Source organism: Lactuca virosa, chromosome 3 (genome assembly GCF_052849685.1).
Source record: "Lactuca virosa cultivar CGN04683 chromosome 3, Lactuca_virosa_CGN04683_v6, whole genome shotgun sequence".
In the NCBI taxonomy this organism is placed as follows: Eukaryota; Viridiplantae; Streptophyta; class Magnoliopsida; order Asterales; family Asteraceae; genus Lactuca; species Lactuca virosa.
Window position 1 is genome coordinate 291,065,245 of NC_136428.1, and position 72,089 is coordinate 291,137,333.

The 72,089-nt window shown below is 37.7% G+C and overlaps 2 protein-coding genes across 11 annotated transcripts; both read left to right on the forward strand.

Moving 5' to 3' along the window:
- The first annotated feature begins 34,951 nt into the window (after window positions 1-34,951).
- On the forward strand, window positions 34,952-38,593 carry LOC145167259 (DHHC-type zinc finger family protein). Its single transcript, XM_079086394.1, has 5 exons — window positions 34,952-35,433; window positions 35,958-36,140; window positions 36,235-36,528; window positions 37,459-37,692; window positions 37,815-38,593. The coding sequence occupies exons 1-5, from the start codon at window positions 35,335-35,337 to the stop codon at window positions 38,313-38,315; spliced, it is 1,311 nt and encodes a 436-aa protein (XP_078942520.1). The 5' UTR covers window positions 34,952-35,334; the 3' UTR covers window positions 38,316-38,593.
- A 1,329-nt stretch (window positions 38,594-39,922) lies between these two features.
- LOC145167260 (cytosolic enolase 3-like) lies at window positions 39,923-56,209 on the forward strand. Of its 10 annotated transcripts, XR_013741028.1 has the most exons (7): window positions 39,927-40,174; window positions 40,366-40,462; window positions 40,671-40,757; window positions 40,867-41,039; window positions 41,153-41,780; window positions 41,879-42,013; window positions 42,080-42,268. XR_013741028.1 is itself a non-coding variant. In XM_079086398.1 (6 exons), the coding sequence occupies exons 1-3, from the start codon at window positions 40,518-40,520 to the stop codon at window positions 40,984-40,986; spliced, it is 264 nt and encodes an 87-aa protein (XP_078942524.1). In that variant the 5' UTR covers window positions 40,469-40,517; the 3' UTR covers window positions 40,987-41,666; window positions 41,728-41,780; window positions 41,879-42,013; window positions 42,080-42,268. The 10 variants fall into 10 exon arrangements, 7 of the variants coding, with proteins under 7 accessions (XP_078942524.1, XP_078942525.1, XP_078942527.1 ...); XR_013741029.1 differs by having other exon boundaries at window positions 39,923-40,174; window positions 40,575-40,757; window positions 40,867-41,780; XR_013741027.1 differs by having other exon boundaries at window positions 39,926-40,174; window positions 40,867-41,780.
- The last annotated feature ends 15,880 nt before the right edge of the window (window positions 56,210-72,089 follow it).

Sequence of the window (72,089 nt, forward strand, 5' to 3'; positions counted from 1 at the left end):
ACGAAGCTGGTGTTTTCAACTCAAAAGTTTGATAAATTCCATTCTAAAAGAAATGTGACTTTCACACCAAAACAACCAAATTTTCCCAATCCTCCTACGAATTTTTTTCCAAAGTTTCGTATGTCAAAGGCAAGTCAGAAGTGAAAAACATTAAGCATTGGCTCGAAGGAAAAGGGAAATCATTTCAATCAGGGAAGTTTTCGCAACAACAAATCAAGGATGCTTATGAAAAGTATCAGAATGAATCTTCGAATGGATGTTCTTCATCCAAGGAATCGAATCCTTTAGTCAAACAATGGAGAGCTATTTCGAAAGCAAAGGTTACTGAGAAACGAACTGAGAAGCAAAAGGCGAAAGTCAGTGAAAACTCTAAACCAGTGGATGATTACATTTCTGTGCCTTTAACTAATGATGTTGACTTAATTGATAGTCTCAAATCTAAAGTTTGTAATTGGATCATAGGATCTTCTTTTCACAATGATTTTCAATCTAATTACCAAGGACCCAAACAGCATTGGGGACCTAAATTCTTTCACTGAATGCAGGTTTTGTGTGACGAGCAATATGATGACAAATGGTATATCGATAGTGGTTGCTCTTGTGACATGACTGGAAGAAAGGAAAATCTTCGTGATTATCGAAATTTGGAGAATGCTCGAGTAGTGAAATTTGGCAACAATCACAAATGTCAAGTCAAAGGATATGGAAAAGTTACAAATGGGAAATTCACAGTGAACAGGGTAGCTTATGTCGAAGGTCTTCAACCTAACTTGATAAGTGTTTCGTAACTTGTTGTGGGCACTGGCAATCAAGTGGTGTTTAATGATGAAGGAAGTGTGATTTCGAACATACACACAAAGAAAGTTTTGCTTAAATCAAAAAGAAAAGACGATATGTTTACTCTCGACATCAAACCAATTGTTGGGATTCCTCGGTGTGCTTACTTTCAAAAGCTTCATCTGATGTTAGCTGGCTCTGGGATCGAAGAATTTCTCCTTTGAATTTTCGAAATCTGAATAAATTGGTGGTAAATGATCTTGTTAGAGGATTACCTGTATTAAAATTTGATAATGATACTATGTGTGCAGCTTGCGAACAAGGAAAGCAACACAGACAAGGTCATCCGATTGTCATTGATTCAAAGATTGTTGAACCTTTGGAACTTCTTCACATTGATCTTTGTGTAACCTCGACTGTTGAGACTCTCAACAAGAAGAGATACATATTGGTCATTGTTGATGACTTTTCAAGGTTTACTTGGGTATATTTTCTTAGACTGAAATCCAAAACTGCTCAAGCAATGATCGACTTCATCAAGCATAGGGTTGTTCACTATTTGGATAAAACCGAATTGTCCAATTGGACAATTTGGATTGGACTATTTGGTTCGGATATTCGGATTTTTGGATTGGTTTTCAACAAAACCGAATTATTATTTTGGATTTCGGATTGGTTTTGGTTTATAAAATAAAAACCGAATAGTCCAAAAAAACCGAATAAACATTTATTATTTATTTATTTAATATATATATATATATATATATATATATATATATATATATATATATATATATATCGTTATTTATTAATTTTGTAATTTATTCTTTAAAATATGTTCAAAACATTTCACCCAATAAAAAAACATTAATATGCATTTTCTTTCAAAAGTTTTCTATCTATAAAATATTTAACTATAATATACCTTCTTAGTAGTCATTTATAAATTTCAAATCACAACTAAATAACTTGTTTTCACTTCTTGTGGGTAATATTATAGTTATATGTCGTTTTAAAATATTTCGGTTTTTGAAAACCGAATTATAAAAACCGATCCAACCGAATTGAAATTGGATCGGATCGGATCGGATTTGAATTTAGTTTGGATTATTCGGATCCATGTTTTAAAAATCGAATTCAATTTGGATTCACTTGATTGGATCGGATCAAACCGATCCATCCAAACGAACACCCCTAATCAAGCATATTGAACTAAGTTGGAAGAAAAAGGTTCGGAAGATCAAAAGTGACAATGGATCCAATTTTAAGAACAATATTATTGATTCGTTTTTAACCGACAAAGGAATTTTGCATAATTTCTCTTCACCTTACACTCCTCAACAGAATGGTGTGGTAAAAAGGAGAAATCGTTCACTTTGCGAATCTGCACGAACAATGCTCACATATGCGAATCTTCCTCAATATTTATTGGCTGAAGCAATTTCCACTGCATGTTTTACTCAAAATCGATCTTTTATTCATCGTCGTTTTAACATCACTCCTTTCGAAATTATAAACAATCGAAAACCAAATGTTAAATTTTTCCATGTTTTTGGTTGCAGGTGCTTCATTATGAATCTCAATGATAATCTTTCGAAATCTCAGTCAAAAGCTGATGAAGGGATATTCTTGGGATACTTACAAAATTCGGTTGCTTACAGGGTGTTAAACAAACGAACAAGGAAAATCGAAGAAACATTTAATCTGACTTTTGATGATTATTATGTTAAATAAGTCGAAAAGACCTTTGAACAACAACCAATAATGAATGAATCAAATAATGAATCTCAAACTTTGAATTCGTTAGATTTTGATTATGATTTGATTTTTGGTGTTCCAGATCGTGTTATTGATGCAGAAGTAAATGTTGATGACAATCGAGTGCCTGAAGCATCGAAACATTTTGATGAGTCCACACTCATACAGGATAACAATGATTCGCTTTCATCAACAAATTCTTCCAAAGTTAACGAAAGTTTGCCAGTTGAATCGAATGTTCAAGTAGAGGGGGAGCACTTGAATTCGTCTGCTCAAGTTGAGGGGGAGCATACTTTCGAGGGGGAGAGAGAAAGAATGAGTGTTGATGTCAAGGGGGAGCATCCTGATAATAATCCAATTGTCGAGGGTGAGCAAGATGCAAATAATACAAATGTTTCGAATGATCAAAATGATGAATTTCATGATATTAATGATAACTTGTCAAATACAGATGAAGGATCTGAAACTGAAGAGGTGTTCGAAGATGCACCTTTGGACTTTGATCCTGCATTTCCTCCAATGGATAAGTGGACGCAAACTCACCCAAAAGAACAAATTCTTGGTAATCCTCAAGATGGAGTTTTAACTAGAGCCCAACTTCGTGCTAAAAATGAGGTACTTAATGTACACCAAGAATTTTGTATGTTTAATGTCTTTATTTCGAAAATTGAACCAAAAACAGTCAAGATTGGTATGGAAGATCCTGATTGGATTGTTTCTATGCAATATGAGTTGGCTGAATTCGAAAGAAATAACGTTTGGCGTCTAATTCGAAAACCAAAAGATGTGTCAGTGATAGGCTTAAAATGGATCTTTAAAAATAAAACTGATAAAAAGGGGAATATTATTCGAAATAAGGCTAGGCTAGTTGTAAAAGGATATTCGCAATAAGAAGGGATTGAGTATGAAGAAACTTTTGCCCCTGTGGCGAGACTCGAGGTTGTTCGAATATTTTTAGCCTATGCAGCACATAAGGACTTTGATGTTTATCAAATGGATGTAAAGTGTGCTTTTTTAAATGGAGTTCTCAAAGAAACGGTTTATGTTGAACAACCACCAGGTTTTGTCGATTCTCAATACCCTGATCATTGTTATAATTTAGACAAAGCTGTTTATGGTCTTAAACAAGCTCCACGTGCATGGTATGCCACTCTTACTAATTTCTTAAAATCTTTGAAATTTAAACAAGGATCTGTTGATCCCATTCTCTTTCGAAAGAAAGTTGGAAATCATCTCATGCTTGTTCAAATTTCTGTCGTTTATATTATTTTTGGTTCAACTGATCCTCAATTGTCAATTGAATTTGAAAATATGATGAAAAGTCAGTTTGAGATGAGCAAGATGGGGAAGATAAACAATTTCCTAGGATTCAGTATCCGTCAAAGCAGAGAAGGAATTTTCATAAATCAAGAGAAGTATACAACAAATCTGCTTGAGAAGTTCGAAATGACAAATAATTCAAAGCTACGAGTACCGATGGCAGTTGGAACAAGACTAAGTCCATCTTTGGATAAACCAGCTGTTGATCTCACATTGTATCAAAGCATGATAGGTTCGTTACTATACCTCACAGCTAGTCGACCTGATATTATGTTTTTTGTTTGCAATTGTGCCAGGTACCAATCGAATCCTAGAGAACCTCATCTTAATGATGTGAAGAATTTTTTCGCTATCTCAAAGGCACAGGTTCTTTAGGATTGTGGTATCCTTCGAAAACAGGGTTTTTCATTCAAACATTTTCAGATGTTGATCTTGGTGGGTGTCAACTTGATCAAAAAAGCACAAGTGGCGGATGTCAATTATTGGATAGGAAGCTTGTGAGCTGTCAGTCGAAGAAACAAACATGTGCTTCGATTTCCACAGCAAAAGTAGAATATGTTGCTGTTGCAGCTTGCACTTCTCAAATCATATGGATACAAAGTCAACTGCATGATTATGCAATCAACATGAAGAAAATTTCGTTGTATTGTGATTCACAAAGTGTCATACGTATTTGTCACAATCCTGTGCAACATTCAAAAACAAAGCACATAGCTCTTCGCTATCACTTTATTAAGGATCATGGGAAGAAGGCAACATTGAAGTTCATTTTGTAAAGACAACTGATCAGCTTGCTGATATCTCAACAAAACCATTAGATGAAAAATCTTTCGTAAGAATTCTGAATGGCTTAGGAATGATCGATGCGAATTCAGTTCCTGGACAAAGTTCGTTAGAATAAAAAGCCAAAGTGATGGAAAGATGTCGATTCAGCGGTTACTATTCAGTATTCAGAGGTTACTGTTCATAGTCAACGCTTCGACATGCTTCGCTTTCGACATCTTGCAAAATGGTTTGACAAAAATCTTTGTTACTTTTGTCATTGTCTTATTTTCGCTAATCAGGTACATTTTTTTTTTGTGTTTGCTATTTTTCTTTAAAAATCAAAAATAACAAAAAGATTTTTCATTTTTGTCTTTTCTCTTCAAAATTCAAAAATATCAAAAAGATTTTATTATTTTTTGTAATTTCCTTCAAAAATCAAAAATCCAAAAATATTTTGGTTTTGTTAATTTTTTCTGGTGTAGCTTATAGCGAAGATTTTTGTTGGTTCATGCCTGCTGCTTTAGGGAAATGTATATCTTCGAAACTATGTACTAGTTAAGATGTCCGTAGAAGCATGCTGCAGCATGTCGACCAAAGCCTCCATAACTTAATGTGTTTCGAAGCCTCAATGGATTCCTCATTACGAGGATTCCAACCCAATCAGGCTATATTCACATTAGTTTCTAAGCTACCTTACTCTTCTCATATGAGTTAAGAGTTAACTGCTTGGTCCAATCATAGCAGAGGTACTTTCGATTCTTGAACCACTCTTTTTCATCCTAAAGTTCTTTCACGATCACACACAAAGACACATACCCAAGACATCTCTGGTCAAAACCAACCAGGTTATAGGTATGTCAACAATCTGTGTTTATGATCTGGATTCATGAGACCGTGATAAAAGTGAAACCTAATTTTTCGAAACATTAAAGGAATTGACGGGGAACTTTGTTCCAGATTTTAATAAAAATTTTGTTTCAGTACCACTTTTCGATACTCCAAATCATAATCTTTCTTTTTGCGTGGTCTTGATAAAATGATCGAAACCCACGACATTTTTTTTACCCAACAAGATCCAGGAAGAAATTTCTTTATGGAATATGATTTCAGTATGAGTATCAATCTGATTCTTCGTTACTTGATAAATTTTTCCAAACCATACTTGTTCTGATTACACTGGTCAAACAGGTAATTTCGATTATAATTTCTCATACTTATGTTTAGTTGTGATATGTAATGAAATTTTTAGCCACCCAAGAAGCTTTATAAAAAGATACCCTTCGATACTTCTCTATAAGTATTCGATTGTAATTCACGGGAAACCACACAAGCTGTTAGTCATCTCTCTTGATGAATAACGAAGTGATCTTTTCCTGGGATCTAACTGCATTTGTGTCGAAATATTTTTGACATCACAGAACCAAAATTTTCTTATTTTGCTTCTTATCTTTTTCTTTGGCACACTTTGCACTCACGAAATCCTTGAGGTTCTTAGTAAAACGGACTCAGGCTGATGATTTCGAAAGTCTGGCACATGATTTCGCTTTTCAACCCAAAAGTGAAAGAGCCCAACCTCCATGCCGAAGGTTTCTTGCAAATAGGACATGTTATGTTTGTGACTCTTGAGGTTTGGTAAATTTTTACTAACAGCATAGGTACACATAAAATCTTTGTAAAACTTTTCATATCTTCTTCATTTACAAGCCATTCATATCTGTAATTGTTTTCCAGGATATTATGATCAGATACAATAGGATGAAGTACAAACCTCACTTTGGCTCCCTGGAACTGATCATGTTGGCATTGCAACTCACGTTTGAGTTTTTCTACAAATGGATTTCTACTTATTGTATTCTTAATCTACTTAGTTAGTATATTATATATCTAACAAATATTGTTTTCAGTTAGTTGTTGAAAGAATGTTGGCTTCTGAAGGAATAAAGAGGGTTGAATTGGGTAGAGAGGAATTCACAAAGAGAGTTTGGGAGTGGAAGGAGAAGTTTGGAGGAACCATTACTCAGAAACCTAATAATAAACCTAATACTATGTTTAAACTTTAAATAGTTAATTATGAATGTTAATTATGCTATTATTTGGTCTAAATGTGTATTGAACTCTACATGTTTACTCAGTATCTGTTTCATAACATTAATTAGCTAACATTTCTTGAACTACTTTCTTCTTGACTTTTGCAGGAGCTGTTTGAGTGGCTTTTATTAAGCTTCATGAGAAAGGGCTTATCTACCAAGGTATGGATCACAGATCACTTCCATGTTCTTAAATTATTAAAACTTAATAAAATTCATTTGACCTTTTAGATAAAATATCTTACTGAGTCAATTGATATTTCATTTAGGGTCTTACATGGTCAATTGTGGTATTGGAGTTTTTGCACAGAACAAAAAGGCTCTTGATGCAGCAATAAATGACATGGCATTCATCAGAGGACAAAGGTTTTATTCCTATTTTTTCCATTACAAACCAGAGATTTTTGATTGGTTGATTATGGATTTTTTGTTGAGTTTTTGTTGATGTTTGCTGAGATGGTTTATATGATTGCGTATTTTCTGATTTTGTTCCTGTGTTTTCCCATTTAGTTTAGTTTTTTTTTGTTGTTGCTGTGATTTTATTGTTGAGTTTTTTTTGTTGTTCCTGTTTTAATTCAAATGGTATAGACTTGGATTGTTGTAGTTTCTTTTGCTGTGATTTAATTTTGTTGTTGTTAAATGGTTTGACTTATATGTATATGTTTATATTTGTGTATATTTAGTTTTTTATTTAAACTAGGGAAAACAAAATTGAATCAAGGTTGATTGCATTTGACAATGGTTTGTTTCAACTGTTCTAATGAGTTGTTAATCTTTTATTTTTGAAAATAAATTAAAATGAATTAGTGAAGAAAACTAGTACATTATATTACATAAATGTAAAAAAGTTGGTATGGGAATGTAATGAGTGATTACCTTGTTTATTCCTTAATTTGTCATCTCATTCCATTTAACCAAATAGAAGAGAAGGATGTGTTTGGTATTCCATGGATTTCAGCATTGAAGAAAGCATGGTAAATGTTTTAAGTATTTTGATTTATATATGTGCAGGAGTATGGTTGGGTGGCTGGATTTGTTGGAGATTACCAATATGATGTTCCCAGTACAATCAACCCAGGTAAGGAAGGACTGAGGACTAAGGAAATGTTAAATCATTCAGGTAATGTAACCTTTAAATCTTAATAATCTGATTCTCATGTAAGTGAAATTTTTGTAGGGTGTGATATTAATCTGGGGGATCTAGTTTATGAGCCTCCAAGATACGGTCAACAAGTTCTTGTAGTTCAACTATTATTTGATGATGAATTTCATCTCTTTCACATTTGATGTATTACATTTGTCTACTATTGGAACGATTATTTGTATGACATTAAATTTTGTGCAGTGGATTATATTTTTTGTATATGATACTTTATTTTCTATTATGAGACATTAAATGAAAATTTAATTTTAAAATTAGTAAAGCTATAAATAATATTTTTTTAAAAACATTTAAAATTACGATACATAAAACTGTGTGTCATCTTCTTTTATGACATGGCCTTCCTTGACAGGGGCTTTAATGATACGCATTGCGTGTCATAAATGTGTGTCGTAAGGTTACGACACGCAAATGCGTGTCATCTTCCTTTATGACATGGCCTTCCTTGACACGCATTTACGTGTCATCTGTAACAACCCGATATTTTTCAAATCAATGTAACATTCAAAAAGCCAAATATAATGAACTATTTGGAATCAACGAAATTAGCGTAAAAAAAATGAAGTGTTCTAAAATCTTAATTGGGATGTATAAAGTGTTAGATATCGTGCCAAGGTTTCCAAAAACGTAAAGAACACTCAAATCCGAGTTATAACGAAGGAGTTATGACCAATCGAAAATCCACGACACACCCGGTAAAACACTGCTAAACGTAAAAAGTGAAACTTCGATAAAATACTTTTTAGCCTTAGGTATCTAAACGAAAGTCGTAGATTTCGTTAAACCGTGAGCATACATAAAAAGAACGCCCAAATCTGACTTCGTATGAGGAAGTTATGATTTTTCTAAGTTTCGGAACAGCGGTAGACAGCTAAAAATTCGGAATAAAGACCGAGCGATTTTTAGCCAACGCAACCTAAACAAGAGTTGAAGGTCTCTACAATAGTAGTTCAATGGTAAAAAGACAGACGAAAACGGACATCGGATATAGAAGTTATGGATTTTTAACGGAATTATCGTGTCTCGGCCCATTAAGTAAAATATAATTAAAAATAAATTCAAAACTAGCTGACGAAGTCTAAACGAAAGTTGTAGAGTATATTTTCACCTACACATGCATATAAAGAACGTCAAAAACGGAGTTCGTATGCGAAAGTTACGGATTTTACAAGTTCGAGGTGCACAAACCGAGACGATTTACGCCCAGCGTACCCTCGTACGCCCAGCGTACTCGGATGCTAGGCTCCGGATCGTCCACGTCGCCCCTCTACGCCTCTATGCCCGTCCCATCCGAAGTCCGGCAGACGAGGATGTGGTAAGCGATGACGCACGGGTACGCCCCGCGTAACCTCGTACGCCCAGTATACCGAGGGTCTTCAGCCCCTATAAAAGGAATGCGAGGGTTCCGGGCATAAGTGCTCATTTCCTTTCTTTCTCTTGCGTTTTTACTCCGTTTTGCGTGCAAGAAATATCCCGAAGCCCCGGTTTTCATACCTCAGCCCCGACGAAGGTCTGAAGCCCCGAGATTCCCGAGAATCTCACCACTTTCCGGTCGAAGTGCCGCCCGAGAAAAATCTCATTTTCTTCGAATCATCACACTTTCCAGGTGAGTTCATACCCCTACTTTTTCACGTCTTTTCATGTTTTAGGGGGGTAATACAAGTGCAATACGAGAAAAACTTATCGTTTTATACGGATTCACATACATCACCTACATTTTTATAAATGTTAAAATAACTTTGATATCAACGTTATACTTTACACTAATCTATTCGAGCACGAAAGACGCCATTGTACTCCAGCCTTTGGAACTTTTCAAACTATATGTAGAAAATATCGGATTTTCTGGAAAACACGTTCAGTTATTTTTACTCAAGGACATACAAATTTCAGTACAAAAACGCTTATGAACTCACCAACTTAATTGTTGACACTTTTTCAAAACTACTTGTATTTCTCAGGGAATCAGTAATACAGGTAACCATCAGCTTTTGGAGAAGGAACGCTAAGGCGTCTATTATCAAAACATTTTAAATCATCATATTTGTAATATTCTTTTGAAACATGTATTACTCGCAACAATGTAAGTTTTTATTATATTTATGATGGTTGTGTTTACTTTCTTTACAATATTCAACTGTTATGATACTACGTGAAGTCATCCGCCCCCGAATGTTTCCGCCATTCTGGTTTGGGGGTGTGACAGATTGGTATCAGAGCATTGTTTATAGTAAAGTAAGTATATCGAACCACATAAGATATATACAAACTATAAATGCAAAGGGACCAAAAACCCTCTGACAAAACGTTTTCATAAACGATACTTTTAATAAATTAAAGTGATATACATTTTTTTTATAAAAGTATAAGTACACGCATGCATCGGTCTCGTATCATAGCAAAATTTTATATAAAAAAAAGTATTAAGGCAAGTTGCGACACTACGACTAGGCCTCGGGGTATGTAATCAAATCGAGAATAAATATAGCCTGATCAACTATATTTATCCTGGATGTGACCAACGTATGTCGAGGAATGGTCGTAGTAAGCAACAAGTCGAAAACTTACCGAATTAAATACTAGAATCAAACTCACGAATTTGAAATACTATAGGAGTATTTTGTAAAAACTAAAAGAACTGTTATAATCATGCAAATCTCGGTATTTAATTAGAAATAGAAATCGTCGAATAAAATTTATCCTTATCGAAAATTACCCTTCTTACTCCCGAGTTTTATATATAATTCCCTTGCCCCTATTCTCGATCAGACGAAATGGCAGGTTATCACATTCCCGGGGATCCCTGCTACCCTAACCAGGGTAATGGAGGCTGGATTGAGGACGACCCCGAAGAGGATTCCGAAGAGGAAATTCCCGAGGAAGAACCCGAAGAAGAATCCGAAGAGGATCCTGAGGAAGACCCAGACAAAGATACAGAAGAGGAAGGAGATGGTGGGAGCACAGACTCGGAGCCTGAGATCTACAATCCTCCCCGAGGAGCAGCAAATCCCCCAAGGAACTTTCAGGGCCCGGCGCCCCGCTGGGCTGTGGATCTGAAGCGATGGAGCAGGGAACAAGGACAACGCCCACCCTACGGCATGTCACGAGGCTTTTATAACCTCCGCAACGGGGGTTCAGCTAACAGGGCACTCCCTGTCATGGTCTGACGCATTGCCAACCAAGGCGAGCAAGCAAGAGCAAATGCCAACCAACTCTTGGACATTGGGGCCACCGCTGCTGTCACCGCGGTACGTCTTCGTCGTCTGGACGAAGAGCATGAGCGAACAATAGAGCACACCTTTTCCCTGCAGAAGGACATCACTGCTACTAGAACCGAAGTGAGGGAGCTCCGTAGGAGCCAAGCCGCAATGGAGAGGCGCGTCATCGAGGCTGAACGTCAAGTAGCCCGAGCTAAGGCTTCCACAACCACATACCATGGACCACAGCGTGCCACCCGCTCAGAGTAGAGCGCGTACTTCTGGCGCTATGTATATACCTATCAAATAAGTGTTGGTGCTACTCTTTCCTTTAAGAATGTAAACCCGACGAATTATGAGAACGCAGTTCGGGGGTCGGAATGCGGTCAAATTTTCCCATTTTCATTGATGTACCCTAGACCTATATAAGGTCAAATTTTCCTGATCGTTGTATCATGTACTAATATCAATGAAATTGACACGCATTTATTATTTCCTTGAGTATTCCATTAAATTCTTAAAAGGATCATACACTCCTTTTTGAAAGTTTCCATTTACATGCGAAAACCAGAAATAAAACTGATAATACTAAAACCTTCCATAATCATTTCTAATGACTTATCAAGAATTCGTCTCTTAACTTGTGGCAGAATCATGCCACCAAGGAGAAATCCCCGACGTTTCAATACAAATGGAGCACCAGCACCACCTCCACCACCCCCTCCATCAATGGATGCTGCTACCTTTCAGGCTGCGGTAACAGCTGTCGTAACCGCATCAATCGTACAAATGAGTAACAACGGATCAGGAGGGGGAATAAATAGCTCTACTAATGGCCAAAACAAAGGTCGTTCCGGGGAATGTACCTATAAGGACTTCTCCAACAGCAAACCCATCCCCTTTAATGGAACTGGGGGAGTGATGGCTCTATCCCAATGGATAGAGAAAACAGAAGCTGTGTTCGAGATATGCTCATGCCCCGAGGAAAGCAAAGTAAAATTTGCCGCCTGTACTTTCTCCGAGCGAGCCCTAACGTGGTGGAATGGCCACGTCAAGTCACTAACTCTGGTGGTGGCAAACTCAATGGGTTGGGAGAATCTGAAACGGATGCTACTACGAGAGTACTGCCCAAGGGGTGAGATTCAGAAGCTCGAGCAAGAGCTTTGGGGCCTTACAATGGTAGGCTCAGACATCACAAGCTATACGAATAGGTTCAGTGATTTGACAATACTTTGCCCAGGAATGATGATTCTGGAAAGCCAAAAGGTGGAAAGGTATATCTGGGGGCTGTCGCCCCAGCTTCGAGGAAGTGTGCTAGCTTCCAAACCCACGACGTTCGACAACGCCAAAGAACTGGCACAATCTCTTGTTGATCATGGGGTCTGCCAAAGTGTCACGACCGTCGTCCCGGAACCAACCAAAGGAAGCAACAACAATGACAGCAATGCCAACAACAACAAGAAGAAGAAGTTTTGGAACAAGAGGAAAGGTCAAACTTCGCAAGAACCTTCAAAGAAACAAATAGTGGCGGTCCATGCCGCTACTGCCTCCACTGCTATTCCCGCTACCCCTGCGCCGACAAAACTATATGCTGGGAACCTACCAAAGTGCAACAAATGCAATTACCATCACCACGGTAATTGTCGGGAGATGCACTGTAAAAACTGCGGCAGAAAAGGGCACACTGCCCGTTTCTGTAAGGCACCAGCGCGACTAATCACCCAAGTTCCTGGTACTGGAGTAAGCCAGGCATGTTATGGGTGTGGGGAAACTGGGCACTTCAAGAGGGATTGCCCTAAGGCAAAGAATGTTGGCGGTGTAGGAAGAGTGCTGGCAATAGGGCAGAACGAGGCAATAGCCGATCCCACGGTGGTTACGGGTACGTTTCTCCTCAACGACATTTATGCATGCATACTCTTTGACTGTGGTGCAGAGAGAAGTTTTGTGAGTCATAAATTCAAACATTTACTTAATCAAAAACCCCAAGCACTCAATAAAATATTCACAGTAGAAATGGCAAACGGAAGAACGGAAAGCGCAAACGATATGTACATAGACTGTACGTTAAATTTAAACGAACACTCGTTCCAAATCGATCTTATGCCAATTACTATAAGAAGTTTTGATGTCATCATCGGTATGGACTGGTTAAGCCTTCACCATGCCGATATACTTTGTCACGAAAGGGCCGTTCGCCTCAATCTGCCAAGCGGCAAAACTCTTATCATTTATGGAGACAAACCCAGTACAAATTTACAAATCATCTCTTGTGTCAAAGCCCGAAAATACCTTCGCAAAGAATATCGTGCCTTTCTAGCCCACGTGATAGACAAGAAATGCGAAGTGAAAGACATTAAAGACGTTCCGGAAGTCTGCAATTTCCCCGACATTTTCCCTGAAGATCTTCCAGGAGTCCCATCAGAACGTCACGTCGAGTTCAGGATCGACTTGATTCCCGGAGCTACCCCAGTAGCAAAATCGCCATACCGTCTAGCACCGGCTGAAATGCAGGAGTTATCTAGCCAACTGAACGAACTTCTAAGCAAAGGATTCATTAGACCGAGCTTCTCACCATGGGGAGCGCCGGTCCTGTTCGTAAAGAAGAAGGACGGATCTTTCCGCATGTGCATCGATTACCGGGAACTGAACAAACTCACGATCAAGAACCGATATCCCTTACCGCGCATAGACGATCTGTTCAACCAACTACAAGGAGCGAGCTACTTCTCAAAGATCGATTTAAGATCTGGGTATCACCAGCTGCGAGTCTTGGAAGAAGACATTCCCAAAACGGCATTCCAAACTCGCTATGGTCACTACGAGTTTGTAGTAATGCCCTTTGGATTGACAAATGCACCGGCAGTGTTCATGGACTTGATGAACCGAGTATGTCGTCTTTTCCTGGATAAATTTGTGATCGTGTTCGTAGATGATATACTCATCTATTCAAGGAGCAAGGAGGAACATAGCCAACATCTCCGACAAGTCTTAGAAACATTAAGGACAGAGAAGCTTTACGCAAAATTCTCAAAGTGCGAGTTTTGGATTCGGAAAGTAGATTTCCTAGGTCACGTGGTCAGCGAGGAGGGGATACACGTGGACCCTTCCAAAATCAAGGCAATCGAGAACTGGACAACTCCAAGGACTCCAACGGAAATCCGACAATTCTTGGGCATCGCCGGGTATTACCGAAGGTTCATACAAAACTTCTCAAAGATTTCTAAGCCACTTACCACCCTAACTCAGAAGGGTGTAACCTTCAGCTGGGAAGAAAAACAAGACGTTGCATTCCAAACACTAAAACGAGCCCTATGTAGTGCACCTATATTATCTTTGCCAGAAGGAACAAAAGATTTCGTGGTCTACTGTGATGCGTCAAACCAGGGACTTGGATGTGTCCTGATGCAACGAGGGAAGGTCATCGCATACGCCTCGAGACAACTCAAGACGCACGAAGTCAATTATACCATGCACGATCTCGAACTAGGAGCGGTCGTCTTCTCTCTAAAGATCTGGAGGCACTATCTCTACGGCACGAAATGTACAATATTTACCGACCATAAAAGCCTTCAACACATCCTCAATCAAAAGGAACTCAACATGAGACAAAGACGGTGGGTAGAACTATTAAACAATTACGAATGCGAAATTCGTTATCATCCCGGGAAAGCTAATGTAGTAGCCGATGCACTCAACCGAAAGGAATACTCAGGCCGCCGAGTGAAATCCTTAACAATGACCATCCACTCATACCTGTCCGCACAAATCAAAGAAGCACAGGAAGAAGCCTTGAGGCCAGAGAACGTGACAGGTGAAGCATTGACAGGAATGGACAAAAACCTTGAAGTCAGGGATGACGGAGTTCGTTGTCTCATGAACCGGATCTGGACACCAAAATTTGGTGGATTCAGGGATGTTGTCATGAACGAAGCTCATAAAACTCGCTACTCCGTACATCCCGACTCAGAAAAGATGTACTTAGAGCTCAAGAAGTTGTATTGGTGGCCGAACATGAAAGCCGAAATAGCTACCTATGTAGGCAAATGTTTGACTTGCGCCAAGGTCAAGGTGGAATACCAAAAGCCCTCGGGATTGTTGCAACAACCGGAAATACCCGAGTGGAAGTGGGAGCGGATAACCATGGACTTCATAACCAAGTTACCCAAGACGGCAAGCGGACTCGACACCATCTGGGTGATCGTCGACAGGCTAACCAAATCCGCGCACTTCCTACCAATCAAAGAAACGGATAAACTGGAAAATCTAACCAGAACATACATCAGAGAGATTGTACGACTGCATGGTGTACCAATATCCATTATCTCGGACCGAGATAGTAGATTCACCTCGAGGTTCTGGCAGTCGCTACAAAAATCTCTAGGAACAAGGTTAGACATGAGTACCGCTTATCACCCACAGACCGACGGCCAGAGTGAGAGAACCATACAAACCTTAGAAGATATGCTAAGAGCTTGTGTAATCGATTTTGGTAAGGCATGGGACACCCATTTACCATTGGTCGAATTCTCGTACAACAATAGCTATCACACTAGCATCAAAGTTGCCCCATTCGAAGCCCTCTACGGCCGTAAGTGCAGATCACCTCTGTGCTGGGCTGAAGTGGGTGACACACAACTAGCAAGAGGACAAGCAACCAGCACTCTCACTGGACCAGAAATCATAAGGGAAACTACGGAGAAGATTGTTCAAATCCGGGAGCGACTGAAGACTTCAAGAGACAGACAAAAGAGTTATGCGGATAAAAGACGGAAACCCTTGGAATTCCAGGTTGGAGACCGGGTACTACTAAAAGTCTCACCCTAGAAGGGATTAATACGTTTCGGAAAGCGTGGGAAACTAAACCCAAGGTATATCGGACCATTCGAGATCCTTGCCAGGATCGGCCCAGTGGCATACAAACTTCGATTACCGCAGGAACTCAATAACGTGCACCCTACCTTTCACGTATCAAACCTAAAGAAGTGCTTGTCTGATGAGACCCTCGTTATCCCTCTGGATGAAATTGAAATCAACGAGAATCTCCAATTCGTAGAAGAACCAGTAGAGATCATGGATCGGGAAATTAAAAAGACTAAACAAAGTCGCATACCCATTGTGAAGGTCCGTTGGAACGCCAAGCGAGGACCTGAATACACCTGGGAACGCGAGGATCAGATGAGACAAAAGTACCCACATCTTTTTCCTAATCCATAAACTCTGTCTTAGATTAAATTTTGGGACGAAATTCCCTCTAACAGGGGGATGATGTAACAACCCGATATTTTTCAAATCAATGTAACATTCAAAAAGCCAAACATAATGAACTATTTGGAATCAACGAAATTAGCGTCAAAAAAAAATGAAGTGTTCTAAAATCTTAATTGGGATGCATAAAGTGTTAGATATCGTGCCAAGGTTTCCAAAAACGTAAAGAACACTCAAATCCGAGTTATAACGAAGGAGTTATGACCAATCGAAAATTCACGACACACCCGGTAAAACACTGCTAAACGTAAAAAGTGAAACTTCGATAAAATAATTTTTAGCCTTAGGTATCTAAACGAAAGTCGTAGATTTCGTTAAACCGTGAGCATACATAAAAAGAACGCCCAAATCTGACTTCGTATGAGGAAGTTATGATTTTTCTAAGTTTCGGAACAGCGGTAGACAGCTAAAAATTCGGAATAAAGATCGAGCGATTTTTAGCCAATGCAACCTAAACAAGAGTTGAAGGTCTCTACAATAGTAGCTCAATGGTAAAAAGACAGACGAAAACGGACATCGGATATAGAAGTTATGGATTTTTAACGGAATTATCGTGTCCCGGCCCATTAAATAAAATATAATTAAAAATAAAGTCAAAACTAGCTGACGAAGTCTAAATGAAAGTTGTAGAGTATATTTTCACCTACGCGTTCATATAAAGAATGTCAAAAACAGAGTTCGTATGCGAAAGTTACGGATTTTACAAGTTCGAGGTGCACAAACCGAGACGATTTACGCCCAGCGTACTCGGATGCTAGGCTCCGGATCGTCCACGTCGCCCCTCTACGCCTCTATGCCCGTCCCATCCGAAGTCCGGCAGACGAGGATGTGGTAAGCAATGACGCACGGGTACGCCCCGCGTAACCTCGTACGCCCAGCGTACCGAGGGTCTTCAGCCCCTATAAAAGGAATGCGAGGGTTCCGGGCATAAGTGCTCATTTCCTCTCTTTCTCTTGCGTTTTTACTCCATTTTGCGTGCAAGAAATATCCCGAAGCCCCGGTTTTCATACCTCAGCCCCGAAGAAGGTCTGAAGCCCCGAGATTCCTGAGAATCTCACCACTTTCCGGTCGAAGTGCCGCCCGAGAAAAATCTCATTTTCTTCGAATCATCACACTTTCCAGGTGAGTTCATACCCCTACTTTTTCACGTCTTTTCATGTTTTAGGGGGGGAATACAAGTGCAATACGAGAAAAACTTATCGTTTTATACGGATTCACATACATCACCTACATTTTTATAAATGTTAAAATAACTTTGATATCAACGTTATACTTTACATGCAAAGTTAGTATTACATCGAGTTTTTATCGCCAAATGGAACACACTTTCAGAAAAACTATAACGGGTATAGTTTGCGGGTTATTCATTGCATCTTTACGTAAACATTGTGAAAATGAAATACTTTCATCTACACGAAGTATAGACTTTTCTCTTCATAAATCTATTAAATACTAAGAGTTGTGAGACATTCAGCTTCAACGTACTCTCAAGTACGTATTTCAAGTCCTGTATTATAAACCATAATCTCTTGGAGGGAGAGCATGATACTTGTGTATAGATCTATACGGGATTGACAATCCCGCACCTAAACTGTTAGCTACAGTTAGACCGGCAGGTTTGGGGTGACAAACGTCATAACACTACAACGCCTGAAGAACGTTGTTACAGGCAGTCTGGGTCAATAGTATGGTTATAAAACTCACACGGAAGTATTAAAATAAGTTTGATTTACGAGACTTTTTTGATACATTCAGTAAATACATTATTTGAGTATAAATACACTAATCTATTCGAGCACGAAAGACGCCATTGTACTCCAGCCTTTGGAACTTTTCAAACTATATGTAGAAAATATCGGATTTTCTGGAAAACACGTTCAATTATTTTTACTCAAGGACATACAAATTTCAATACAAAAACGCTTATGAACTCACCAACTTAATTGTTGACACTTTTTCAAAACTACTTGTATTTCTCAGGGAATCAGTAATACAGGTAACCATCAGCTTTTGGAGAAGGAACACTAAGGCGTCTATTATCAAAACATTTTAAATCATCATATTTGTAATATTCTTTTGAAACATGTATTACTCGCAACAATGTAAGTTTTTATTATATTTATGATGGTTGTGTTTACTTTCTTTACAATATTCAACTGTTATGATACTACATGAAGTCATCCGCCCCCGAATGTTTCCGCCGTTCTGGTTTGGGGGTGTGACATCATCTGTACCCTTTTATGAAACGCAGTGCGTGTCATTAAAGGGTATTATTCTAGTAGTGTCATTCTCATAAAACTGTCAGGACATAATCCTTTCCATAGCTAGCAACATTCCAATCTATCTGTCAACCACTTAGCTTCCAACTGTAATCCTCAAGCCAATCATAACTATCATTTCCTTCTTGAGTCTCACGACTCAAATGTACGGCCTCGAACAAGGCCTTCGATACCTCAAAACCAACAAACTCACCTAGGTCTGCACCAATCAAAACCTAATTGACATCGCCACTGAGGCCCAAAACAATTACTAGACCCATCCTCATGCTTGAACAACCATAACCAAAAGATCGATAAATATGGAACCACTACCACGAATCATGGTATCAAACCATGTTATCTTCCCCGACCAACTCCTTAGAATCCCCAAAAATTTTCTCGATTCAAGTATGGATCCTACGCTTCCAGTAGTACGGGCCCAATATTACCTTGCACACCTATCCATACTTTCCTCAAGAATTATCCCGGGTCCTCTAAGTCTCCTTCCATAATGATACTCCCAATACCAGCTCAACAACGTAGCAACCACACTAAAAATACTTCCTAGGCTCTCCTAGGATTCCCCACCTCCCCTGCCACCAGCTGCTGAATGACCCCCATTAGTTCCAGTTAACTACTGCATGAATACAATCACATGCGACATAACTTAAATAATCTTAGATGAAAAGATTTAACCCTACAACGATTGGACTCAAACAAGAGTTGTGGAATAGGACTGTTAAATGCATTTTATATGCATCTTTTAGCATGTTTTTCTCGGTATTTATCTATAAAAAGCTAACTATCTCCCTAATGTTATTATAAATTATGTGTTTTTCATTATATTTGCAGGATACCCGTACTACTCATGTTTGTGATGATTTACAGGGCCATTTGGAGCACAAGGACAGATATGTGAGTTCGGGATACGTTATTGGAAGCTTTGGAGCTCAATTGGAGACGAAACTAAGCAAGGATGTTGATGAATGATCAAGAATAGCTTGGAAGGAAGAATTAAGATCAAAAAGAGACAAAATTATGAACATGCAATCGCATATGATGTTCATGTGATCACAGGGTGATCGCATGTTTGTTCGCAGAGAGCTTCGAGGATTTTTCGTGTCAATAATTCAGATGGAAGAAAAAAAGGAAAACATGCAATCGCAGGTTGTGTTTATGTGATCGCATGTTACTCAAAAAGCCTCAAAATAGCAATGTACTTCATTAAACTGGCTTGACACGTGTTTTCATGAAAACATGTGATCGCATATGTGGCTACCTGCGATCACATGTACACACGTTTTCTTTGTTGGACGTATAAAAGGCCTCCAAAAAGACCCCAATAACCTAATTCGTGATTCCAGATGACTGAGAGGCGATTTTGAGAGGTTTTCCAGTGTCAAAGCAGATTTGAAGAACACGATTAAATTTTTACTTTCGTTTAGTAAGATTAGTCATTTAGATCTCTTTTTTACTTCTTGTAACTTGTTTTTAGCCATGTTAGGCTAAAAACCTTAAATTCGGTTTCGCAAACGACTCGACTTTTTGTGCAAGTAATCATTAGGCACGATTATTGACTGACTTTACTTTTTTAGTTTGATCTGTTTTATACTCAATTGAATATTTGATTTTGATTCAGTTTTTGTTGGCCACTTTAATTCTTTAAAAATCATTCCAGTTATCTGATTCGTCTAGATCCGTAATTGTCTGTATTAACCAGTAAAAGTAACAACTATTGGAAAAATTCAGTGTCAGGGTTAACTCTAATATAAACTGATCAAACAAGTCTTTACGCTTTCGAGTTTGTGAGAAGTATTGGGCTTTACTGGTAATTTTACATTGTGCTTAATGTTACTTTTCTAAATTAATTAAGAGCTTATTTGGTTAATTCAGTAAAAAGTAAAGTTTAATTCAAAAAGCTTGTTTTGGTTAAACATTTTAGTAAAAGAAAATTGTTAGAGCTTATTAATGATTTTCAGTACCAGTTTAAACAGTACACAGTTCAAGTATCGTGTTGAAGGTTATTTGCATGATTAGGAGAGTCACCGCGAAACTGAAATTGCTTTTATCTTCTGAATTTTATTGTATAGTTTAAATTAAGTTTTCTTTATTTTATAAATTTCTGTAAAATCTAGTTTTAATCAGTCAACAAATCCCCCCATTTTAATTTATGTTAACTGAGTGAGTGCTTTATGCAAGAGAGGCATAGACCTTAGGACGTGTCCATGTGGATTCGACCATGCTTTCCTGTACTATCCCTTATTGCATTAGAGCAACATTTTTATTTATATTATTTGTTTGTTAGGCATTGTGACACGCTGTTAACAAGGACCAAACCCTTCACTCTAAGATTATTTAACCCATGCAGCATGTGACTTAGCATATTCAATTAGTAGGTAATTCACACCCGAAAGAGTCATACAACAACGAGGAAAAAGACTCTATAGGAAATAGGGCATCATATATCAGACAATTCTATCATGCAATTCCTGAAAATCCCTATCCTACAACTATCATGTTGTTCTACCATAAACATAATAACAGGTAATAGTGTCATAATTTGGGGTCTACTTACTGGCTCCGACTGATCGTACACATCACATGCTTTCTTGAATATTTTTGAAAACAATTTTGAAAATCATTTTTATAACCTTTGTAGTTCCTTAGTTTGAGCCTGGATTCACACAGATGTTCCTCCAATTCGCTCAAACCAAGTCTCTGATACCAACTTGTAACGCCTTAAAAATCACAACCAATTTAAACTTTTCAAAACAACCCATTTACTATTAAAAGTGTTTACAAAACCATTGTTTCCAAAATATTATTTAAAATCAGAGTTTCCCAAGATCAACAACAGAAAATCAGGATGTGTACGGTCACACCTTCGCCTTCCCATGATCCTCGGAAGTACCTGAAACCATAACCCAAAAACTGTAAGCATAAGCTTAGTAAGTTTCCCCAAAGTACCACCACATAAACATAACAAACAACAACATGCATAAATGAGCCTTCGGCCTGACTGGACTGCCTCGCAGGGCCTACAGCCTATCTGGGCCGCTCCCGAGCCTTCGACATGACTGGCCCACCTCACAGGGCCTACAACCTATCTGGACCGCTCGCTTAGCCTTCGGCTTGACTGGATCGCCTCGCAGGGCCTACAGTCTATCTGGACCGCCCCGAGTATCTTGGCCTTCAATACAAAGCAGGACTACCTCAACCCAACCACACATAACATGTCGACATATACATAACAGATAAACATATAACCATTCAACAAACAAACAGGTAGATCTAGATATCACTACCACATGCTAACATCCTATATAACAGGATACAAATCTAATAGATCACTACAGCATAACAACATCCTATATACCATGATACAGATCTAACATATCACTACAACATAGCAACATACGGTAAACCAGGAGGGCCACTAGATAGCTATTTATTTTAGATAGCTATTCATTTTAGATCGACCTCATGCTTGTCTCAATTAAAAATTTCGACGTCATTATCGGTACGGATTGGTTGAGTCTTCATCGTGTTGACATCATGTGTTTCGAGAAATCCGTTCGTCTTGATCTACCGAATAGAGAAACCTTAGTTATCTATGACGACAAACCAGGCACGAAACTTCGAATCATCTGGAGTACTCAAGCCCAGAAGTACTTACGAATGGAATATCATGCGTTCCTTGCTCACGTGGTTGATATGAGCCAAAAGGTGAATGACATAAAAAACATCCCAAAAGTACGCGACTTTCCCGACATTTTTCTCGAAGATCTTCCAGGATTACCACCACAACGTCAAGTGGAGTTCATAATCGACTTAATTCCAGGAGCTACCCCTGTAGCAAAATCGCCTTATCGACTAGCACCAGCTGAGATGCAGGAACTATCTAGTCAACTGAACGAACTGCTAAGCAGGGGATTCATTAGACCAAGCTTCTCACCCTGGGGAGCACCGGTCTTGTTCGTGAAGAAGAAGGATGGATCGTTTCGTATGTGCATCGACTATCGCGAGCTAAACAAACTTACCGTTAAGAACCGATATCCTCTACCACAGATAGACGACTTGTTCGACCAACTTCAAGGAGCGAGCTACTTTTCAAAGATTGACTTAAGATCCGGGTATCACCGGTTACGAGTTTTAGAGGAAGATGTTCCCAAAACATCCTTCCGAACTCGTTATGGTCACTACGAGTTTGTAGTGATGCCTTTCGGATTAACCAATGCGCCCGCGGTGTTCATGGACATAAGGAATCGGGTGTGCCGTCCTTACTTAGATAAGTTCGTGATAGTATTCATCGATGACATACTTATCTACTCATGCAGTAAGGAGGAACATAGTCAACACTAACGACAGATCTTGGAAACACTACGAGCAGAGAAGCTTTATGCGAAGTTCTCTAAATGCGAATTTTGGATTCGAAGAGTCGAATTCTTGGGTCACGTGGTTAGCGAAGAGGGAATTCATGTGGATCCTTCCAAAATCAAGGCCATTGAGAACTGGTCAGCACCAAAGAAGCCAACATAAATTCGTCAATTTCTAGGCCTCGCTAGCTACTATCGCAGATTCATTCAGAACTTTTCAAACATTGCGAAACCACTTACCACATTGACCCGGAAAGGTGTGACCTTTGACTGGGAAGAGAAACAAGAAAAGGAATTCCAAACGCTTAAGCAAGCCTTATGCAGCGCACCGATATTATCCCTCCCAGAAGGGATAGAAGATTTCGTGGTATACTGCGATGCATCCAACCAAGGGCTTGGCTGTGTTCTTATGCAACGAGGAAAGGTTATCGCGTATGCCTAAAGACAGCTTAAGACACATGAATTCAACTACACTACTCATGATCTTGAGTTAGGAGCAGTGGTATTTGCTTTGAAGATCTGGAGACACTACCTGTATGGTACGAAAAGCACTATCTTTACAGATCATAAAAGCGTTCAACATATATTCGACCAGAAGGAGCTCAACATGAGACAACGACGGTGGTTCGAGCTACTAAATGACTACGAATGCGAAATTCATTATCATCCCAGTAAAGCCAATGTAGTAGCTGACGCCCTTAGTCGGAAAGAGTACTCAGGTCGTAGAGTCAAATCAATGACTATGACAATCCATTCACATCTGTCCACACAAATTAAGGAGGCTCAACAGGAAGCCTTGAAACATGAAAATGTGGCAGGTGAAACTCTAAGAGGGATGGATAAGAACTTAGAAGTCAAGGGTGACGGAATCTTATACCTCATGGATCGGATATGGACCCCGAAACTCGGTGGTTTCAGAGACGTTGTCATGAACGAAGCACACAATACTCGAAACTCCGTTCATCCAGGTTCAGATAAGATGTATCTGGATCTCAAAAAGTTATATTGGTGGCCTAACATGAAAACAGATATTGCTACCTTTGTGGGAAAGTGTCTTACTTGCGCCAAAGTTAAAGTAGAATATCAAAAGCCCTGCGGTTTACTACAACAACTGGAGATACCTGAGTGGAAGTGGGAGCGGATTACAATGGACTTCATAACCTAGTTGCCCAAGACAATGGGTGGACTTGATACCATTTGGGTGATCGTCGACAGATTAACCAATTTCACGCACTTCCTACCAATTAAAGAAACTAACAAGATGGAGAAACTGACCAGGAATTACATTAGGGAGATTGTACGACTGCATGGTGTGCCCATATCTATTATCTCTGATAGAGACAGTAGATTCACCTCAAGGTTCTGGCAGTCACTACAGAAATCCCTGGGAACTAGGCTAGACATGAGTACAGCCTACCACCCACAAAGTGATGGACAGAGTGAGAGGACTATACAAACGTTGGAAAACATGTTGAGAGCCTGTGTGATCGACTTTGGTAAAGTGTGGGATATCCATCTACCATTGGTCGAGCTTTCATACAACAACAACTACCATACTAGTATCAAAGTTGCTCCATTTGAAGCCCTCTATGGCCGGAAGTGCAGATCCCCTTTGTGCTGGGCTGAGGTGGGTGACACGCAACTAGCTAAAGGACAAGTTCCTGACAACACTCTCACTGGTCCGGAAATCATCTGGGAAATGACTGAAAAGATTGTTCAAATTCGTGAACGATTGAAAGCCTCTAGAGATAGACAGAAAAAAGCTACGCTGACAAAAGACGAAAACCCTTGGGATTTCAGGTTGGTGACCTTGTTCTATTGAAGGTCTCGCCCTGGAAGGGCATGATACGCTTCGGAAAGCGAAGCAAACTAAATCCAAGGTACATTGGGCCTTTTGATATTCTCGCTAGAATCGGCCCTGTAGCTTACAAACTCCGACTACCACAGGAACTTAGTAACGTACACCCTACCTTCCACGTTTCGAACTTAAAGAAGTGACTATCTGATGAGACTCTTGTTATCCCACTCGATGAAATTGAGATCAATGAGAGCCTCAACTTCGTGGAAGAACCAATAGAAATCATGGATAGGGAAGTCAAGCAAACGAAACAAAGCCGTATCCCGATAGTGAAGGTTCACTGGAATGCAAAACGGGGACCTGAATTCACTTGGGAGCGGGAGGATCAAATGAAACATAAGTATCTGCATCTTTTCCCTTAGTCCATGTATATCTCTTAGACTTAATTTCAGGACGAAATTCCCTCTGACGGGGGGTTGATGTGACAACCCGTAATTTCAATTCTTGTAAAAGTCAATCTTGGTCAACAAAAGGCAAACATATCAAATAAAGGTCAAACTTATTTATTTATTATATTAATATGGTTGGATTAATGAGTTAGGTGTATAGACCTTATATTCAAAGGTGTTGTGTGTTTTGGAGGGAAAACATTTGGAACCGAGAACCTTCGGATGAGCCGCAAACCCTCGCATGGGCAGTAAACCCTCGGACCACAAACGGTTCGGACCGCAAACGGTTTGCAGCCGTAAACCTTCGGTTCGCAGCCATAAGCCCCTTCGGACCGCAAACTCTACCCTATATATATATATATATATATATATATATATATATATATATATATATATATATATGACTGAAATAATCCTCACTTCCACACTTCTAGCCGAAAACTCAAGCATTTTCTCTCAAGATCTTCAACCGAAAACCAAAAGTTTTCTCTCAACTATCATCCAAGGATCATTTGATTCACCTTCGGATCTTGATAAGAACATCTATTGTTCTTCTTTTTCATCAATCAAACACCCTTCATTTCTGGGTTTACAGCCGTAAACCCTTGAATCTTCTTAGTTACACCAAGAACACACACTTGAGTTTACAGCCGAAAACACTTGAATCTTCAAGTGCCCGTGAACCGTTTACGGCCGTAAACAATGAAGCCCAGCCGTGAACTCCAAGCAGTCACTCGATTTCGCTTCTAACACTTCTTTTGTAAGTAATTCTTACATCCTTGGTTGTTTCCTTAACACCTTTGAGTTTATATTCACTAATTTCATGCCAATATATCGCGTGAAATGCATTTTAGGACTTGTTTTGTCTCGGGATCTAACTTGTGGAAACAATCATCCTATATCGAGCGTCCAAACGAATCACTCACTTAAGGTGAGTTCATACCCTACAACTTACCTTTTGCAATGTTTTTAGAGGGGGGGGGGGGAATACAAGTAGAACACGATAGAATTGTGTTAACATTTACATGTGAAAACAAACAAACAAAGGATTTCTTATGGTAGGATCACTAGTCCGACTGTCGGCTAAATCATAGTTATACTTGCTAAATATATACATGAATATTAAAACTCCATTTCAAGGTACACACTTAACTCAGTTGCAGACATTAGGCAATTGAGTCTTTTCTCCAAATTAGTTACAATTCAAACAAACATATTAGTAAACTATAATAGGTACAGTTTAGAGGATCAATACATACTATTTTCTAGAACAGAAGAACAATACATGAATCAATACATACATACAATTACTGTTCAGTACAAAGTATACTATTCATTTATAAGAACAGAAAGGAACTTACATACTATACGTGAACAAGATAACTAAAATGTGAGATACTATTTCATGGCATAGCAATATTCTTGCTATGTTACATTTTGTAACCAGAGTCTCCTGGAGGGAGAGCATGAGTTTGTGTATAGATCTATACGGGACTGACCATCCCACACCTTGCTGCTAGCTACAGTGGGACCTGTAGGTCCACGGGTGACAAATGTCATTATCAGTTTCAACGCCTGAAGAACGTCGTGTTTTATATTAGTCAATCAAGCATGGTTATAACCTTATCACATTTTAACATTAATTAACCAGTTTGGTTACAAGGCAGTTAATGCATCAGTAGTTTATTTTTACATAATTCTACTGTAAACCTTCATTTTCCATTACATTCATACAATGATATTCTCACATGAGAAATACATACTATTTTTCTAGTAAAGATGGTTTACAAATATGGAAAACATACATTTTATACTATTTCAAGTACAAACATACATTTTATACTATGTCGAGTACAACATACATTTTATACTAGTACAAGAGAACAAACATACAAAACAGTCGGGTCTTGGGTAGAAGACTACTTTTTATTTTAGAAGAAAATATAGGATTTTCTGGGAAGTATACAAACATTTCACTAAACAAATACAAACATTTTCATGAAACAACTACAAACATTTGAAACTAAAACACATATGAACTCACCAATTTAAATGTTGATACTCTCTTTCAAAATAACTTGTATTCTCTGGGAACCAGTAGACAGGTACACTGGATCGGATTTTGAGAAGACGGAGCATGTTCAAGACTCATCTTTTATTTTGATGTTATATTTTTGGGGTCTTACAACTATACAAAGAACACACATGTATTAACTATTCTATTAATGCAATGAATGTTGTTGCTTGTTGTACTATTGTGCATTGTTATGATACTGTAGATGACGTCCTCCGCCCGTGAATGTTTCCGCCATCTCGGTTTGGGGGTGCGACACTTATCGCCACAATCGGGTCCTTGACCCCATAAAACTCCGGGGGCTTCGTATTGTTGAAGTCTCGGTACCAGAAAGCTCTCTTCCTTTGAACCCCTATGGCAGTAACATCCACGGTAGCTGCAACAACAACAACCTCGAATAACTCAATTAGGGCGGTCTTGACCATTCCAAACAACTCCGGAGTAACCTCCCTGATCGCCTCAGCCACTTCTGCAACAATGATCCCGCATATCTCCTCCTCACTCAGACTTTCCCTCTCAGTGCTACCAGCTCCTAATCCTGAACCTCCAATAGCCGCCATACTAAAAATATACCAAGAAAAGATCAGACATCACAACACATTGCTCAACACACCAGACCCTACTCCTATTAGCTCCTTAGTAGCCTCGAAATTCCTCCTGAATCTCATACGGATCCTGTGCTTTTAGTAGTACGGGCCCATACTACCTTTCACACCTATCCGTAGTCGATTTAGAATTCATCCCAAGGTCCTAAGTCACTGCACTAGACCACTCCTAGGTGTGCTAACACCTACTTATCCCACGAGCTACAACTAACCTCCTAGGAACTCTTCCTAGGATTATCCTCGTTCCCGTACCACCGGTTGCTTTTGTGCATGCTTTTTATACACAATACGAGATCAGATAGACTGTCGAATAATCGACTCTGTCCTAAGTCCACAACCAAACAAGGAACAGGAAGTAAGACCAAGTCGGTCCTTCTATGCCTATTCAATCCCAAACATATACAACTAATCAACATACACGTAACAATCACATAATCAAGTAACATATAGCAAGAAACTCCCTATATCATAAGTCAATACTAAACTCAGGCACTTCTATTCAACAGTTTCTAAAAGAACATTATCCACTAGCATGTTTTTTTCTAACAATTCATATATCAGCAAAATCAAAACTTAGTAAACATAACAAGTATGGGTATTTTGGGAACCACTCTCTTGTTTGGTCTCTAGCTGACTGTACACACCACATCTTCCTGAAAAAAACCAAAGTTAAGTCAAGGCCCACGTTCCCGATCCCAATCCAACAATCAAACAAGAACATGACAAGAGACCGAGCCCATGTCCCTAACCCAACCCTTTTTATTATAAATTATTTTTCAAAACCATTTGCAAAAACTCTTGGATCCTAGTTTGAGACTTGATCCACACAAGTGTTCCTAAGGCTATCATAAGTAACCAGAGGTGAGATAGCCACCCGAACAGATGATCCTACTTTGGAGCCACAACCAAACAATCAAGAGGCAAGAAATCCTAGATCAAGAGTTCTCATGTTATCATACATGACCATATACAGTCCCTAAGGCACTCCTCTAGATGATAACCATCAAGTATAGGTATACATACACATTTACTGATCACTACTGCATAACAACATCCTAAATACCACGATACATATCTAACAGATCACTACAACATTACAATGTACCAACTACCAGGATACATGTCTAACAGGCCACTACAACATAGCAACATAACAAATACCAGGATACAGATCTCACAGGTCACTACAACATAGCAACATACTAAATACTAACAATCCAAGGAATGCAATACCTTATATACTCAGAGGTGAGATAGACACTCGGACATGTGATCCTACTCTGGAACCACAACCAAACAAGGAACATGTAAAAGAACCTAGATCAAGAGTCCTCAGTCTATCCTACATGACTATATACAGTCCCCATGGCATCCTTATACCAAAGATAACCAAAACTAGTGGGCCGGCATTGGTGCCTTCGACCCACGGGTACAATAAGGCGAAACTTACCTGAATCGAAGAACCTTGAAAGACTGCGATATGCTCCCTTCTATACTGCTCACTCCCGCGAATCCACTAACACCATAACCAGATAAAATCTTTATCAATGGCCCAAAATCCTCAAGTTTGACTTGGTCAAAAAGCCAATGGTCAACGAAAGTCAACAAAAGTCAAAGTCCAAGGCAGTTGAGTACGCCCAACGTACTCAACGTACGCCCAACGTACGCATCCTGACCCTACTCCTTCATTAAGCATTTAATCCTTTAAGGACTTTTCACCCAAACTTAGATCTAGCCTCAAAACATTGTCTTAAGTCATAAATTTTCCACCTTTATGACTTTCCATGGCTAGGGAAGGTCCAATAGCCAAAAACCCTAACTTATTAATCCTTTAAGACATCACAACTCTTGTATGGAAGGGATAGAAGGACTAAGATCACATTTTTATGGTTCCTAATAGCTCTATAATGGATAAAGTTTCCAACTTTATCAATTAGAATGGTCCTAACAAACAAGATCTAGTCTTTAAGTCTCAAAAGGACCAAAAATGCATATTTTTCAACTTAATCCATTAAGTCCAAGTCTCCAACCTTTAGATCTGAATCAATATGATGTTTAGATAGATAAAGTTTACAACTTTATCCATAAAAAGGTCACCAACCTTCAAGATCTAAACTTTATGCACTTAAAGTGACCAAAAGCTCATAAGACCCAAAACTAGCTAGATCTAACAATTTCATCATCAAGATTCAAACTTTATACCTCCAAAAGAAAGATCAAGGTGAACAAGGTCTGGATCTACAAGCTCCAATGCAACCAACACTTCTTCAATGGGTTCCTTCTTCTCTAAGGTGCACCAAGAATACTCCAAACCACTTAAAAACACTTTCTTTTTGCTCACAAGGCTCAAACTAGGGTTAAGGTTTCAAGGAAGGGTGTTGGAGAGGTGGATGCTAAGAATGGAATAGGTTTAGGGAAGTTAAGGAGCTTAAATAGGGCTTAAACCACAAAAATAGGTTTTGGGCACTGGTCGCGTACGCCCAGCGTACTAGGGATGCCCTAGTACGCCCAATGTATGTGGCTAACCCAAAAATTGTCCTAACTTTAAATGGTCATAACTTCTTTGTTCCAACTCCGTTTTCGACGTTCTTTATATCCACGGAAATGTATTGAGGATATCTACAACCCTATCTAAATATCCTGGACTAAAAACTTCTAAAAAAATCAATATTTCATGCAAGAACCCGACTTATGACTTTTCCCGTTCTACCCTTCGGCCCAAAACATAATTCAAAGGTTTAGATCTCATAACCATCATTGCTTTCTTCCAAAAGGTCTAAACATTATTTCCTTAAGGCCCAAAGCGTTTACACAATCGAATTCCGTCCCACAGCCCTGAAATAAGAAATAACGGGAAACAGGATGTTACACTGTTAGATCTGTATCCCGGTATATAGGATGTTGTTATGCGGTAGTGATCTGTAGATCTGCCTGTTTGTCTGCTGAATGGTTATATGTTTATCTGATGCATATGTTGATATATTGTGGTTGGGTTGAGACTGTACTGCTTTGTGCTTCCAGTCAACAAACCCGGGGCAATCCAACCGGGAGGTTGTGGACTCAATATGTAGTATGTTTGGCAATCTAACCGGGAGGTTGTGGGCCAAGGGTAATCCAACCGAGAGGTTGTGGACCCAGAATGTAGTATTTATGGCAATCCAATCGGTAGGTTGTGGGCCATGGTAATCCAACTGGTAGGTTGTGGACTCGAGGGTATTCCAATCGATGACTAATTGGACCCAACATGCATGATTGTATATGTTATATGTTGTGTGGTGGTACTGTGGGGCGAAACTCACCAAGCTTCATGCTTACATTTTCAGTTTATTATTTCAGGTACTTCAGATAATTGAGGCAAAGTGAAGGCATGATCATACACATCCTTCATATTTTATGATATCCGACCTTGGGATACTCTGATTTGTAATTATAACTTTTGGAAACAGTGTTTTGTAAACAATTATAGTCATTAGGTTGTTTTTGAAAAATGAAAATTTTACCGTGATTTTTGGGATGTTACAGTCCATACCCTAACCCATACAAACTCAAACTCAAACCCTAACTCCTAAATGCTTATAAAAAGGCTTGAATCCTTTGCATGAAAACAAAAGAGCTTAAATATGCACTTATTAAATTCCCAACAAGTCTAGAAGTCACCCAAGAACAAGCATATGGTGTTGGAGTTCTCCAAACTACAAGAACTTCAAAGAAAGAAACTTAAATAGCCCAAAATCACTTCCCAAGCCTAGTTATATGCATGAAAACGAATAAAACGAGGAACTTTATGAGTTACAATGCTTATAGAGAGTCTAGAAGGGGGGGGGGGGACTTCAACTAGACAAGGCTTCTCCAAGCACCAATGGTCTTCTTTTTTAACAAGAAACTCCAAAAACTCTCATAAGGCTCAACAACACACACAAAGGCTAGGGTTCTAATTTAGAGAGAATAGAGGTTGAGAATAAATCAAACCCTAAACGTCTTATTCCTTAAATATGACTCAAGGCTCGAGATTTAGGGTTTTGGGTTGTGACCGCGACTTCACGTCGCTACTTAATGACATGACATGCATCACGACCATTAAGTTGCCGCATTGCGACCCTCCCAAAAATCAAAGCAGACCAAACTTAAATGAGAGAGAGAGAGAGAGAGAGAGTATGTGAAGACTAAATAACGACATCTCTATTATACATGGTGGATGTAAATAATCAAAATTTTGAAAAATAAATTAATAAGGAAAAAATAGTATTTTTCATATCTAAAAAGACCAAATACAATGACGCATCTAGAAATAAAAATCATCTGGTTCTCTCATTGAAACTAGGTAGATCCTTAATTTTTTCCAATACTAAAAGTTAGGTCTTAAAAAAAATTCTATATAAGTCCGACCATAGATATATGTAGCTACGCTCTTAAAATACACAACAAAACTAAAACATAAGGATTTTCGAGTTAAAAAAATAAAAATAAGGAATCAAACATACCGAAGATGTCTACTTTAAACTACTTTTATAGACAAGCAAAGAGTTGACACCTATATATCCTGAGACATTCTTATCAAATGGTCGTAATCAAATTCATATCCTCTTATCAAATGGTCGTAATCAAATTCATATCCATATCTATAATGAAATGAGGGGAGGTGATAATACCACTAGGTATGGCCTACACTCCCTTTTCTATATTAATAATTTAAAAATAAAAATAAAAAGCTACCTCTCACAATTTGAAAGCAACATCATATAAAACAATGTTCAAATAACATAAGGCGTGATTTTAGCGGTAATATCAAACTTCAAGCTTTTTCAAACTTTGGGGAGCCACGTCGTTTGTAAGGCATAACTTAAGGCGACAATTTTGTATATAAGTAATATTTTTATATGTATTTTCAACTATTATTCATTTTTATACACATTTATAAGTTAAGACGATATTTTAGTAAAGTTTGGCGTAATGTACAAACTTTGGAGTCACGTCACGTCATGACGAACTTTTTAAAACCTTATTAAAAAAAAGTAATAAAATGTTGAAAATTGATGTACTAGGAGAGAGAGTGGGAGACCAAGTCGATACAATATATATATATATATATATATATATATATATATATATATATATATATATATATAAAAGCAAAAAAAAAATAGAGTTAAAAGAAGTTACAAAGTTGAAACTTTAGGGTAGCTATGTGAAATATGAAAAGAACTAACCGATAGATAGCTAAAAGTTGTAGGGGCAAAAGTTAAAAAGCGTAGGCATGCATGAAAACCATTGAAGGGTAATGATTAATGAAAAAGTCAAAAAGACATTAGAGATTTGGTTGAAAAGAAGATCCAAGTAGTGGCGTGCATGCGAGTCCTACGCGAAGAACACACACAGGGCAATCTTTAACCCAATTCAACTGGAGCACAAAACCATACTGTGATTTGCGATGAGCGTTGTGTGAAAATGTAAATCAAAAATATGGAACTTGAACTGAAGCTGATGATTGATGATGGATTTGAGAAGATTGAGGGATCATGCCAATGAACTGTTCGTCAAAATGTCAATAAGAACGACAACACGAAGAAGGAGGTATGGCATAACTTACTGCCTTTCTCTCTTTCTTCTTTCCTTCTGTCATGATGTTTAATGATGAATCATGGACATAACTGATAACATAACTGATATACAGTGACACTGACTCGATTGCATGCAGAGTAACTTTTCAGGCCAAGATCCACGTACTGGGTTTTTCACTTCAAATCTGATGATTTCTTTCATGAACTTTCACATGATAATTCTGTAACCTACATTACAATGAGAAAAAAGACATTTTTTTAAATTAGTCGGGAATCAATTTAATTTGGGAAGTATTGATTTTAATTTGACCTAAAAATTGAATTATAAATGTTTAGACTTTATATTACTCAACATTCATATTAGTCGTGTGGGTTGTTTTGGATTAAAATTCTGTTACTTTTATTCGTTAAAATTTTAATGTTTTGTCCCATTTAGTGATTGTTGGAGTTTCACAGTTAGACACAATCATATTTGCCTCAATATATGTTAGAATCTCACATCTCAATCAAATGATTTTTTATATAAAAAAAATCTCACATACCTAACATGATATTAGAGCTGAAGTCTGATACATCAATGACTTGGTGGATATGTTATCGGCTAGACAAGTCATATATGCCTACATACATATATATTTTGAAGTCTTATAAATCTCAATAAAAGTTATTTTATAGAGAAAATATAAGACTCCACACGATATAACATGGCAAGAGCCCCATTCTCCCATTTAAGAGACTTAATACATGTCTAATGTCATTAAAAAAAACAAACAAATCATGTTTAATGATCAATTCCATCGAACTTTCATATCATTGACTCAATATATGTCTAGCCATCTATGTTACACATTGTCCTATATGTTTTTACATATTTTGGAGTTGTTAGAATATGACTTGGATTTTAGCGACCCGAATTAAGTAAACTGATCCAGAACAAAGTAAAGAAACATGAATGACGATTTCGAAGAGATAAATGTTTGAAGTATGTTGACTGCGGTTTGTTCAGTTTTTTCCGCATTCACTTGCATATGAGCTCGACACAACAGTTGCTAGGGTTTATAGTTACAAGTATTCATAGTTAGGTATTCCAATGTAATTACATTAAAAACAGTTTAGTAATAGAATAGTTTTTCGATCCTTGTCTATAGACTACATAACATCCACCGAACCATATTAATACTTTGTATCTGTATAATTGTTTTTCCTTGATCGCTTATTTAACTATAGTCCAACCTCTAACAAGAGAACACATTTAACAACAACAACAACAAATGCTTTTACTTGGCTTGTTTTTATTTCATTCAAGACACATTGAATCTAGTCAACCAAATTATTAATTACCATGATTACTAATTTATTTCTCTTAATGTAGCGAAACAAATGTAGCATTTTCCCTTATAGGAGAAGCAGACCAGTCCAAAACACAAAATGACGTGGCCACTAAGATAACGCCACGTCACTTATTGACTATCCTGTAAAGCTAGAATGAGATATAGAGGAAAATAAAGTACACCCCACACACCCACACCCACACTCCCCAGACCCTACACTCAACAACACTCTCGCAAAAACCCTTTCCCTTTTCCTTTTCTTCCCTCTCATGGCTTGTCGGCCAATCAAACCCTGAAGTGAACACCCTTTAAAGTGTTCTTCCGTTCGTCGGAGTGAAAGAGTCGCCGAAATCCTACTTTTACATTTTCCTACGGCTCGAATTTTTGTTGTTGTTAATTTATTTAGTGGCTTTTTGGAATTGGTGGAGTATCGTCTTCTCTACTTTATATGATTTCTTGTTTCTCGAGCGCATTTACATTTTCAGTGTGTGTTGGAACGTATTAGTGAAGATCTCGAGTTCAGATTTGAGAAAAGGAAAAGACAGAGAGAAAAGATGTATGTGGTCCCTCCTCCGAAGCGCTCCGATCCTCTGTCTGGATCCACAAACGGGCAGGATAACTTGAGAATTTACCAGACATGGAAAGGCAGCAATGTAAGTGTTCTTTTGCTCGATCTCTTCGGATCAACCCGTTTTGTTGAGGTTTTGGTGAAAAATGTTTCATGAATCTCGGTTATGGCGACCTGCTTCTTAATTTCTTGGTAAATTTATGTAAGATCGACGATTAAGTTGCAGTCACTTCGTACAATTTACCCTAGAGCATTGCAACGCTAATTTCACAACAATTTACGTGTTTTTCTGCACTGCGCGTTGTGGTGTTTACTCGTGATACGCGTACCCTAGAAATTTTTATCATTTATTAGCTATTTCTTTTCATGTTGCGAAGATATTAGATTGAATTCGTGTTCATTTGCTGTCTTTTTCAAAATTTGACCTACAGAACACGCATAATAGTAACAATAATTCCTTCACAGTCATCATTTCCAGAAGAAATGGAAAAAAAAAACACACACACAATTTGATTTAAGAAAAAACCGACTTCTGTACATCAACCAAGTGCTTCAATGATATAATGAGATTATAGTATCCATTCTTATGTCAAATATTTTGCATTGCAGATATTTTTCCTTCAGGGAAGATTTGTATTTGGACCTGATGTAAGATCACTGGTGCTGACCATATTCCTTGTGGTAGCTCCTGTTTCAGTTTTCTGTGTCTTTGTTGCAAGAAAACTGATGAATGAATTTGAAGAACACTGGGGGATATCAGTTATGGTTGTGGCCATTTTATTCACAGTCCATGTAAGTTCCTCTCTGTTACTGAATATAGTTTCCAAATTAGATTATCATTCTAAACTTCTAATTCTAAAGTCATTTATATAATTAAATGTCTCAGGTTTTAGTACTTCTCCTTCTAACCTCTGGGAGAGACCCTGGTATTATTCCAAGAAATGCACATCCTCCAGAACCAGAAGGGTTTGATGGAAATGCTGAAGGTAGTAATCAAACCCCACAATTAAGGCTTCCACGTATTAAAGAAGTTGAAGTTAATGGTGTCACTGTGAAGATCAAATATTGTGATACTTGCATGCTTTATAGACCTCCTCGATGCTCACACTGTTCTATCTGCAATAATTGTGTTGAAAGATTTGATCATCATTGCCCTTGGGTTGGACAGTGTATAGGCCTGGTAAGAAGTGCATTCTCTGATTCTCTCTTAAAATTATCTTTATAGTTTATATTTTACATTTTTACGTTTATTTGTTAGGCCAATTTGTTAGATATGACAAAACAGAACAGATTGTACTACATTTTGCATGTGAGATTGATGTGAATGGGATAAAAGTTGCAATTTTTTGTCCCACATAAAAATGTGGGACAAAGACTTGCTATTGATCTCTTGTCTATGCAAAAGACGTAAATGCCCTTCTCTTGCTTGTTATTGAAAGTAAAAGCTAGGGTTAATCTCATAAAAGACCTTATATTTTGTGTTTTTTCCGGATTAAACCTTAACTTTTTTTTTTTCATGAAAAAGACTTTGCATTTTTTCATATTTTTCCAATCTGGCCCTTTTAGTCATTTTTCTCCAAAAAAAGTTGTAAAATGTGAGGGTTTTTTCAGGAAAAACTAAAAATGTTGAGGATTTATTTGGTGGAAACATTTAGAAGGTTGAGGGTTTTTTTCGGAAAAAAAAAAAGACAAAGTTAAGGATTTTTTCGGAAAAAACACAAAATATAAGGTCTTTTTCATGAAAAAAATAAAGTTGAGGTTTAATCCGGAAAAAGCACAAAATATAAGGTCTTCTATGAGATTAACCCTAAAAGCTATAAGCTTAAGGACCAAAAATGTTATGAAACCCTCTGATAAGGACCAAAATGCAAAAGTATCCGTTTTTGGACTTACATGAAAAGAACTGCTAAACACAGGGATCGGATTTGTAATTTAGTCTATTTTTTTGGTATGAAATTCTAAAACGTGGGGAAACATAGTAATTTTACGCATTAGATGCCAATTCCAAGTAAGGATCAATGTCTACTGTTGCTTTGTTTATATTTTGTGCATTTTCATGTTTTTTGTCCACTTTTCTTTAACTTTTTCATTTGATGAAATCTAATTGCAGAGAAACTATCGATTCTTCTTCATGTTTGTGTTCTCCACAACACTACTTTGCATATATGTGTTCAGTTTCTGCTGGATCTACATTAAGAGAATCATGGATTCAGAAGACATAACTTTATGGAAAGCAATGATCAAAACTCCTGCTTCCATTGTCTTAATCGTCTACACTTTCATATCAGTCTGGTTTGTTGGTGGCCTTACTGCCTTCCATTTATATCTCATCAGCACAAATCAGGTCATCAACAATTTTCATTATTTATTTTTTTTCCACTAATTGTAAGAAATAGAAATTTACTTTCATCTATCCAATTGTATCCTTTTTTTTTTTATGCTGATGTTTTCAATCTATCTTTATAGACAACATACGAGAACTTCAGATATCGGTATGACAGGAGAGCAAACCCCTACAACAAAGGAGTCTTAGAAAATTTTGGAGAAATCTTCTGCACAAGCATCCCCGAATCCAAGAACAAATTCCGTGCATACGTCCCGAAAGAACCCGGTCTCGGTGGCCGATCGGTTGGTGGCGGTTTTGTGTCCCCCAACATGGGGAAGGCGGTGGAGGACATTGAAATGGGGCGGAAGGCGGTGTGGGGCGACAGTGGTGCCGGAGTGGATAGCCAACTTAGTGACAATGAAGGCTTGAATATTAAAGAAGGTGGAATCGGAGAAATGTCGCCGGAGATAAGAACACAAGTTGATGAGGGCGATCGTGCGAATATTATACACGCAAGGCGGTCGAGTTGGGGGAGGAAGAGTGGGAGCTGGGAAATGTCGCCGGAAGTTCTTGCGTTGGCGGCGAGAGTTGGTGGCGGTGGTGGTGGCAGTACTAGCGGTCCGGCGGCGGTGAAGTTGTGAGTGGTAGGTTGGTTGATTAGTAGTGCGTGGTGGTAGATAGGATTTGGTGGTGATGTTTGGGTTGACACGGTGGTTTTATTGGTGTGGTTTTGTGAGTTGGGGGATGGGGTGGGATCATGTGTAAAATTAGTTGGTGTTATTCGGGGTTTTTTTTTTTTTTTTTTTAATCGTGTCTTTTGGAAGTTTTTTCTTGTACATTATTTGGCCTAAAACTCGTGGTTGAGTTGATTTCTTGTCAAGTTTTAACAATCGAATTGGATTTGGTGTTTATGAAGCAAGTTTTGGGTTTGTTAAATCATTCAATTAAATGTGATGTATCTAAAATATTGAGTACAACTGAGTTGTTATGTTACAAATACATACAATGAGGCATAGACATTTTTAATGCAATTAGGTAACTTAAATGATTTTTTAGTAAAAATTAAACATAACAAGACGAATTGGGCACATGACTTCTGCTAAATTTACAAAGTTCTACGAAATCACCCTGTTTCTACCCAAAAAAAAAAAAAAAAAAAAAAAGGTAAATCACATGTTTAACTTTAACATGCGGAAATAGGCCCCTTAAAAAACGTTTTTACGAAAAGAAAAAAAAATATTGTAAAATCTTCTAAAATAATTTGCACATCAAAGAAAAAGATTTATATTACACAACAAAAAACAATCTACTCTAATAAATGAAAATCAATATGTCATATGTCATTCTCTCATTACTTTTGACATTTGTAATTTTGTAATTTTTTTTGGATTAATAAAATCCAAATGTCAAATTCTAGGTTTTTTCAAAATTTAAAATTAAAATCCAAAAACTTTATTTAAATAAGTAATGTTTTAAATATGGTTTATTCATTTCTTATTTTAGATCCCCAATTTCCATCTATACTTATACTTATACGTCCTTGATTTGCTCAACAATTCACAAAGAAGGATTTCAAGATTTGATTCTCACCATAATCTTTCATTTTTTTTCTGAAAAAAAAATCAAATTTCAACTGAACATTATAATTAAATAAAAAAGTCGCAGCATCAGTAATGACATTTACAAAACCATTTATAAGATGAATTTCAATTCAATCTAATATTATGTAGTTTGTATGATTAAAAAATAATTTAGATATATCTTAAAAATATCAAAATATATTATACGAAAAACTTTTTGATAATGACACCAACAACATGCTTATCTAGCTTGTATTTGTTTTTTTTTTTATTTTACAAATAGAATTTTATTTAAATATATTTTTGAAAATAACAAAATAATAGAAGTTATTAACAAACTAAATTATTTCACTATAACTATTTTAAATAAAACAATGATATTACTATATATGATTGTAGTTTTTTTTTTCGAATATTAAAATTTGTATTTGATTGTAAAACACGATGATTTTATCATTAGTCTTAGGTTAAAACACATTGCTGATATTTTGATATTTAAACCTTAATATTTAACTTTTGTTTTAAATAACTCGTGTATTACACGGGTTTCACACCTAGTTATATATACTATTAATTGCTAAAATAGTGGTCAACAGGAAACTTTTGGTTTTGTCATTTGTGCCCTTTTTTTCTTTCCGTTCCTACTTTGGCCACAGACTTCACTCCACCGCCTTTCACTTCCCATCTTTCTTCTTATCTCAATTTGCTTCTGTTCTTCTATTCATCATTTTATCTTCTACCCACCATTTTCTTCCTTTGATGGCTTCACGTAGATTTATGATTCCTTTTGTTTGCCTCACCGGCTTCTGGCTCAACCAACTCCAGACCACCGTCTCCACCCTTCTTATTTGTCTGGATAGCCAGCGAACATCATAAACGATGAAGGAAGCTCATTGCTTCAACCTCCCTTCACCGACTATGTAAGCCAATAAGAATTTGTTGGTGTCTATGACCCTTCTTGAATAATCCTTTTCGTTTGGTCTTTGTAGATGAGTATCACACCCCTTATCTCTATCGACACCTCCTTTCACTTTCTCCATTCCCGCTGTTTTCGGCTTTCTACTGCCTTTATCCTCTTAATTAGCTCATTTTTTGTGTTGCTTTTATTCAGATTCAGGAATACACCTTCAGGAACAGGGAAGGGTATGGGTGTAATAATTGTCTTTTTCTGCTACCATCGGTGATGCCTCCCGTTATCACGATTCACGGTAAAAAAAAACCCAAAATTATCTTTTTGCCCTATTTTCGTTGTGTATTTCGATTATGATTCCTCTTTTTATAAATTCGAACGGACGAATTCTAAAATTCCAACACATCCAGGTTTGTTTATGATCGGATTACGGGGGGTAATTTGGTCCTTATTTGAGGTTATTGTAACATGACTATTTTATACATGATTTATAATTATATGCACAGGTTTTTGGTGATGAGTTGTTGATGTCAAATCCCAAAAATGTAGAAAGAGCCATCGAAGAACATGCTTGCAATGCTGTTCTTCTCAAGGTACTCTGTTTAAGTATTAGTAGAATATCTAAAAAATAAAACCACAACTCAAAAAGGAAAAAATGGGAAACTGCTGTATACGAAAATGAATGTTGAGAATATTTTGTAGGTGAACCAAGTTGGAAGTATGACAGAAGCCATTAAAGTAGTGAAGATGGAAAAGGATGACAATTGGGGTGTGGTAATATCACAAAGAAGTGGAGAAGCTGATGATTCTTTTTTTAGCTGATTTATCAGTGGGTCTTGCCACCAGTAAGAGAGCGCTCAGCCAAGTACAATCAGGTTTGTTTTTGACTTTTTACCTATTAAGTCAAAAAATTAACATCCATGTAAAGTGAAGTAAAATGGAATTGCAAATAACAAAGTTTCTTTTCTTAACATTTAATAACGCAAAGAAAGTAAATAACGGTTATGCCCTTACAATGATGAGGATGGAGGCTTTCACCGAGGTCAAGTGCTAAGAAAACAATGGTGACAAGAAGCAATATGTGACCATATATGTTCCTCATTTTGGAGTGTCTTGAGTTTTCTTTAAGGGTTCCACTGAGAGAATTTGAAGGGTAAAATGGTCAGAAAGAGATTATCTGGTTCACTTTCATTCAGCCAGGTGACTTCATCGATAGAAACGACGACTTCATGTAAGATCCATCTTCTACTTCAGGAACCATCGAATTGTTGACTACGACGCCCCCTGCACTTGTATTCCTCTTCAAGCATCAACTGCCTTCTTCCTGTGCTCTCTTCAAGATACGTGTTTCATTCTGAATCGATAGTTTCTATTGGTAGTTGTGGGTTTTTGATTCCATGCTTTCAATTGGTGGTTGTGAGTATCCCTTCATGTTATCCCGATAAGTAGATTTGTGCTGCTTTATGTTCTGACAGCCTGAGAGGCGAGCTTTCATCCATGAGGTTAAAATTTTGACTTTGATTTTATTGATGCTCTACTTGCTTATATATTGCTTATATATAGGTTTTTGATTCCATGCTTTCAATTGGTGGTTGTGAGTATCCCTTCAGGCCCAGGTTTTAAACATTTTTTTTTGTTTTTTTTAATTATTAACAGATTTCATGGGCTATAATTTATTAAAAAAATAAAATCTTTTTGTTTAATTCATTTGTAGGGCCCAGATGGTGGTGTACTTTCTTATTTGCAAAATCTTGGATATAAGAAGCCATATATAAGCTTCATGGATAGCATAACAATGGAATTTTGGATTGCTGTATTTGATCCTACCCACTACAAAATCATAACACAGGTAAAGTCAACATTTTAGCATTAAATATTTAAATAAAAACAAAAAATGAAATTGGCTGGCTTCTAGATGTCAGGTTTGCTTATGTAGCAGCTAAGGCTTCACCAGATGGATTATGTACATATACACGTTGAAAGAACGAAAAAAAAATTTGAATCAGCGCCAACGGGCGCGCATGATTCCATCTAGTTTTATATTGTAGTACCTATAATAATAATAATAATAATACAAATTTGGACTATCCAACTTGAATAATAAGGTGTCTAAAAAGAAATATGGGTTTTATCCGAAACATATATTAACTCGCCGTTCTAATAATAATAATAATAATAATAATAGTAATATTATTATTATTATTATTTATAGAATTTCGTAGATTTGAACTACACAATTTATGATATCTGATTTGTAAATGAAAAGGAAAAAAATTGTAAAAATTTGAAATAACCAATTGGAAAACATATTTTAAAAACAAATAAGAGTTTTGCGGAATATACAGGTCTGAATGAAAATATTTGAAAGTGTACGAGTACGATGGTGTAATAATCTTATAATCATACCATCTAGTTTAAGAGAGCAGAACAACATAGTATTGTTGCCTTCTAAATATTTATAACATCATTACTGTCATCACCTATAGGTTAACCTGGATACACGTCAAAATAAGTATATTACGTTTTTGGAAACCTGGTGAATAATATCGGGATACAACACCTTGTAACCCAAAGGGAGAGACTCTTCCTTTAGACCAATGTACAACCCCCTTGTTAAAATAAATTTGAGTGTAAACATCGTAAATGTGGAGAAAGAAACATTAAGATAAGGGTTATTTCCATAAAAGACCCTACATTTTGATTTTTTTTCTTTTTAGACCTAAAAGTTTTTTCTTTTCCGAAAAAGACCAAACTTTTACCTTTTACTTGTTACTTTAGACCCTAATAGGTAAATTAAGTATTTTTATTTCATAAAAGACCCAACATTTTGTACTTTTTTCCAGTTTAGACCTAAAATATAAAAAACGTGATTATATCCTTTAGTTTAAAAATATACATCGATTTAAACAATATAGTTATTATGCCTACATTTATTTATGATTGTAAAATTCTTTGTCCATGTATATTTATAAAAAAAAAGACCCTATATTTTGTAGTTTTTTCCGTTTTAGACCTAAAATGTTTTTTTTTTCAAAATAAACTCAACTTTAAAATTGGTTATAATCTTTAAGACCAAATATATAAGATACTTTTTTATTACGCCGAAAAAGAAAGTACACATGTATACACTAAAAAATATTATCTGATCTATTATCTTTTGAACGAATATAACCTAGAAGAATTGCAAAATTTTATTTTTGTCTAAAAGATATATCTTGGATATATATTATATCATTAAACTTGATATATTATTTATAAAAAATGTTATTATTACTGCTAATAAAAAGTTCGATGTTAATTTGATATTTTTTTGTAACATGGATAATACATGGCTAGGAAGAATCTTTTAGCATAATAACATTTTTTTTTATTTGTAGGAAATAAACATACCAGGTAATTTAACAAAACTGTATACAAAATATTTTTTTTTAGTTTGTCTATTATACTTATTTCGTGAGTTTGGACATATTTCCCTCTCTCACTTTTCTATATTATTTTTTTGGTTGAATTTTTTAATCAATTTTTTTGGAACAGTTAACAAACGAACTAACTATCATACTCCTAAACCAAAGCCATAGAATATTTTGTAGCATTAGCCCGTTATTGAATAATATGGTATAACTATATCAAATACATACATAAAAATATTAATCCTAAACATTCATAATAGTTTTGTTTAGATATATCAAATTCAAGTTTTGTTTAAAATTGCAAAATCTTATTTTGTATACAGTTTATTAAATTACATGGTATATTGTTTTTTTCTACAAATAAAAAAGTTGTTATTATGCTAAAAGATTCATCTTAGCCATGTATTGTCTATGTTACCAAAAAACATCAAATTAACATCGAACTTTTTATTAGCGGTAATAATAACATTTTTTATAAACAATATATCAAGTTTAATGATAATATATATATATATATATATATATATATATATATATATATATATATATATATATATATATATATATCCAAGATAAAGTTTAATTATATCTTTTAGAAAAAAATAAAATTTTGTAATTCTTCTAGGTTATATTCGCTCAAAAGATAATAGATCAGATAACATTTTTTTGTGTATACATGTATACTTTCTTTTTCAGTATAGTCAAGAAGTACCTTATATATTTGGTCTTGAAGATTATAACCAATTTTAAAGTTGAGTTTATTTTGAAAAAAAAAAAACATTTTAGGTCTAAAATGGAAAAAAATAACAAAATATAGGGTCTTTTTTTTATAAATATACGTGGAAAAAGAATTTTCCAATCATAAATAAATGTAGGCATAATAATTACATTGTTTAAATCGATGTCTATTTTTAAACTAAAAGGATATAATCATGTTTTTATACAATTAGTCTTGAAATAAAAAACATTTTAGGTCTAGATTGGAAAAAAGTATAAAATATAGGGTCTTTTATGAAATAAAAATACTTAATTTACTTGTTAGGGTCTAAAATAACAAGTCAAAGCTAAAAGTTAGGTCTTTTTCGGAAAAGAAAAAAGTTTTAGGTCTAAAAAGAAAAAAAATCAAAATGTAGGGTCTTTTATGAAAATAACCCTTAAGATAAAAGTAATTTGCACAGTCATATAAAAATAGTAACGTTCTCATTAAGGTCAAGCACTTAAACATCTCTTGCTTGGACTCTCCCACCGATGAAAACACTTATGCAAAACATCTCTCATTTGGATTGTCTGGTTGATGTAAGCACTTATCACTCATTTGGACCACTAATTCTCGTAAATACCGTAAATATATGCAAATTCAAATGTTCGTAATTCTCACCAAAGTCAATCTCAAGTTTAACATTACACGTAATAAAGTGAGACGTGTCTCACTATCTCATAATGTGAAATAGTCTCGGAATTAGGATAATATGTCGATCCACAAAATCCATATACAAGTAGCTAGCTCATATGCAAGTAGAGCATGTCTAGAATACCACACTCGTTCCCATTTCTCGTTTTTGCTACCAAGACATCTTTTGGACCCTTTAGTATGATCCCATTGTACTCTAAATGCACAAGTTCACGTGAGGAGACCTTTGCAAAAGAAAACATATTTGTCTATTTTTAAAACAAACATCTATAAAAATGTATCTTCACGTATGCACAATAATACATATAATAGGCACATAAGTACGTAACACATAGTAAATCGCGCCCTAAATACTCAAAACATCACTTAAATATTTTTAGGGAAAACAACCAAAAAGGGTAATATAGTTCTCATTATGTACACATTTCGCCCTTATAAGCCCTTTAACTTGTACGCATTCAATTTTTATGATCGACTATTTTAGGTTAAGTTCTCAGTTTTGTTCACATTCAGTTTTTATAGCATTAGAGTGAGTGTGCTAGTAATAGTAAGACAAAATGTTTTATTTAAACTTGTGAGAGCAAATGTTGTAATTATCTCATATATATATATATATATATATATATATATATATATATATATATATATATATATATATATATATATATATATATAAAAGAAAAATTAAACCTTATAAATTTAGTGTCTTTTATTAATTCTAGTTAACATGCGCGGACACAATGTTAATAATTAATATTATTTAAATATTCAATTTTATAAATTCAACTTAAAAACAATATTAAATCAATTAAATATTCAAATGTAAATCACCATCTAAATAATATTTAAATAAAGAGGGAATATCCAAAATTCGAAATACATCAGATTTGTTTCTTTCTCAATAAGTTAGCAAACTTGCGTAGCAAGTTAGGGTTCCAATGGACTTGATCCACACACGCCGTGCCAGACCTACAAAAGACGTGCTGCGTCCAATCGATCTCCAGGTTTCTTTTCCAATTTCATTTTTAAGGGTTTGTGGTTATTAAACCCTGACTTAGGATATAAGAAAAATCGATAAAAACCAACAGAATAATTCCGCACCCTAAAAACCTAAAATCCAAAAAAATAATTTAAAGAAATAAAATTCAAATCAATTTGGAATATAAGTGCAAGTAATTAGGAACCAATGACTATGATACCACTATTGAGTTATAGGCATTCAGTACACATGAATATAGCAACGGAAGACTTAAACGAAATTCTTATGTACATGTGCAACATATAATGATCTAGGTTTTAATATATTATTATGACTACTAAGAAAGACAAAATAACATCTCTTTTACAGTTAGAGACTTTCTGGATTGCGATCTTGTCATTGTCACCTTATTTCGATGGGGAGCATCCAAAATAGAATCCCTCTAATGGTATCACATCCACCAAACTAGAAAAGGAGTAATTTTCATAAACCTTAGAGTGAGTTAGGAAATCGTTCCAAGGAAAGGAAGGAAGACCGACTCGGAGAGTAGGACTGTCATAATGAAACCCTAATATTTGGGTTTGCACCCTATTTAAAGAACTTATAACGCCCCAAACTAGCCTCCATTGTCCCTCCCAACCCAGAGAAAACCCTAACTCGAACCCTAAGCCTCTATTGTGTGTTCTTGAGCTTGTTGGTGCCTTTTTGTGTGTTTTGAAGTTGGAAAAGAGGAAGGAAGCTTGGGAGTTCAAGTAGAAGCAAGAAGATCTAGAGGTTTTGCTCCATTCTCATTTCATTCAAGGTAAAAAGCTGGAACCTTGACCATCTATCTCTTAGATCTTGATTTGGTGCCATTTTCTACCCTTCTTATGAGTTTAGTGAAGCTATAATCGGATTTTGTGTGTGTGCTTGGAGTTGCACTTCAGATATGGAACCATTGGGGGTCCTTATGGCATAAAGGTGCTAACTTTGTTGCTATAAGCACCCCATGCATCTTATAGACTTCTTTTATGGTATTTTGAGTCAAAAACCCCATGCATGGACGTAAAGATTGGAACTTTACGTATGAAATGGACCTTAGGAGGTCAGATCTATGGTTTTGATGCATTAAGACCCATTATAATCGACTGTATAGTTTTGGTCATAGTGGTACTCGACGAGTCTCTTGGGTTACTCGGCGAGTCGGGTCGTATTTTTCCCCAATGTCTTCTGAAAGTGGTTTTTGGTTGAGGGGAGGGAACACTCAGCTTGTTAGGGGGTTTGTGTTGGACTTAAAGATCAAAGGACTCGGCGAGTTCAATAATGGACTCAGCGAGTTCAAGGAAATGTCCCAACCCCATTAAGACAGACTCGACGAGTTTAAGGAGAACTCGGCGAGTCATAGACTGGACACATTCATACGGATGAAGATAAACTCGACGAGTTCAAGGACGAACTCGACGAGTCGGTTGAAGATGGTCCCGATGTTATGGTTGAAGGAGAACTCGTCGAGTTCTTGCTAGAATCGATGAGTAAAATCGGGGTTGAAGCATTTTGAAAGGATAGGGTCTCGACGAGTTGGCGGACCAACTCGGCGAGTCGAGTCAACTGGATGTTGACTTTGACCAGGGTTTGACTTTGACTTTGACCTGGACTTGAGTTGACCCTTGCAAGGGAAAGTTGTGAGTATGAATTAGTAATCGAGAAAGGTTTGTTGTGTAGGGATTGAGGAGTTGAGACGAGTGGAATTTCGTACCGAGGACTGTGCAGACACTACACGACATCGAGGTGAGTGTCCTTCCAGTAGTGGTGGGTCTACGGCCACAATGCCGGCCCACTAGTAGGAGTTGTATGTTAGATGATTGTCTTTGTGATAATTATCTAGGTTTGCTACTACTTGATGTGTTTTATGTGCTAGCCTGATATGATGTTAGGTGATAGTAGCAGTATTCGGTCGTTAGGACCGAAGGGTAGGTCGGGCACTCCAGATATGCCTGACAGTATGTTATGCTATGTTATTTTGTGATAGTAGTAGGGGGTGAAATAGTCCCCGTAGCCAGTTGGGATAAACTGGAGGGTAGGTTAAGCACCCCAGAACTGCTTGACATGGGTAGGTCAAGCACCCCAGAACTACTTGACATGGGTAGGACGGGCACCCCAGAATTGCCTGTCAGGGTAGGTCGGGCACCCCAGAATTGCCCGACACTATGTATGTTGTTTGGTATGTGGTATGATGGGGGAACTCACTAAGCTTCGTGCTTACAGTTTACAGTTTTGTTTTCAGGTACCTCTTCATCGAAGGGGAAGAAGCCGGCACGGTAGCAGCGCATCGTACACACAGTCGATTTCCGCACTTTGAGATTCATGGGATTGTACTCTGATTTTATTACTATTTGATGATATGATTTTCAGACATGTTTATTATGATTTATGGATCGATATGATATCGACAATGTGTTGGCAAACGATTTTTATAAGTTACTTTAAACAAAAAATTTTGGCCTGGAAAATTAGGATGTTACAAGTTGGTATCAGAGCCTTGGTTTGAAGGATTCGGACACACCTTCGGGGGTGTCTGGACTCAAATCGAGGGTTTGAAAGATTTTTACAAGAAAATCACTTTTCTAAAATCTAAAATGAAAAGGTTTTAAGAAAGAACAAGGTGTGTGATGCGTGCGACCAGCCGAGCTCAAGTAAGTTTTCCCCAAGATACCCATACATGTTATGTTATGATATGATTATGAGAACTGCATGCTAGATTAGGGCTAAGGATCTAGGAAGGACGCCTTGTATGCCTGTTATATGTGTATGAGAACTGCATGCTAGATTAGGGCTAAGGATCTAGGAAGGATGCCTTGTATGCCTGTTATATGTGTATAAGAACTGCATGCTAGATTAGGGCTAACGATCTAGGAAGATGCCTTATGTGCCTGTTATATGTGCCTATTGAGTTATATGCTAGAAATGATTAGTCAGTAATATGCTGACCTGAATAGGATATGCTTGGTATGGTTACTTAATGCTCGAATGCTGCTTGCCTTGTGCTTTTAGGGATTCTGGTTATCTTTAACTAACTAGTAAACGACTACGTTAAGTTACATATTGCGAGGACTAAATAATTTCAGAAGGTTAGGTCTAGCCCTATTGCACAGCTCTTGTATGAGTCCAACCATTGTAGGGTAGGACCTCTCATTCGAAGAATTATCTGGTCTTAGTGATATGTAATGGTATTCGCAAGCTAGTTAGGTAAAGGTGGCAGGAATTCCTTATGCAGCTGATGGCGGAGAGTGGGTCGGAGAGTTACCCTAGGGCAAGCCTAGGATGAGATTAGTGCAGAGAACAGTAGCAGTAAAAGGGACTTGGTGGAGTCAAGGCAATTCTTGAGGAAAGTATGGATAGATGTGGAAGGTAGTAGGGACCCACACTACTGAAAGCAGAGGATCCGTACTCGAGTCAAGGAGGGCTACGATAAAACCAGGAAACTTGTAGTGTGTGTGTGATCCCTCGATAATAATGAGTATTCTGATGGATCTATGATATGTTGCAGAATGGTGACCCTACGTACTAGACCTATTGACAGTTCGGGTGCCGGTGAGGGATTTGGATCAGGATCGGGTTCAGGAGCCGGCCAGCTCGAGGAGCAGATGAGAGAGTTTATATTAGCTGAGATTACACACAGTATATTAGAGCAGACTCCTTTAATCTTCGGTACAATCAATGAGGGGATTTTGGAGCTTTTGGATAGCCGCCTCGAGGCCTTTCGGGCCGAGATCGCTACGAGGCAGTTAGGGGCTCCTCTGGGGCCCAATGTTTATGGATAACGGGGATCCCTCGGAAGGGAGGATCCCGTTATTATTTCTTGTCATCAGGAATCAGAGGTGGGTAACACATCTGGTCTTCAGGAAATTCCATTACATGCTTGGATTGTTGTGGAGGTTTCGCGAGCCCTCCGCGAGGAGTTGCCCGGTATCATTGGGCGTGTTACGGACAAGTTGACCGCTAAGTTCCAGAGTCATACGGTGGCTATTCAGACAATTGATGAGGTAGTCGGGGTAACTCGGGAGCAGGAGATTGGTTGGGATGGAAAGCTCGGAAAAAGGAAGCGGGTGCCTATCTCGGGACGATTAGAAGGGGGTGGAGAGACCGACTCGGCTGACTTCGGTGCTGGAAGTCAGGGAGGTCTTGAGGTGTGTGGCAAGTGTGGGGGAACCCATGGGTTTTCTTGTCACAAGTTTAGGTGTTTCAAGTGTGGAGAAAGAAGGCATGTGCATCGGGATTGCAAGAAAGATCAGATATGTTTTCATTGTCACCAGTCGGGTCATTTCAAGTCCCGATGTCCTGTTTTGGATGCGGGACGAGTTCGGGATCCAGCGCCCATCGTTCCACAGAAAGTCAAGATCGAGCCGCACTAGATCGTTGATATGTAATTTGAATTCCCCTTTTCTGTAATGAGATTATGGTGTAATTACTCTTAATCAACATTTGTATTTGCTTTGAAATCTCACTGAGTTTTGGGTAAGTATATCTATGGGTTTATTTCTCTACTTGTATTTAGATGGTGATTTCGAGAAATATCATATGCCAATTGCATACTGTGAATTGTTAATGGGTTAGAAGAGAGTTGTATTTCGCCTAGAGAGTCCCAAGTATTTGGTTGTTATTTAGGGTTGAGGTCGAGACCGGCTCAGGGGTATCGAGTGGAAGGTATGTGGTTAGCTCCATCGGAATAGTTCTCTCGCAGCGTTGGAGTATAGCGATTTCATCGTTTGTTCTGGTTGTACTGACGGTGGCTTATGGGAGAACATTTGGGTTCTAGCACTACTATTGCTAGGAGAGGCGCGGTAGTAGAAGGATACTGGTGTTAGTCACAGGGGTTGCGACCGGATAGAGTTTAGTGGTTCTAAGAGAATGGAAGTTGGAGCGAGGATCATCAGTCAGAGTAAGGTCAAGGTTTCTAGTCGCCAGCATAGGAACTCAAGGAGTTGGTATAGTACTAGGGAAGGAGGATCGAGGTGTCGGACTGGACCATATATCAAGAATACTCTTCAAGATTTCAGAGGATGGGAGATCTTAGGGTTAGCTAGTAATCGATCATTAGCACTGGTAAGCGCTGGGTGTAATCAGTGGATTTCAAAAGGCGTTCATCTAGTCTTCAGTAATCGCGCGATCTTTAGAAGTGGGCTAGTAACGAATCACTAGCAAGGCTAAACGTAGGAAGTCAGTGAGTCTATCGTGTGAGGGAGAAAGGGACGGGAATCCTCCAACGCTCGCATACTATGAAGACTTAGTCAAATCTAAGTGGAGGAGAAACCATCATGTATATAGAAGTAGGAGCGGTTTTGAAGCTGGGATGGGTGTCACATCCTTGTCAGGAGAAAGGCGGCCAAACGGCTGTATGGATTGAGAGTAGTGTAAGTTGGAAGTTCGGGAAGCTTGCCAACATCAAGATTGCATTCTCGTGATGGGTGATGGCAGGCCTTAAGAATCAGGTTGGGGATTCCAGTCAGGACATGAGTTCAGTTGAGAGTTAGGTCAAGCGCGTGTTCGATCTAGTATGGAAAGTGTGTTAAGCCTACGGGTGTAGCCGTAGCATCCACAAGATTGACAGACAGTGATAGAAGTGTTGTAAGTCTGCAGGTGTAGCCATGACATTCACAAGGTTGTTAGATAGTGATAGAAGTTTTGTAAGTCTGTAGGTGTAGCCGTAGCATTCACAAGGTTGTCAGACAGCGTTGGAGCGTTGTAAGCGTGTGGGGGTAGCCGTAGCTTTCACTGGGTTAATAGATAGTATGGGAGTGATGTTAGATCATGGGATGAACCGTAGCACCCACCAGTTTGGGTACAACAGTGAAGGCGTGGCAAATCCATGGATTAGTTTCCAGATTTTCCCCCATATTAATTAAATCTGGTTGAGCCAGTGATAAGACCCTGGGAACGCCACTACAGTTATGAGATCAAGGAAGCGAGGGACCGCATTAGGTCTTTTGTGATATGATGCCATCCTTAGTCATGATGCATTCACTTTTTGCTTTGGACTTGGTGATGTCAGGATTCGATGTATGGACCCGAATAGTGGGAGCAGGAGGTCGTTAGAGCCACAGTGGTGAGATAACTAATCGCAACTATTGTCAGAAAAGGATTTCGTTCGGAAGTCGTGTAGGGCGACTGCGTGGGAGTCTTTTGGCTTCGTAACCGTGCCAGAAACTGGTACTCAGATGGCTGGCGAAGGAAATGAGACCGGGAAGGTCTCGATAGATTTGGAAAGCAGCTATGTAGCAGCGTGCTGTTTCCGGCAGTTCTAGTGTTTCAGACAGTATTAGTGTTTTAGATTTGCAAATACGAACAGAGTGACCGATTGATTGGGAAATGATAAGTCACTCACAGTGGGATTAAATAATCTCAGAGTAGTCGATTTGATCCTATTGTGCAGCTCTCAGATGAGTCTAACCGTGACAGGGACGAATCTTCTACTCGAAGGATTATCTGGTCCTTTCGTCGGGGGTAAGTGTTCTGTAGCCGTTGACGGATAGTAGCTTGTTCCCTTTTCAGCAGCAGCATAATGAGTGACAGTACGGTCGGAGGGGTCTGACCGGAAACCAGACCACTGAGACCTTAGGGTTCAGATTTTAAGAGAAGTAGGATTGGTTCTACTCGAGAGATTGAGGAATCCTTCTCCTTTGAGTTTAAATAATTACTCTAGGGATGATTCTAGAAGATTGGGTTAGGCCGATGTATGATCAGGGTTGAAAAGGTTATGATTGTTTTGGCTATCAGTTGAGAGATTGACCAAGAGTTGTTTAGCAGGGGCGCGCTGTCGAGAAGCCAGTCTATGGTAGATTTCAGGTCTCAGAATCTAGCAATGGGATGTGATGATTCATGAGGTTCGGGGGAAATGTAAGGATAGGTCCTTGGATCTCAAGTTATGGATTTGGAACCAAATTATGTATGCAATGGTATTCTAGTCTAGGGTATTCCATCGTGAGGATGACCGGACCCTATGATTGATTGGACCTGACGCGTTTGGTATTCCAGCCCGAGGGTTGATTGGGCCAAACATGTGCGTGAAACGACGGTATTCCATCCTAGTCAGTGTTGTAAAAATCGGCCTACTCGGCCGATTACTTGGAATCGGCCCTCCACCAAGGCGAGTTTTGTGAACTCGGAAAAAAAACTAGGATTAAGTCAAAATCGGTCAACCTTGGTAAAAAATCAGTCAATATCTCTCCAAATCGGGCCTACTCGGTCTTACTCGGGCCTACTCGGTCTTACTCGGGCCTACTCGGTCTTACTTGGGCCTACTCGGTCAAACTCGGTCAACTCGGTCAAACTTGGTCAAAGTGTCAAAATTGTCATAAAAAGAGAAAAAAGAATTTCAAGATTAATATGTATAATACACTTTATGATATATTATTTAACACACACATTGATTATTACTACATATATCTTAAATTTTCAGTAAATATTCACGAATTGAGACAATTGTGTGTATTTCAGGTTTTATGTATTCACATGTATCTAATTTTGTTATATATTTCAATCAAATTATGATTTTAACTTATAATTTTGACATATAAAATTTTCTTAAAAATATTTCTACACAAATTACCAAATCCGCGTACTCCCGAGTACTCGCTACTCAGTAGTCGGCCGAGCAGGTACCGAGTAGCGAGTTCTGCAACCTTGATCCTAGTTATGACTGGACCCGACGTAAGCATGCCTGTTATTCCATCCGAGGCTGATTGGGCCAGGTATGAATGTTTGTGCTTGATAGCTGGTTGTTTGTGTATGTTGTTGTGGAGCTGAAGGATGCATTATCCTGTCAGCACAAAAAGGATTCATTCCAGGAAAAGAGGAAGTCGGCTCCCGATACCTTGAATCATCAGGATTACTGCCAGGGTTGACAAAGTAGCACATGGGTTAGGTCTCCCGGAGGAACTCAGTCATGTTCGCGAAACTTTTAACGACTTGCCATTGTGAAAGGAACCATGTTGGATGAGAAGACGATTGTACCGCTGAGTGATATGTAGGCCAAAGAGTGCCTGAACTACGTAAGGAGACCAGTGGCCATCGTGGAAGGGAAGGCAAAGATTCTATGTAGCAAGGTAATACCTTTAGAAAAGATGTAATAAGAACAGCAGAGGGAATCTGAGTAGACTTGGGAACCGGAGATTGAGAAGCAAGAACATTGGCCGAAATTGCTCGTCGCAGCAGACTTCGAGGACGAAGTCAAAAATAAGTGGGGGAGATTTGTAGCATTCGGTTCCTGGTACGTATTTAAATTCAAGTAGCTTCATGATTTGCTCTGGGACTCAGCGAGTTGGAGGCCCAACTCGTCGAGTAGACCCGACATTATGCGGGGGTTTTAAGTGACCTACTCGACGAGTCGGGAGACCGACTCGTCGAGTAGGACTGTCTGAATGAAACCCTAATATTTGGGTTTTCACCCTATTTAAAGAATTTATAACGCCCCAACCCAGCCTCCATTATCCCTCCCAACCCAGAGAAAACCCTAACTCGAACCCTAAGCCTCTATTGTGTGTTCTTGAGCTTGTTGGTGCCTTTTTGTGTGTTTTAAAGTTGGAAAGGGGGAAGGAAGCTTGGGAGTTCAAGTAGAAGCAAGAAGATCCATAGGTTTTGCTCCATTCTCAGTTCATTCAAGGTAAAAAGCTGGAACCTTGACCATCTATCTCTTAGATCTTGATTTGGTGCCATTTTCTACCCTTCTTATGAGTTTAGTGAAGCTATAATCGGATTTTGTGTGTGTGCTTGGAGTTGCACTTCAGATATGGAACCATTGGGGGCCCTTATGGAATAAAGGTGCTAACTTTGTTGCCATAGGCACCCCATGCATCTTGTAGACTTCTTTTATGGTATTTTGAGTCAAAAACCCCATGCATGGACGTCAAGATTGGAACTTTACGTATGAAATGGACCTTAGGAGGTTAGATTTATGGTTTTGATGCATTAAGACCCATTATAATCGACTGTATAGTTTTGGTCATAGTGGTACTCGACGAGTCTCTTGGGTGACTCGGCGAGTCGGGTCGTATTTTCCCCAATGTCTTCTGAAAGTGGTTTTTGGTTGAGGGGAGGGAACACTCAGCTTGTTAGGGGGTTTGTGTTGGACTTGAAGATCTAAGGAATCGACGAGTTCAAGAATGGACTCTTCGAGTTCAAGGCAATGTCCCAACCCCATGAAGACGGACTCGACGAGTTCAAGGAGAACTCGGCGAGTCATAGACTGGACACATTCATATGGATGAAGATGAACTCGACGAGTTCAAGGACGAACTCGGCGAGTTGGTTGAAGATGGTCTCGATGTTATGGTTGAAGGAGAACTCGTCGAGTTCTTGCTAGACTCGACGAGTAGAATTGGGGTTGAAGCATTTTGAAAGGATAGGGACTCGACGAGTTGGCGGACCAACTCGGCGAGTCGAGTCAACTGGATGTTGACTTTGACCAGGTTTTGACTTTGACTTTGACCTGGACTTGAGTTGACCCTTGCAAGTGAAAGTTGTGAGTATGAATTAGTAATCGAGAAAGGTTTTTTGTATAGGGATTGAGGAGTTGTGACGAGTGGAATTCCGTACTGAGGACTGTGCAGACACTACATGACATCGAGGTGAGTTACCTTCCAGTAGTGGTGGGTCTACGGCCACAATGCCAACCCACTAGTAGGAGTTGTATGTTAGATGATTGTCTTTGTGATAATTATCTAGGTTTGCTACTACTTGATGTGTTTTATGTACTAGCCTGATATGATGTTAGGTGATAGTAGCAGTAGGGGGAATAGTCCCCGAGTTGGGTCGTTAGGACCGAAGGGTAGGTCGGGCATCCCAGATATGCTTGACAGTATGTTATGCTATGTTATTTTGTGGTAGTAGTAAGGGGTGAAATAGTCCCCGTAGCCAGTTGGGATAAACTGGAGGGTAGGTTAAGCACCCCAGAATTGCTTGACATGGGTAGGTCAAGCACCCCAGAACTACTTGACATGGGTAGGACGGGCACCCCAGAATTGCCTGTCAGGGTAGGTCAGGCACCCCAGAATTGCCCGGCAGTATGTATGTTGTTTGGTATATGGTATGATGGGGGAACTCACTAAGCTTCGTGCTTACAGTTTACAGTTTTGTTTTCAGGTACCTCTTCATGGAAGGAGAAGAAGCCGGCACGGTAGCAGCGCATCGTACACACAGTCGATTTTCGCACTTTGAGATTCATGGGATTGTACTATGATTTTATTACTATTTGATGATATGATTTTGAGACATGTTTATTATGATTTATGGATCGATATGATATCGAAAATGTGTTGGCAAATGATTTTTTATAAGTTACTTACTTTAAACAAAAAATTTTGGCCTTGAAAATTGGAATGTTACAGAACAAGATCAATCATCTAAGTCTGTTGCAAGGACTTCTTCTTCCCGCCGATCCTCCTCTAAAAGTACTATGGTAACTAAGGTAAGTTCCAGAGAAAACGTCTATGGAAATGACTCAGAAGAATATGTATATGGATCAATAGGAGTCATGCCTAACATCTTCATCAATCCAAGGCCTACTCCAAAAATTATCACTGGTCAGAAGCCTGTAGGAAAACCTATTAAATCATCCTCTAACTCCACAAATTGACATTCGAAGGAACACAAGTCCACTGTCGGGTTTGGACCTTCCATGGAAAAAATTCAAAGTCCTTAAAGCCAAGCTTGATTCGATCCTTCAATAATTTTCTTAGTCTTTTTCTTCTAAAAAAAGTTAATTTCTACAGAAGAACTTGAAGCAGCTCTTCAAAAGGTATTATCAAAATCACTTGAATCCAAAGAAGCCAAGCTCCATAAGCTCAAAGATTTTGGAACTAATGTTTCCAAGTCTATCACAGAAATCTACGAATACTTTTTTATCACAAGAAGTTTGTTACAAAAGCTTTTGGAATATTTTCTACTCAAAACGGAAAGAAACATGGTGATGAGGATGATAAGTTTCACCAGGATCTGTGTCACTATCAGATTAACAGTTTGGTCATGACTAATGTATATACGAAGCTTTCAGGGAACTTATTGAAAATAACTAAGTGTCCTAGAGAAAAAACCCAAGAATATGGGCTAATACATCAAAAAGGTTGGTGAATTCTTAGAGAATGTTCAAACGACACCCGTGTTGATGCCTTGTCCAAAACAACAGAAACCTTCTTCAACAAAGTTTTCAAAAAGATGTATGATCTTCAGTTGGTATTCGAGAATAAGGGTGGGCCTTATTTCACAAAAGGGCAAGAAGAAGGAGAAACAAAAGAAAATATTGTGTAGGATCAACAAAATTAAAATCATATCTTCTGATGATGATAAGAAAGATGACAAAACTCATTCCTCTCCTAAGAAGTATCCTCCTTGGGATATGGGAAAGAAATTTGTCACTAAAGAAGATGCTAAACGCTCCTCTCAAATCCTCTCCACGGATGAAGAATCAAAAGAAACCAAAAGGAGAATAGCCTTTGAGCAAGAGAACAAGGATATTTTGATTGCACTTATTCTTTAAGAAAAAACTTAATCAAGCTCCTCCCAACTCTCCAAAAGATGAAGCATCCCTTAACAAAGAAATGATTCATGAAGACACTCTCTCCCTTCCTTAGTTCAACATCATTATTAGATTAGAAGATCAATACATTGTTCCCCATTATACTTATGATGCACCACTGAACTCTGAGTATAAATGGGATATCCTGAATGCTCCAAAAGCTTACTATTTCCCAATATTCAATCCAATAGACTCAGTCAAGCCTCCAAATGAAATTATGTATGATGAAAGGAGAAGACAAAGTGATTTCTTTGCTAAACATTAGCAGAAGATCTACGGATGGTCTAAGTAAAAAATCCTCAAGATCAATGTGTTTCAGTCTTGCTCCTTTAAGAATTCACCATAATATTCTTTTGATCTCACAAAAGAGACAAACATTAGCACTATGTCTGTGACATCCCCATTTTTCACGGCCAGAAAAGACCGATTTTGTTTATGCTTTATAAAAATCAGAGTACCTCTTTTAATAAAGATGTTGCGGAATTTGTTCCCAGAAAAATATGATAAATACGTTATCAAAGCATTTCCGAAGAAATGTAGTTTTATCCATTTTAAAACATTTGGGATGTCATCGTCAATACAGAAACATAAGCATAAACAGAACTTACATTCATTTACACTAGTCATCTACATCCCTTTTAAATCTCTCAGTGCAATGTAACTTCATATCGACACCTGTGATACAAATAAACTGAGTGGGTCAGGTTGGGAAACCTGGTGAGTACATAGGGTTTTCAACCCACAATAATATAATTATTATGTTTAAAAAGTTAAACAATCAACCCAATTACCCATCCCCATTATCTTCTTTATTCTACCCTAAGAATCAACTATTCCTCGTTCATTTATTCCTAAGGATTATCCTAAGGAATCGGCACGAAATCCATCGTTGCCAGAGTCTACTCAACGGGCACTAAATCCATAGTTACCAGAGTTTGCTCATCAGGCACTAAATCCATAGCTGTCAGGGTTATCTCGTTTATCGACAGTATCGTTTCCGAGAATCCACTCGCAATACATGTCAATGGGTTTTTATCTCGTTTATCGACAGTATCGTTTTCGAGAATCCACTCACAATACATGTCAATGGGTTTTTATCTCGTTTATCGACAGTATCGTTTCCGAGAATCCACTCGCAATACATGTCAATGGGTTTTTAGAGTAAAACTGGTGAATACACAGTTCAAAACACCTACAGGTTGCGAGCCTGCTAGTGTCCACTGGACTGTCTAGAATAGTCTGTGGTTGTCATCCATACTCTGCTGAATGACGGGGCCAACACATGGGTAAAAGGCTTCTCTCATGGTTTACCTCTCACCCTTATCTTATGGTCTATATCACCTCTCCTCATTTTGTTTTTGTCACACACCAACTATTTCATCTACCCATGTTTTACCCAACACATTTTGTGTTGGATTAGTGTCTAAGTCCATAACTATTTTGGTATGTACTTGACCCGATTATGAGCATGATCCTTTTGGGTTGCCTTCACCATATCAATATGTAGGATGAATTAAGGAGAGAAAGGTTTAATTATGATTTATTAATATATTATGAGAGTAATATATTAAAGGAGAAATCATATTGTTTAATTAATATTAGTCAAGAATTAATTAAGAATTAATTTTGTGACTAAAAGATATTAATTAAACTTAGGGGACTGGAATTGTAATTATAGGATAATTGCAATTGGGCTATGGATCACCTTGGAATAATAGGTTGGACGAATTCTATGGGGAAGCCCATTAGAAATCGTCCAAAGCATGTTCCAGAAGGGGTCCATGGGCTGCTTAGGGCTTAAGCAGTCAAATTAGGGTTTCCTTGTTGGATAACCCTAATAGCCTAAGTATATAAGGAACCCTTGGGCACCAAAAACGTGGCCAACACTGGGATTAGGGTTTCCAGCCATTTTTGGTGCCTCCCCTCTCTTCTCTCCTTCATCCAATTGCTTAGTGGTGTTTGTGACTCCATTAGAGGTGCAACACTTGAGGCACTAAGCTTTCTGAAGCCAATCAAAGCAAGAAATTGATTGTTATTACTATATAACAATCAAATGTAATTACTAAACCCTTATTTCAGTTCTTATATGATAGATCTAGGGTTTATATCTTTGGATATTCTCTTGCATGTTCATTAGACAAACTAGATCCAAAAGCTATTAGGGTTTGCATGTACACCATAGGAATGATGTATTGCTCGAAACCCATCAGTGGTATCAGAGCCTATGGCTGTTTGTTAGTGAATTTGATGCTTGATTGATCGATTTTTGCATGAAAAACGAAGTTTTTTGAACTCCGTTGTACTGACTCGGCGAGTCAGTGGAGGAACTCGGCAAGTCAGGCCGACTCGGCGAGTCCATGGATCTGGCAGCCTGTTTTGCGATTTTCTTGCCTGTTTTGACTGTGGATAATTACCTAAAACATTATTTATTAATAAAATCTGATTTTTATCAATATTTGGAGATTATCCTTGCCAAAATAGAAGATAATTGTCAAAATTTAGATAATCTTTTGTTTTATTAGATAAAGATTGATTATTTGTAATTTAGATTTGAATTATCTTGTGAAAAAGTTTCAATTTTCCCCTTTAGGTTTTATAGTTTAAATTTGAACTTAAAAGTTTTGTTTTTGAAATTTGAATAGTTGAACCCTAATGTTTTGAATGGTTTCAAAACTTGTCCTCAAGTTTTGGAATTTAAATTTTTGATTAAAAGTTAAATTTTGAAATATTTAAATTCTAAACCCTAATGTTTTGAAAAGTTCAAAACTTGCCCTCAAGTTTTGGAATTTAAAAGTTGATTAAAAGATTAATTTTGAAATATTAAATTCTAAAACCCTCGTATTTTGAAAAAGTTCAAATTACACCCTTATGGTTTTATTTATTAATTAAGGTGTATAATTAAAGGAGATTTTATAAACTCATAAAGTTTTGGTTTACATTTAATTAAATTAAAAGTATAATTTATTAAATTAGACCACCTAGTATTTTAAAAGTGTAAAATACACCCTATACTATATATAACATTGAAAGTCTAATATTATATATATGTATGAGTAAACAGTCAGTCTTACCGTTAGTAGGCCTCATTCACGAAGCTGGTCTATGAGGGGTGTTTAAGGAAATTGCCTATAAAATGACGATTGAATGGGTATCCACTCTTACCCACCACACTCTTGACTGGTGGAGGGTCGTTAGCCGAACGGGTAGGATAGGACGAAACCTTCCATTATAAGTATAATGAAGTACAAAGTAACTAAATGCTTTCACAAATTCCCAAATCATAGTTACTTTAGGCAAAATGTGAAATTGTATGCTAATCCATGGAATTACACTTCACACCCTTGCCAAACGTTAGTGGAGCGTGCGTGGTTAACCGACACACTAATTTGGGGTTGACATTGGTAGTGAAGGGTGGCTCGATGTTTATCATATATCAATGGAGCGTGTGTGGTTAACCGGCACATTGATTAGGTGATAGTATCATTGAGTGCATCACGTAGATTCGTATGGTTATTCACACCTTGTTTGTGATCCTCGGCATCCCAGTCACAAATTTGAAGGGCATAATCGAGATTTAACATGACATTGAAAAGTTCAATGAATCTCAAAAGATCTAGGAGTTTCAATTCATTTAAAACTTAAACTTCATTTTTGTTTTTCATGGTGGGAATTGGTAAATCGTCATTTACCTACCTTCAAATATTCTGCAACTAGATTACGGCATCCCTCTTCTAGGTTGTAGAATGTTGTATTGGATCCTAGACTTGATGTTCCATTTGGGTGTTACATCAAGGATTCTTATCAACTAACTTGATTCTTCTCCCGTTTTGTAGATGTCTAAATCTTACAATGGTCTTCCCAAGTCCCTTGGAACAAGCTTTCCAAATGAAGATGACGTTCCACGATACGATCAAGGAAATGAGAGTCATGCTTCACTTCCTCCACCTCCTCTAATTATTCTCCCTAACCCACAAGTTCAAAGGCTTGAAAGTTCAAGCTCACTCAAGCCCTATTGGCAAGTAAACACGAAGATGGGAAACCTGTGTGTGCACACGTCTTGGAGATAAAGTCACACATTGACAGGTTAAGGATGTTGGGTGTCGAGATTTCAGGTGAGTTGGCTGTTGATTGGGTTCTTCAGTCGCTTCCTGAATCATATAGTGAGTTCGTTAGAGAGTACTATATGATGATCCATGACGTGACCCTCATTGATTTGACCTATTTGCTTATAGCTGCTGAATCAGCAATGATTTGGCGTGCTAATCAAGCAAATTTGTCTGGTGAATCAAACTCCCAAACTTCAATGGACATTGAAAATGGTGACATTGGAAATCCAGAAAAGGTAAATTGAGAGATAGTTCCTTGTGTCATTCCAAAAGAGTCCATTTGCTTCTATTGCCAAGAGAAGGGGCATTGGAGACGAAGTTGCCCAAACTACATGAGAGATCTAAGAGATGGGAGAGTCAAGGAATATGGCTCTACTTCAGGTAAAATCCATTATCTAACTCTGTAAGTTCCTATTTTTGATTCTTAATACATGATGTGATAAGATTACATTTTGATGTTTGGCAGGATCAAAGAAAAGAGAAGAAGCTTAAGGAAGAAGCGTGCTAAATCTGATCATGAAGAAATGGATTTCGATCGCATGGATTCGAAGATCAGATTTTTGAGCTGCTACTCTAGAGTTAGGATAGATTGATAAGAAATATGTGATAGCATAGTTTTTCAGTTGAATTGCATTGTAAGGACAGATTTTCCGCAATAAAATAAATTTTGATTTTATCTTATTTATTTATCCTTGCAATGGTGTGTATGAAAAATTGATGTTTAACTGTTTCTATTATTAGCAATAATCGATTTGATTCTTAATTATGTTATTTGTGGAAATGTCGAGAATTTGCCAAATAAAGGAAGATTCTCATCGCCCAAGTTTCAATTGGACAGAAACTTGGAATCATACAGCTAGGTTGCGTGATGAATGAGAAACTTCTTATTTGGAAATTAGACTATTTTTTGACAAAGTGTCAAGAGAAGGACTGGGAGATCAAGTACACTAGGTTGTGCTTTGATCAAGTCCACCACAAGGGTGATAAAGATATTCGTCATGATTTACTAAAGTTTAGTAAATATGGTTATACTTATAAGATTAAGTATAATTCTGAGTTGATTGAAAGAGTTTCAATAAATAGCAGAACGAATAAGAAGAATCAAGTAGGCAGAAAGATAAAAGTTTCTTCATTCTAAGAAGAAGGGAGAGTACCTTTTATTTTGTTTTATGATAAATTTTAATGATTAAGAACTATTTCTCAACTGGTCCTCTAAGTGACTCTTAGTGCATTTGTATGTCTAAGAAGAGGAATCGAGAATTATGGAAATAGTTAAATCAATAAGTCAATCATACTTCGTTCCAAAATCAAGTCTTACTCCAAGATTGTGACTTGAGTGATAAGTCTTAAGTAGGTTTGTAACACTTATCAAATGTAGAATAAGAAAGTTTCTTATTCTTGTACATTTGAAATTGGTAAGTTGTGATGTCTTGGATAAGACAAAGACCAACCAAGACCAATTGTGTGAAGTGTTAAACTTGACAAAAGGCTACACTAACTCTTGAATAATTGTTTGTCAAGAAATGTTTCTTGACAAGAGAATCATATATGTCAAGGAGTCAGTGGGAGTCTTAATGGTCTTGAAAAGTTTCAAGAACAAATCAAGAGTAAACCTAGTTAATCATCACTAGCACACGACTTGAGGTTTAAAGCCTATCGTGGATGACATACTCTTTTTCTGTGACATTCCAATTGAGTTAATTATGCATGTGAGTTCTAAGAGTTCTCATTTGAATGCATAAAGACAAAGCACCTTGATCAATGGAAAGTACATTGATATGAAAGGGTGAGTTTCTTAAAAGACATGGTGGGCATTCATGTTACCATGAGGCAAGAAATCGAGATTGAGCACGTTTGGTCCATATGAGTTTGGATTTGTCGCAAACTTTGGTTTTGGCAAATTCACATGGATAGGAACACATACACTTTAAAATCTAAGTGTCATGAGGTTTCCCTCCTTCATGAAAATGATTGTAAGGAAATGCTTTCACTAAGAGAGATTTTAAGAAGATTGCAATTATGAAAATTGTATTCTCAAATTCGATTATGATTACGACATCCCTTTTCATAGTTCGAATTGTGAGATTTAGCAATTGGTCTGAACATTTGGGACTTAGTAACATAAGTTCTGAATTTTTTTAGACACACATGTGAGCTATCTAAGGCAAAGGTGTATGAGCTTACAAAGCTTAGATAAAGGCTTATCAAAGCATTAGGTATTAGAAATATGAACTTAAGGAATTCAATAAGCATTGTTTTCTGGAAGTTCAATTGTTTTCTGAATACATGTGAAAGCTAGTGGGAGCATAAGTGTTATGCTGGTAAGAAAATAATCATCATGTTAGTGGGAGCATGATTATTATGGTAAGTATTGCAAGTTAGCAATATTAATTATAGAAAACAAAGATTCACTTTGCAAAGTTGCAATGGTTGAAAAGTTTTTTGCTATAATGAAGGGAGAGAATATTATACTTCGTTTCAAAATTCTAAAGCTTAGATCGAGAAATGTTAATAAATTTAGTCAAGGATACATAGTGCATTCTCAAAATTCGATTATGATTATGGCATCCCTCTTCATAGTTTGAATTGTGGGAACAGGGCACATAAAATATTATGGCAGAAGGATGATAAAGTATCACGTCTTTATGTGAGACATTATGCATCGTTTCCAATACGCTTCGGGTATAGGATCGATTGTATATGCTGTAATATTTGACCATTCTAAAATTTTCCAAATGCCTAGGGCATTAAGAGGGAAAAAGGGACTAGAATCGTTTTGACTAAAATAATTAAAAAACTATCAAAGGACGATCTGAGGTTCACTGAGGATTTGTCGCTTGTGAGTAGTTGGAAGTATAGTACTGGATGGACTATATTGACATCATTATGAATAGATAAGATTCTATTAAGAATGAGTTGTCATATGGAAATTATGGAAAGGTCTCCATTAATGGGAGTTGGATATTAAGCAATATGTCTAGATTAGAAACTTTTATGCGAGAAGGATGTTCAAAGGAATGTACTTTAAATGTGAGACTTCACGTCTATGGAATTGTCTTGTAACAATTTTCGATAGAATACCTTGTAATTTCATTAGCCGTGTCTTGGTGACTTTTGAGCTGTGACATTACGAAAGAATCATTGCATAAAATGTTAGAATCTGACATATTCTAAAAGTGGCAAGAATTTGGTATTTTTATACTAATAATAAGGATTGGGGATTGTGAAATGAGTTTCATTGGAAAAGTTTTTCAATTGATCTATTTCACAAAGTATAGACCATAGGAAACCAAAGTGTGCATGCTTGGAGCATGGGACAATTGTGGTTATAATTCGAGTAATAAGTTGATTTTCTGAAACAGTAAGCAATGAATAATGAGTAATCAATATGGTGTTTAAATAAAAGTGTTTTTATTTACGCTCAAAAGTTTTGGGGCCATATAGGATTAATATTATTATTGTGTTTCACTTTGCATGTTTTGACTTCCAGAATAACTGGGTTATTCGAACCTCCACAGTCGGTCATACGTTGGAAGTAGGTATGAAGGAAGACTGTCATGAATTTGTCTGTAGATTGTCTAAAGTGTTTAGACATAGCACAAGTTTGCTGCAGAGTTCATGAGTGCTTTGATAAGATTGAAGTATTGGATTAAACCCACACTCACTTGAATCACTTCATGGATTTATCACGGGTGATTAGTGAGACGATAACATTGTATATTCTTGAAACCGAGACGTGTGAGTTGTTATTTGCTGGTCGGTTGCACATTGATGATAAGTAAACGCATCAGTAACTTGGTGTTATAAAACTTATTGTTGTGTGTGATTCGATTAGTAGGTGCAAGCAAGCATTTGAGTCAAAGTTTATCCATTCCTTTTACCCAAAGTGGGATAAAAGCGATATCTGTGGGCCCCTCGATGATTTAGTGATGACACCCTAAGCGCTTGGCCAAGCCGGGACTAAGTTGATGTGTTCAATTGTAGTCTGTTGTCAGTCATCATAAATCAGATGTCGGGAAACAATACATAGATAGAGAGAATGATTTTAATCCATCTATTGTGTCTATAGGATATCTTGTAGAATGGAGGTATATATGATCCCTTATCTAAAGGACACGCGTATCTGATAAGATCAGAGTTGACAACGGCTTTTGAAAGCTACGATTGTTGATCAGGTTCTGAAGTTATGCAAAATAGTTATTAGACTTATCCAAGTGGGAGACTGTTGGATTAGTGTCTAAGTACATAACTATTTTTGTATGTACTTGACCCGATTATGAGCATGGTCCTTTTGGGTTGCCTTCACCATAGCAATATGTAGGATGAATTAAGGAGAGAAAGGTTTAATTATGATTTATTAATATATTATGAGAATAATATATTAAAGGAGAAATCATATTGTTTAATTAATATTAGTCAAGAATTAACTAAGAATTAATTTTCTGACTAAAATATATTAATTAAACTTAGGGGACTGGAATTGTAATTATAGGATAATTGCAATTGGGCTATGGATCACCTTGGAATAATAGGTTGGACGAATTCTATGGGGAAGCCCATTAGAAATCGTCCAAAGCATGTTCCAGAAGGGGTCCATGGGCTACTTAGGGCTTAAGCAGTCAAATTAGGGTTTCCTTGTTGGATAACCCTAATAGCCTAAGTATATAAGGAACCCTTGGGCACCAAAAACGTGGCCAACACTGGGATTAGGGTTTCCAGCCATTTTTGGTGCCTCCCCTCTCTTCTCTCCTTCATCCAATTGCTTAGTGGTGTTTGTGACTCCATTAGAGGTGCAACACTTGAGGCACTAAGCTTTCTGAAGCCAATCAAAGCAAGGAATTGAATGTTATTACTATATAACAATCAAAGGTAATTACTAAACCCTTATTTCAGTTCTTATATGATAGATCTAGGGTTTATAGCTTTGGATATTCTATTGCATGTTCATTAGACAAACTAGATCCAAAAGCTATTAGGGTTTGCATGTACACCATAGGAATGATGTATTGCTCGAAACCCATCATTTTGTAGATATAAAATACGTATACAGTTTAAATCATTTAAAACTTGTATAAAATCGTTCATCCAGCATAGACAACAAGTATTCAAATAATATCACACATAGCACGTAAAATATATTAAAATACTTCATATCTATGTGTAAGATGAAAGTAACTATGCACTCACCTAATTAGGTGGTGACTCGGTACTCGGACAACACTTCGTTACTCTTAACACAATTTTCCTCAGACAAAACCTAGTATCATTACCACTAGAGTTTAGTCTAATATTCACCGAGACAAATTAATGGTCTAGCTATTATTACCATTATATAAGCGTTAAAGGATACTTATATAACCCATAATAATAGCCCAAGTACTTATTATAAGGTCCTAATAACATTAATATATTGAAACATAAGTTATACAAAAGATAGGGTAGGCGTAGCTTACTTACAACAGTTTTTTCTCAAAATCGGGCTTCGCCGGAGCAGCGTTTCCGAGCCGAAAGGCTCTTTTCTCGGGGCTTCGGGAGCCTCGGGGATTCCTTCGGGTGCTAGGGGGTTTACCTAGGCTTTAGGGGGGGGGGGGTTTGGGGGCTAGAGAGAGAGTCTAGAGAGAGAAAGAATGGTTTGGAAAGGTGTGAAGAATGAGGGAACCCGACACCTCTATTTATAGGTTGGAAAACATCTCTACTCGTCGAGTAGGTCCTCCTACTCGTCGAGTCCATGCCACATGTCACCTTCTGGTGGCTTGCCTTGGGGAGAAAGCCTTGGCCCATAATCAGCCACGTCACCCCTTTTGCAGCAGCACCCTGCCGACTTCTAAACCCCGTAACTTTCACATACGAGCTCCATTTTCGACGTTCTTTTTTTTTCATGCGTAGGTAAAAACAAGATCTACAACTTTCATTTAGACTCCGTCGGCTAATTCTCGACTGATCTTAAATTTAACAGTAGGAGGAGATTAGACTGTTAAATGACCGCGAAGAATTCGTAACTCCTTCATACAGACTCCATTTTCATCTGTCTTTTTATCGTAGAGTTCCTATTAATGAGATCTTCAACTCTCATTTAGGTTGCGTAGGCCAAAAACCGCTCGAACTAAAATTCGAGTTTCGGGTCGTGGACTGTTTTGCCAAATCTTAGAAAAGTCATAACTTCCTCATACGAAGTCAGATTTGGGCGTTCTTTTTTTGTATGTTCTCGGTTTAACGTATACTACAACTTTTGTTTAGATCACTAAGGCTAAAAAGTCATCTATCGTAAATTCACTATTTACGTCTCCCGGTGCCGTGCCGGTTATATTCTACAACTAGGTTAGGATTATTTATATCGTAAAAAACTTCGACGGGCCATAACTTCTTCGTTATAACTCGGATTTCGGCGTTCTATATATGTATGGAACCCTTGAGACATATTCTACAACTAGGTTAGGATTATTTATTCTAAATAATCTTTTGTCAAAAAGTCGTTTGCGACCCCTATTATCTCTAAATTGACTAGCCCGGATCTACGGGCGTTACAATTATCTCCCCCTTAGGATGATTACGTCCCGGAATCATCAACGAAACAGGGCTCACATGATGACTCCATAAGTTATCTCTTCATCGTTGGTAATAATAGTAACTTCTATGTTTCTTCGAATGAGTATCTAACTCTTGGTCCTCTTTACCGCAAGTGGTGCTCGATCTTGCACTTGCTCCCTATATCACGTTAGACTCCAAATTATGACCTTCAAGTCACAATCTCGATCCTCACTGGATATGAACTTAAGATAAGTTTTTTTTATTACTACAATGGAACGATGTGTCATATTCTAATAACCTATCATCGTATATTGCAACGCTTAGATTCAGGTCTCTTAGAGTCTTCCAGAACAGACTATACTTTCGTTCATGTTCTAATCTCATCTTAAAAGGTAGCATTTCTAGCTACAAGCAACCGTCGTGTGTCACACCCCAAAACCGGAACGGCGGAATCGTTCGGGGGTGGAGGACGTCATGTACAGTATCATAACAATGCAAAGTAGTAAACAAGCAACAACATCATCCATTGCATTAATAATATAATTTCATACAAGTGTGTTCTGTCAAGTTATATAGACACCAAAAATATAAATCAAAATAAAAGATGAGTCTTGAATGAGCTCCATCTTCTCAAAACATGGCACCGGTACCTGTCTACTGGTGACCTGAGAATACAAGTTATTTTGAAAGAGTTTATCAGCTTTAAAGCTGGTGAGTTCATAAGTATATTAGTGTATCTGTTTGTATGAAAGTGTTTGTAAGTATGTAATGTATAAGTTTGAAATTGTTTGTAAGTTGTTTGAATTCTCCTAGAAAACCCTATGTTTCCTACTAGAAGTAGCCTTCTACTAAGGCATCTAGTGGTCGTGTGTGTGTCTCTTGTAAGAGTATGTATTTTCCCAAATCTGACTATCATTAACCAAAAATATAGTTTTTACATTACTGTTTATTGTGTGAAGATCACAAAGTGAATGCAATGGGAAAATGAAATAGTACTGTAGTGTTGTATTAAGTAACTACTGCTGTACTAACTATCTTAAACCAATTGTTATTTAAAGTACCATGTGATCGGCCTGTACCATACTACCGACTATAAACACGACGATGTAAGATGTCGGAAGAAATGACGTTTGGCACCCGTAGACTTGCAAGTCCCACTGTAGCGAGCAGCAAGGTGTAGGATAGTCAATCCAGTATAGATCTATACACAAACTCAACGCTCTCCATTTAAGGAGATTCTGGGTACAAAACGGGCCATGACAGGTGATACCATGCCCCTTTACGTGGCTCACATAACTGTATTAGTGCACTTGTGAATGTATTGTGTGTACTAGCTGTATTGTATGTTCTCTCTCTGTCTAGTATGTATGTATGTTCTCTCTGTATGGTATTGTTTGTTTCTCATCATAGTATTCTCTATCTGCATGTTATGTTCTCTCTATATGGTATTGACTCATGTATGAACTGACTCTTTGTATGTTTCACTGTTCTAGTAATAGTATTAGTATCTTCCTAAACTATACCTATTATAGCTTACTAATAATATTGTTTGAATGTATGAACATGTTTGTATACCTTTTCTACCCAAAGGTATTGAATAGAAAGAAGTAACCTTTTATATCTATATACATATACATAATATATGACTAGGATTCAAATGAGTTTACGGCCGTAAACTCTAATGGTTCATGGTCTTTTTGATGTTTAAAGTCCTAAGCACATCAAGGATGGGATCTAGACTAGTATCCAAGGCTTGGTAAGGGACTAGGGCACACAATGGCCCCTTCATTAGGGTTTACGATCCAAGAACATGTTGGACCGTAAACACCTTTGATCTTGTGTTTCTTTGTGTTTACTAGTTGATTAAGAAGTGTAACAAGCCTTATAACAAGCCAAGGTAAGAGTACTTACTATGTAGAAGCTTGAAAGGGTGTTAAAAGTCCAAGAACACTAGTGTGTGTTCTTGGTGTTCTTGGTGAAACTAAGAACACTTGAAGATCTACAAAAATGGAAAGATTTCATGGATGGAATCATGTAAGATCACTAGATTAAGTAAGATATCAACTAATTAGGGCAAGAAGCACTTACATAGTTGAAGATCAAGAAGGAAAATCGGATGCTACTTGAGAGGATTTGAGTTCTAGTTCTTGAAAATGGTAAAAAAGTGTATAAAATGACTAAGTGTCATATTTATACTCCTTAGAGTTTACGGCCGTAAACACCATGTTTAGGCCGTAAACTCCAAACTCTTGGAGTTTTGGGACTTTATTGTTGCACAATAAACGCTAGGGTATCCTCTCTCCTGTTATCTCTTGAAGTACTAAACTTTAAAACACTCAAACTAACTCCAAAAAGCTTAACAGTTAGCAGAAACAGTTCTGACTTCTATTGAAGTGACTGGTTGTACAGAATAGAAATTTCGGGTTGTCACATCATCCCCCCGTTAGAAGGAATTTCATCCCGAAATTAGAGTTTAAGCAATTAAGTAGTTACAAATAACTAAGTAAAAAGACGAGGATATTTCAGTTTCATCTGATCCTCTCGCTCCCAAGTGAATTCAGGTCCTCGCTTGGCGTTCCAACGAACCTTCACTATCGAGATACGGCTTTGTTTTGTTTGCTTGACTTCCCGGTCCCTGATCTGTACAGGTTCTTCCACGAAGTTGAGGCTCTCGTTGATCTCGATCTCGTCGAGTGGGATTACAAGAGTCTCGTCGGACAGTCACTTTTTCAAGTTCGAGACGTGGAAAGTAGAATGTACGTTACTGAGCTCGCGTGGTAAGTTAAGTTTGTAAGCTACAGGGCCGATTCTTGCGAGAATCTCGAAAGGCCCTATGTACCTTGGATTTAGTTTTCCACGCTTTCCGAAGGTTATCAAGCCCCTCCAGGGTGAGACCTTCAATAGAACACGGTCGCCCACCTGGAATTCCAACGGTTTCCTTCGTTTATCAGCGTAGCTTTTCTGTCGGTCTCTAGAGGCTTTCAATCGTTCACGAATCTGAACGATCTTCTCTGTCGTTTCCCGAATGATCTCCGGACCCGTGAGAGTGCTTTCAGGAACTCGTCCTTTAGCTAACTGGGTATCACCCACCTCAGCCCATCACAGAGGGGATCTGCACTTTCGGCCATAGAGGGTCTCGAATGGAGCAACCTTTATGCTCGTGTGATAACTGTTGTTGTAGGAAAATTCGACAAGGGTAAATGAGTATCCCATGCTTTCCCAAAGTCGATCACACAGGCTCGCAACATATCTTTCAAGGTTTGGATAGTCCTATCACTTTGTCCGTCGGTTTGTGGATGGTAGGCTGTACTCATGTCCAACCTAGTTCCTAGGGAACTTTGCAGCGACTGCCAGAACCTCGAAGTGAATCTACTATATCTGTCCGAGATAATAGATATGGGAACACCGTGCAGTCGTACAATCTCCCGAATGTAAGTTCTTGTAAGCTTCTCCATCTTGTCTGTTTCTTTGATAGGCAGGAAGTGTGCGGACTTGGTCAATCTGTCGACGATGACCCATATGGTATCAAGTCCACCCGTTGTCTTGGGCAACTTGGTTATGAAGTCCATAGTGATCCGCTCCCACTTCCATTGCGGTATCTCAGGCTGTTGTAGTAGAACGGAGGGTTTCTGGTATTCGACCTTGACCTTGGCGCAAGTAAGGCATTTACTCGCGAAGGTAGCAATCTCTGCTTTCATGTTAGGCCACCAGTATAGTTTTTTAAGATCCAGATACATATTATCTGAACCTGGGTGGACGGAATAACGAGTGTTGTGCGCCTCGTTCATGACCAAGTCTCTGAAACCACCGTGATTCGGGGTCCAGATCCGATCCATGAGATAATAAGCTCCGCCACCCTTTACTTCCAAGTTTTTATCCATCCCTCGCAGGGATTCACCCGCCACATTTTCAGGTTTCAAAGCGTCAAGCTGAGCCTCCTTAA

What these genes read in the sequence shown, in the direction of transcription:
- LOC145167259 (XM_079086394.1), top strand. Translation starts at nt 35,335, where the DNA reads ATGTATGTGGTCCCTCCTCCGAAGCGCTCCGATCCTCTGTCTGGATCC. An exon ending in AGACATGGAAAGGCAGCAAT is followed by an intron (nt 35,434 to 35,957) that starts GTAAGTGTTCTT and finishes TTTGCATTGCAG; the next exon opens with ATATTTTTCCTTCAGGGAAG. An exon ending in TTGGACAGTGTATAGGCCTG is followed by an intron (nt 36,529 to 37,458) that starts GTAAGAAGTGCA and finishes ATCTAATTGCAG; the next exon opens with AGAAACTATCGATTCTTCTT.
- LOC145167260 (XM_079086401.1), top strand. Translation starts at nt 40,518, where the DNA reads ATGATTCCTCTTTTTATAAATTCGAACGGACGAATTCTAAAATTCCAA. An exon ending in TAAAATTCCAACACATCCAG is followed by an intron (nt 40,575 to 40,670) that starts GTTTGTTTATGA and finishes TTATATGCACAG; the next exon opens with GTTTTTGGTGATGAGTTGTT. An exon ending in GCAATGCTGTTCTTCTCAAG is followed by an intron (nt 40,758 to 40,866) that starts GTACTCTGTTTA and finishes AATATTTTGTAG; the next exon opens with GTGAACCAAGTTGGAAGTAT.